Here is a 72089-nt window from a genome sequence, read left to right on the forward strand (position 1 = left end):
TGCACCCACCTATCCAGGTGGATACATGCATATGGTGTGAAACCTATACGAATGTACACTGTCCTCGTGGTAGGGGACATGATCAATAAGCGGGTGTAGGTAAGGCGATGGTGCGAACGACCCCTCTGGTTGGGACCACGAAGTATGGAAAGACCAAGTGCACAAAAGAATATCCACGCAGAAGATTTTAACAAAGTACGCGAAGCGCTGAACAAAGTCCACAATGTGAAGCGGACTGTCTGGGACCTGCGCTGATCCAGGTGGCTCTAGAGAGACACGCAGGACACAGATGGATTAAAAATCAAAGTGTTTGGATTGTGCTCAAACTAGTGCCATATCGAAGACCTCATCATCTTGATCGTGGTGGTGCGAACGGCTCGTCAAACTGAGCTCGTATGTAAAAGATAGAGCTCTTCAAAAGTTTGACATGACAGGGGAAAAGTGGGGCCCATAGCATGCCACATGGCATCCCAGTAAGCAGGTGGGACCCACATAGTAGCCCATCAACCATTGACACTTAGCGATTTCTCTTTTGTCTCCTAAAACTGGCATAAGAGACAAAATCTCTCTCTTTTTTTTTTTTGGTTAAATGAATAACCATATAACGATATATAATATAGTTATTATAACTATATAATATAACAAAACAAGCAAAGACATGGTTTCGGGATCGGCAACAACAAACCCCGTCGAACCCTTTTTAAACGACCCTTATCGCAACCATATGATATATATATCTATATATATATATATATATATATATTGGGATCAACGGTAATAAACTCTGCCAAACCCTCCACAACTATCACACCCATTTATATATATATATATGTTATAACAGAGCTTTGTGTTAAGGGGAGGGTGCGAGCCATTGGCGGTGGACCTGGTCCACACCTCGAAACCATATGTATGTCGTATATATGCCACACATATTGCTGCGCTAATCGTTGATAACAATATCAGCGAAAACCCTGATATCTTCGCCATGCCCACTGCCGATAAGTGATGATCGCCGATATGGATATTGGCGAAGTCTCGGTAAAAGTGCCGATATATATGCCTCCACCATAGCCAACCGCCGATTGCGATTTATATGTAATGCCGATAAGGTGTTAAGCGCGGGGTTTAAGGGGCGGGCTTCCCAAAGTAGACCCAACCCCTATTTCAACACATTTATGGGTTAAAAGGGTTTATATATGGAAGAGGCGGGATTTGATCCCCTAACCTCTCCTCAACTACTCCTATAATTTACCATTAGGCCAATGGCTTATTTGTTGGGAAATCCGCTGATAGAATTTTATTTAAACTCAGGATTTTCACCTTTGCACAGAGTTCGATGAGGAGAGAGACTACAGGTATGAATTTCGATTGAAGGGCTCTGATACAGGGACTGGCACCTGATCATAAGGAGTCAAAGAACCAAGGGCTAAGAAGCAGAGGGCAATCACATATCGGCGATCGCAACCATGGAGCAGCATGTAATCGGCATTCTATAAAGGTGCATATCAGGGAAACACCCAATATCATGGGCCCAAAGCGAGGTGGATAGGTGGCATAAGGCGGGTCGCATGATTATGTGCGCTTTATGTATCAAACCAATGGTTGGGCGAAGAAGTTGTTAAAGGTTTTTTTTGTGTTAAAGCCTTCGCGCTGGCCCTCCCTTATCCTCTTTCCACGTGGGCCAAACCATGTCGCATATCGCAATCACAAGATTTGGGAGGGTGCAACCAGAGGCAAGGATTAGAGATTCTTGATCTTCGAGCTCCGATATTGCAAAAGGGGCCCAGGCGCATATGTAGTATGGTCCTACGTATTATGCGTTGGGACCGGTTACAATGCAATATATCAAAGAATCGACCCCCATCCCAGCTAAATGGATTTTAGCTCCAGAAGGCTTAGGCCTTGAGTCCCCAGGTTTCTACCATGCAGTTTTCACCTAAGCCCTCGGGGCTAAGGCATAAGGGGCCAAAGGAGATCGGTGATCGCAGCTTTATGAATCATGTTTAGTTTAAAGTTCCCGAACCACCTGATCCCCGATACACTTGTATGATTTTTTCACGGGGCATGATTGGTTCTGTTGGCTTAATAAAGAATGTAAGAAGGGACAAATGAGTTGGTAGCTGTGTTCAGAATCTATTATGGCCATCATGGGTGATCGCTCCTAGTTCCTATAAGTGAAGAATAAAAGCTGTTAAGAACGAAAGTGATATGCAACCGACCAATAGAGTATGAGGTGTAATTTAGCAGAAACGTGTTGGACCAGAGGCCAACAAAGAGAGTGGTGTGGAGATATTTTTACAGGACCATCATTTCAGTTTCACTGGTTAATTCTGTTTTGTTGTTTTTGATTGCTATTGTATTCTGTTTTATTTCCAAGAAAAATATATTTCTGTTGTAATAATTGGAGGCAACAGAGCTTGCATGCTGAGACAGCTAGTCATGTAGACAACTGGAAGCTCTAGCATGAGATATTTTGTAATTTTCATGTTCTCCCTTTCCTTATATAAGGGATGAAGAAACACTTAGAAAAGGTTCTGAATCCTAAAGATTAACTACATGTTATTTCTGACTCTGTATGACTTCAAACTTGCATCTTTCAGAATATTAATGAAATGGTGACGATTCCTACATTCGAGTACTACAGTATGTTCCCTCTCTGTTTAAATTCCATTATGTTCACATTTCCTCTCTGATTTCATGTAATTGTGGTTGCCACAAATATTTCATATGTTCTTACAGATTCATTTGTATTGACCTGTTAATGCACATGCCTATATGTATCTTTGGGATTGTATCTTTAAATAGCGCTCCATGAATCATAGCACCCAATCCTCTTTCATCCATTATGTCTGTCTTTAACTTAGATAAGTATAGAATTCTTGAAGTTTCAAGCTCTATATGATGAGTTATTCTATCTCCTTCTCTTCTTTCATTGCTTTGCAAAAGCTGATTAAACTGTAGGTCCTCGAACTACTCGGCCTCCACTAGTTCATACATATATTTCTATGAATTTTATATGTGAAAGAGTACCAGAAATACATGGCTTATGTCCTTGGATGAATGAACCAACCCATGTTGTTTATTATATATATGTACTTACATATGTGTATAAAATGTATATGATGTCTCCGGTTTTCTGAAAATCATATGAGACACATAAAATCTAGATGTTACCAAGCATTGGTCTTGTAAGAAATCTGAGGCTATCTTTGGAAGCGACAACACAGTACAACAAATCATCAGTGTAATTGAGTAAATGAGTTTACAAATCATGGGACCAAGTGGGCACTTCATGTTGGCATGCCCTTCCATAATGGCTTTAAAATGTACAAGTGTCTTCAAGTTTAAGAAGAGGTTAATCAAGGACCCTATCAGGTGGTTTCAACCTCTAAGGGAGTGACAAGTCCGTAGTATATTCCTCAAGTGGCTGGTGTCATGTGATATAATGGTGGAACGGAGTGGGGGCATCAGGGAAAGGCTCCAAGCCACATGCCATAGTACAAGGATAGCTATGATAAGGGAAGCCCACACTTGGGTATATAGATGTAGGAGGGAGCAATCTGGTACATGAGTTACCCCGACCTTTGCTTTTCCACCCTTCTTCATATGCCTTTTTCCTTTTATTTTTTTTCTTTTATAATTGCTCGGGGCTCCAGGGGATGAGAGCATGATGTAAGAGATATAATAGTGAATACCCCCTTAAGGTTGGGCAATTCATCGCCCACCAACGGTTTGGGACAATCATGGGTTCCTTAATTATGCAGGGGGCTAATATAGGGACCCTTGGAACCACTGTGATGGTCATAATGATAGGGGGTAGAGCTCAAGTTGGCTTTTGCTAACGTTCTAAACTTGTATGTCCCAACAATCTTTTGCATTTGTGGTACATTTCTTGTTAAGAGTGGCCAAATTATGCTCTTTACTTTCTTATTAGTTGCATCAACCTTCAGGGCATCATTACAGGCCCGGCCCAAAGTGTGGAAAAGGGGAGGGGGAAGCTAACTCCTTGTGGGCCCAATGGACAAATGTGGACCAGGATGGGGAATATGTGAAAAGGGGTTATAATTATTGGAGGGGAGTGATATATGTGGTGTCGGGAAGCGGGACCACGCAACCAAAATCGGGATTTCCCATGTAGTGCCACTCCTAAAGCTAGTAGCCAATAAAGGAGATCCCACGAGACTAGGATACAAGGTTAACCACCAAGTTGGACAAAGGAGACAAGAGTACACACCAAGACTATTCTTTCCACCGACCCCTCCCTCCCCCACAAATTCATGCCCAAAAGTGTTCATGATAAGTAAACAAAAACACCCAACTACGTAATGAAAGCCATACCTTTGGGCTTAGAAAGCCCACCTTCAAACATACGATCATGACAAATGGGCGAGGGAGCATAATGGCTAGCTCAGGTGGTGGAGATGATGGCACATCGAGCTATTTGGTGGCTGCAAGGGGCTATTGATTGTCCTCTGAGGACTGTCTAGGAGAAAAAATTCTCCTATGGATATCACCCACAGGTGGTGGGTAACAATCCTATTCTTCCTTTCTACTACTCCATTTTGTTCGAGATTTTAGGGAACTATGAGCTCCCTCTTAATCCCTGTTTCTTTGCAAAAGGCTATGAGTTCCTTAGATGTATATTCACTACCATTGTTAGATCTAAGAGTTTTTATCTTCCTTTCTGTCAAGTTCTCTACTTGTGATTTGAAATCCTTCAATTTTTCAAAGACTTCATCTTTAGTTTTGAGAAGATCAATCCATGTCTTCCTAGAATGATCATCAATGAAGGTCGCATAGTATAGATGGCCTCCAAGATTTTTCTCTGCCATTGGTGCACACACATCAGAGTGAATGAGATCTTATATTTCTTTAGACCTTGAGTCACTACTTCAAAATGGTTTCCTTGTATTCTTCCCCAAAGTACATCCCTTACATACTCCTTCATGATCCTCCTTCAAGTTGGGGATGCCTTTTACCATTTTACTTAGAGGGCAATATTTTATAATGAAGGTGCCCATATCTTCTACGCCAAAGCTCAGAGGGACTAATATCCATGTGAATAAGAGCATGAGGAGAATTTGTTAGAAGTCTATACAACCTTCTTTCACGAATCCCAATAACCCTTGCTTTTTCAATACTAGAGTTTTTAGAAAATCAGAAAGGCAGTAAATATTTTCTTGATCTTCATAATTACTTGTGATGTTTCTTATTATTAATATTCTTTATATCTTCTTTCTTTCGTTCGTCAAGCAATTACCAAAAACAACAGCACATAAAACAATAAACACCAGATGTAGGCACATGCCAGGGCCAAACCCCACAGGGGAAAGTCCAGTTAAGATAATTATTCCTTTCAATAGTATTATTTGAGACTCTTCACCCTAGACCAAGACTAGACCTTCCCTCTACACCAAGTCAGCCTCCCAGAATTTCGACCTCTTCCCAACAACTTCGACTATGTAGCAACTTACGACAACTGGCAGCTTCCGGCAATAGTGAAACTTCAAAGACTTCGATCTCCCAATCTAGGGCATGAAATAGAGAGAGAGACACCAAAAATTCGATTTTCCTTGTCTCCTTAGACTTCCCCAAACACGCATTCACTTCGACTTCCTGGCAACATACTTCGTATCTTTTCCCAGCTACAAGAGAACTTCGCACTTATGCCCATCGACAAGAGATTTTTGCACTTCTTCCAAGCTACAAGAGAATTCGAACTTGATGAGAGAATGATGCTCCAAAGGAATTCGATGACCTTCCTTTTATAGGCTTCTTGTGGGGTCGAATAGGGTCCTTAGGCTGACTTGATTTTTTTCTAGGCCAACATGGTGTGTAGGTTACATAATGCATATTTGACTCAATACTTAACATTTTTACATGATTCAAAAGCCCAAGAAGGGTCTCTTTAAATGTACAATAACTTTGTAGACTTAGAATAAATCCTAGAAGTCCTCAGTGGAGACTTTGACCTAAAACATGGTGACCCAAGCATGAAACCCATACTCTAATAAGTCACAATAATAATAATAATAAATATTTTCTTTATTCTTTTGACAAGTACATTACAAGATGACTCAAGTACATCATTGAAGACGAAACTTAGTTACATTTTCCAACACTCCCTCTTAACTAGGGAGGTATTCATAATGTACATATACAATGGAAGATATCAAACTATATGAACCACGAAGAACTTTAGGCACCACAATGCCATGGACGAGATTCCTGACTAGGGAAATCTATCCAAATAGTCACTCAATAGTTTAGGCACCGCAATGCCAAGGACTAGATTCCTGACCAAGGCAATCTATCTAGGTGGGACTAAGATGGACTCAAGCTTTTAACCCCTTTAGGGACCCTTACGCTTACTTGCTAACCATCAACCCAAAAATCCAGGTGCGTATCCAAAACAGAACTCTTTGATTAACACCACCTTTCCAACTTCTGGACATCAACACAATGTGCCGGCGAGATGTCCTCCCAGGCAATGCTTCACTCAGAAAGCCTCAACACCCCTTGATCCAGTAGATCAAGAATGTCCAATCTCTCCCAATCAACTTGATTGGTTACCAACATGATATCAAATCATTCTAGAGATTCACATGTACAAACAAAACCCCAATCAATAATATACTTTCACATGTACATAATGAAATACAAACCTTCGGAGTTTTCTAGACCACTTTGATGTTGCTTCTCAACTTTTCATAGTAGGACTATCAAACGAATCTTAGACAGAAGATTCCTCAATCATACATTTTCCCTTCCTACTTCCCATGCAACAACATATTTTTCAATCAAACCCTGCTTTCCTTCTTTTAGCAGCGCCTGAAAAAATGCATTCTCCAATTTCCTTCTCTTACTCATGGACTTCACTAAAACTTACGGTTGTTAGTCCTGGTCTAGTGCATGACACATGAAGTAGAGAACCATATCTGTCACTCCCTCTTAATCAGGGAGGATCTTTATTCCTATACAAGGAATATTCTACATCATCCTTTAATCCTAGGGCTAATTCGTTCATTCAGGCTCTCTCTTAACCAGGAAGCACCTCTTCATCCAGAGTCCCTCTTAAGCTTAGGGAGATCTCTTCTATGCAAGCTTCCTCCGGGAGATCAACTTCTTCTTTTCGTCATCAGAGAATCATTCGTGGCTTCCAACCATTTCATCAGAGATATCATTATCCTCATCATGCTTATCACATCAATGAGCATCGTCACCAAGTTGAAGATTATGTACCTGCACAACTTAAATAGCAAGTACAACCAAATCTATAGAAGCACGATGTTAGCCATATTAGAGTCACAGAAACATTTCAACTTTATACATATCAGATACCCAAACTCAATTACAAACAAGAGACAGATACTCTTCAACATCTTGCTAAGGACTTTGTTATACACCCTAGACTACTTCATAACAACATTCATTCCATCTAGGGTTTCAATGTGTCTTCCAAAAGTATGACATACCTTACTACAACATATAGCAAACCCTAGAAACAGTTCACAACACAGATAGATCTATAAAGCATCTATCACCCTTCCAAAATACATATGACAGACTTCTCACTAGGGATTCATACACATCCTAAGCAAATCAATCAAAGTCAATTACAACTTAGTCATTAACTTGACCAACTTCCACTAGGGTTAGTTCTAACCCCTAGATTTTTAATCAACCATCAAACAATCACTAACATGACCAACTACCACTAGGGTTAGTTTGCAAACCCTAGATTTCCGAGCAATCATCAGATTCAACCAAAAATTCAAATTTCAACAATCTCTTCACAAATCTCAAATTATCATATAGTCAACACTCATAAGAGATTTCTACTTCAACTAAGGTTTAACTCCAAAACCCTAGAATTCCATTTTCACAAATTCAACAATCTTACACAGATCTCAAATCATCATATTTCAAAGATTTTACTTTGACTGAGGTTTAACTCCAAAACCCTAAAATTCCACAATCTCAACAATCATTAAATACATAGATCTCAGATTGTTACATTTCACACTAGACAATGTTACTACTAGGTTTTAACTGTACAACCCTAGATTTTCATTTTTCCAACAATCATTTAAATAGATTCCAGATTGTTATATCACTACTAAATAGTTTAACTTCACTAGGGTTTAGCTATAACACCCTAGATTTCCAGATATCATCATCCTAGAATCTCAAACAAGGACTTCCATTAAATCCTAAAACTCATGACCATCAATGACTAGGTCAGAACACATGTCTAGGAATTCATAGCCATACATAAGCATATCATATGTCCAATAACATAAATACCTCTAACCTAGACCAAGCTAGGGTTTCCACCCAAAAGGACATATCTATACATGCCTAAATTTCATCATCATGAAAAGACATTTCATATCATGTGTTAGTCAAACCCAACTTCAAAATGATCAATAAGAGTTATACGCACCACCATCTTGATTACACTAGGGTTTGATCACACAGAGACACATACCAAGGAAATCACTTCTAAGACAATATAAGGTTAGTTCTTACACATTCCATCAAACTCTAATAGGCTACGGTTTCAATGAAGAAAAATAGCAAACCCTACATCACCAAAACTTCAAAGATTCCGAGATTTTAGACCTTATTAGTCAACCCTAACAAGTTAGGATTTTCTTAATCATACCAAAATCCCAAACACGACATCATCGATAAGACTTCAAATAGCATTTCACAATCACCCTAATCAACTTGGAGTTTTAGGCATTCACATTAACATACCCTTCAGTTAGGGTTTTCTAGAACCAGTCTAGGGTTCTACACAAACATTCAAGAACATGCGAGAGGGTGGGTAGATTTATCAAGAGATGAATCACCCAAACAAGAATCACTAAGATTCAATACAGCGAGTCATAACAAAGTTAGTAATAGATCATCAAATGAATAATCCTTTCAATCAATGTATTCGAAGCATACCTTTGTTTCTTGACTAACCTTGTCTTGAGAGATCCTCCTTGTAGATGTTTTCCTTATCAAGACAAGATAGGGAGAAAGGTGATTAGTATTTTAATATAATCAAAACTAAATGTTGAAATTTGGTACCGGAGGACAGGTGGTTCCCTAAGACTTTGATCTTTGGCCTAGGGAAAAGTGTCCAAAAGAATTTAATTTTTCTCCTAAAGTGATTTTATAATTTTTATAAAGTCAAATCTAATTTAAAAGTGACTTTAAGTGATAAAGTTACTAAAGTCTAATTTTAAAGTGACTTTAATAAAGTCAATGTAAAATTAGAAATGAAAAGTGACTTTGGAAATAAATGACTAAGTGGGTCTTTATTAAAGTGGGGTGAATTAAAAAATAGAAAGCGAGATTTAAATGAGCATTTAATCTCAGCCCTAGATCTCAATCTATTTCAGCCATTGGACTTAGGGATTCCCCAAAAGTCACTTAGGCCTAGATTAAAGGAGGAAAAGGTCATTCATGCTTTCATGCGCAGATTGAGAGAGAGAGAGCAAGAGAGCAAGGGAGATTTCTGGACAGGGAGGAGAAGGGGGCAGCAGCTTGGCACACATTCCAAGGCAGCATTTTAGCAAATCCGTACAGCTGAGTTAGCACACAGTGAAAGGCAGATATTGGGCACATTTTTCTAGAAATCCGTACAGCAAGTGCACAGAAATCAAGGAGCAAAAATCCATACAGCAAGTGGCTGTACCTTGGCACGCCAATCGAGGCAAATCCGTATAGCTGTTTCGCTAGTTTTTTTTGGCACGCAAATTGAGGAATCCGTACAACGTATTTAATGGCAGCTTGCACGCTTTTCTAGGAGGCTGTACAACATTTATTGTTGTTCTGTTTTGTTGTTGCAAGTTTTTTCAGTTGGCTGTGAGGCACGGAAAATGAGATAAGTTGTAAAATTTGCTTGCTGATTTTTTGCTGAATACTTCTCACTGTAAAAAGCATTTTCCAGATATAAGAAAGAGCTCTCGAACTGGTTTTCCCCAAGAGTTGTAGGGGGTTTTTCCAGGGTCACCTTGACCAAAAATCACTGAGTTTAAATGTGTTGAATGGTTGTTTATATGTGCTGATTTTTATATTTTTGCATTTTCCAGCATTCTGTAAAATTTACAGAATTTGTGTTTTCAACAAAAATTATTTTTCAGTTGTTGAATGTATGGATATGGGAAAGGGCATTTAACTATTTTGGAGAAATAAGGTGAAACTGAAAACCGAGGTAGGAAATGAGAAATTTTTACATGGTATCAGAGGTTGAGTGCTGAAGTGCAGTTTGGGACAACAAGGAGGAAAATTACAGCCTGCTGATTTTTCACTCAGAAAATTCCAGCGAGCTGATTTTTCACAAACAACAGTTTTATCCTTACTACAGCGATGCTATTTTTCAGTTTTAGGAAAACAGGATGTCATTGGGATTGAGGGTGGAGGATAGGTTGGATGGGCATTCCAATTACAGCGTTTGGAATGAGAGAATGCAGAGTATCTTTGAGGAGGCAGAAGTCTGGGACATCATGGTGCATACCACACAGAACCCTGTTGTTGTGCCTACTGATGCCACTCAGTTGGCTGAGTATAATAAAAAGAACAACACCGGTAAGAGACTAATTCTAGACGGAGTCAAAGACCATTGCATTCCTCATGTGAGAGGAAAGAGAAATGCCCATGAGATGTGGATAGCGTTGTCTAATCTCTACCAGAGTACCAATGAGAACCTGAAAATGGTCCTGAAGGAGAAGTTGAAGACCATTAAGATGGGTAATGATAGTGCAGATGGATATCTCACAAAGATTACTAATGTGAGAGATGAGTTGGCAGCAGTTGAAGAGGTCATTCCACCCACTGAGTTGGTGCGGATTGCAGTGGGTGGCCTCCCCCGTTCATGGATGAACTTTGTTGATGGGGTTTGTGCATGTGAGACCCTTCCCACATGGGTGAGGTTTTGGGATGATTGCATTCAGACAAAGATCAGGAAAGGTCAGCTTGGGGTAGCCAAGCCAGTTGAACAGGATGAGGATGTAGCACTCTTGGTAGGAGGCAAGAAAGGCAAAGGGAAGAAGCAGGCTTCCACAAGCAATGGTGGGGGCAAAGGCAAAGGTAAAGGTAAACAGGATAACACACAGAAGGACTATTCCAAGGTGAAGTGTTGGAATTGTCAAAAAATGGGACACTATGCAGTTGTGTGTTCGGAGAAGAAGAAGAAGAAGGGGAAGAACCAGAGCATGGAAACTTCAGCAGAGGTTGAGGACTTTACAGATCATTTTGACCAGGAGTTTGTGTTCACTGCATATGAGTCCTCTAGTGCAGGATCACTTACCAAACAGGTTCAGAGGGAGCATGCTTTTCCCTCGATTAGCGGAGCATCTTTGGGTATCTGGTATGTGGATAGTGGGGCTTCACGTCACATGACAGGAGTCCGTGAGTACTTCTCAGAGCTTTCAGAGAGTGGCACTGATATAGAGGTAGTACACGGTGATGACAGAGTTGTTAGAGCAGTCGGGGTGGGGACACTGACATTTCATTGGCAGTCCAAACATCCCTTGAAGGTGTTAGATGTTCTTTATGTGCTAGGGATGAGGAAGAACCTCATATCCGTCTCAACTTTGGAGGACAGAGGATATGAGGTACTATTTAGGGGAGGATAGGTGTTGATGTATCCTAGGGGCACTCCAGCTGATTCAACTAGAGTGATAGGTGTATGCCATGCAAAGGTGTACAAGTTTGCATTCCAGCTCCTTTTGGCATTGAGCAGTAGTACCGACAGCAGAGCTAGCAATTCTGAGTTGTGTGAGATTTGGCACCGCAGGATGGGGCATATGTATCATGGAGCCTTGAGGACCTTGCGGGAGATCACTACAGGTGTGCCAGATTTCAGTACTGATCACTTTGATACTTGCAGAGGATGTGCGATGGGCAAGTTTGCCAAATCCCCTTTTCCCAGCAGTGATAGCAGAGCGACTCGGATTCTTAATTTGATTCATTCCGATGTGAGCGGTCGGATGTCTCATGTTTCCTTAAGTGGATATGAGTACTATGTCTTCTGCTTGTCACGTATAGCATGTCACGAAGCGCCACAGGAAGTGAAAGCAATAATATTTAGGATACCAAATCTAGCCATAAATTCAGTATCCAAATATGAGTGATGCAAGCATGCATATTGTATATGAAAACAAAACCCATGAGATAGTACAAGAAGTAATGGTATGAATGAGGAAAGTTTAGTATGGAACTTTGTACAATTTTTGGGATATTGTCTTTTAGGGTAGTAATGAAGAAGACCACACCTTTATTATTGCTAGTGAGAAGACAATGCTACAACATCAAAACACTAGCACATATGAGAAAGAATGGTCATTGAAATTTGCATGTTAAAGGTATGATTAAAGGCATGTCTAATTGGTCATTAGATTATTGTGGTGAACATTGTATATATGATCTCCTGTTACATTGATCCCTACACGAGTTTTTATTTGTTTAAGACTTACTTGCAAGTTTGGATTGAAGGATATCCTGTTACATTGATCCCTACACGAGTTTTTATTTGTTTAAATATGCATGCATGCATTAAACTAGTTGAGTAATAATATTTTGAAATAAAGATAAAATGCATTTATTGTAATTTCACTGTGTTTCAATTTTTAATGATTTTTTACCGTATAGGAATCCAGTTTTATATATCTGTAAAATCTTGGAGGAAGGATTGGAGAGTTTTTGACACTTCCTATATTTGAGATAACTTTTATCCTTTGGTGAAAAGGTATTTTTTTCATTACAAAGTTATTTTACTTTACCTGGTCAACATAGAGGGGTTAAACCATTGATATCCCTTCAAACTGAAATATAACCCCACCCTTCAAATTTGATACCTACTTTTCCTATTTATAAGAATAGTCAAAGCACAATCGGTCATTAATCTACCACTCATACTTATAAAGCTTCTTCGCATCCGCTCGCTTAATACTTCAAAGAAAAACAAGTTGGTAAGTCTAGAACTTCTACTTATAAGAATAGTCAAAGCACTCTCGGTCATTAATCTACCACTCATACTTCTTATAAAGTTTCTTTGCATCCACTCTCTTAATTCCTCACTGCCAATCAAATTCCATCTTGCAAAGAAATATGTAAACGATTGAACTTTGAAACACTGCCAAAAAAAATCAAAATATTAATCCATCAACAATTTGTCAATCAAATTCCTTCCGGGCAAACAAACATGCAAAATTCCCAAACCGGAAAAAAAGTTGTTATTACTGGATTATTAGGTGATTTCATGCAAATTTATATGTTAAGTCATTGGTTCAATTCTTAGCCCTTGATGTAACCTCACCAATATTATATATATATATATATAGATAAGAAAAAATAAAATATATATTAATGATAACTAAAAAAAATAAAACAAACTTTAAAACCAATGTTATTTTAAAGAGTTTGTATAATAAAATTATAAATTTCCAAGTTGATAATGAGGAGAATGAATAGCTTTTCCAATGACAAAGATCAGGATTGGCTAGGTGCCTCATCTTCATTTGGATAGAATGGCTTTCCATAAATGGGTTGTTTCTCTTAGTTCCAAACCCATATCCAGATCTAAACTCGGCGGCACACCCTTCCCTTCCTACAGTTCCATCTGTTTAAGCAGCACCCAAGGTCGCAGCGTCAAATACACCTATATACACCTAAGTTTGCACTTATTCATTGCAGTGAAGCTCCCAAAACGTCAAAAATGGGTTATGGTGAAGCTCCTAAAAAGCTCCAAAGTACCAGTTGAAGTTTCCAAACAGTTTTGGAGCATTTCCAACCAGCTCCCAAGCTCCCAGGAGCGGGGGAGTGGGGGAGCGGGGGAGCTTCGGGTCCGTGCTCTCCAATGCCTAGGAGCAGTACCCGTGTAACTATGCTTAATTGTTAAATACATGCTTATGGTAGTTTGAGTTTGATACATGCATAAGCAACGTAAGTATATGTTGCTCATTACCGGAGACCAAATAAAATTTTATTACAATCACTGATATTGCACAATTGTGAATGCAACAAATCAACACCAGCATTTACATTAAACAATAAATATATTTCTTCAAAGCAGTAGCTTTTTCCTCCTAATAGAAGCCTTTGACATGATGAAAGACTCCTGCATCTGTAGCTTTGCTCATGGTGTGAAAGAACATAAACATTCTTAACAGCCAGATCACATGATAATACATACTTGGGGTTGCTAAACCCCGCGGTTGCAATGGTGTCGTCATTTCAAGATTCTCCCTTGTTGAAGTGTGTAATAAAACAAAGCAACATTCAACCCATCTATTTGACGAGGCTTGGAAGCATCAAGTATACTATATCAAGAGGTGCACTTCTCGAAGCAGATAAATGGCAAAACTTAGCAATTATAGATGTGCTTTGCACATCCAACTTATCAAGATGGTCCCGGGTGGATATCCTAACAGTCGGTCAACAGCAGAATGGTATTGATTATCCAAAAGTACACAATTTTTGGAACTCAATAGTTGTATGCCTTTGTAAGATGTCATAAAAAGAGAAGAATCGCAATGCTGCAGAGTTCTCCAGTTCATCTTGCAACCTTGTGTAGAAAAGAAATAAAATCCATCTTGAAATATAATCCAATAAGAAAGAAATCACCCTTCTATTGTAATGGACTACGATGTGGAATATTGTTTATTTCCAATGGAGTTATAAATATAGACAGGTAATTAAATATAAGCATTTTGTTTTGTTGACAACCACCCAAATGGAGGTCCAGAATCAGGGACCTGTATTTTCATCACAGTTCCAGTTTTTGGAACTGTACAAAAAGTTGGCAGTTGACAGCTTATGTCAACTGTTCCTTTGGTCTCCTATGAGTATGTCAGTTTTACTTGGCATCTTGGTGCAGCATTCTGAATAAGTGGCCAATTTCATTCTTTGCCACACACTTGCCTCAAATGCTCTTATGCACTATGTGGTATTATGTCTTGAGCCAATGGTCCTTGACTGGTCTACTGGACTGCTGGGCCACATGAAAGCTCAGTTATCTGCTTGCAGGCATGGTGACAACCACATGTTTGGGTTTGGGAGCATTTATGCCCATTATTCTTTGAGAGGATTCCATCACCACGACCATGTTTGTCAGATACAACTACCAGCCTAGAAACCAAAGATAGTAAGGTGGACCAACCTGATGCATCGATTGGGGCAGGAGGTGGGGATAAACCAGTGTCAAACCCTACATCGTTTATATGTTTGAACTCTTATCCCTAAATTTGCCCCAATTTCATATTATCACTCATGTACATATGCCTACTTGTAAATGACACTACCGCTTCAAATGATGTCCCATTGAAGGTTGTCAGATTTTTAAGCAAGTTTTCTTCCTTAAAAACATGGATACCATTACCTAATGATTTCTAATGGAGAGAATGATATTAATTTTCAAATAAATATCAACAAAAAACCCTCCTAAATACTAGGGGAACTTGTCAAATTTAATCTGTCCATTGTCATTTCTAATCGTTACTGCAATCTGCACCCAATATAACTAAAACAAGCTTTGTGCATACCTACAACAAGCAAACGACAAATATACCACCCGCTTTACTGTAAAACATAGACAAGAAAACATTAGACAAGCCCAAAGCTGAGCTTCTGAGCATCGTGTGATTGGTTACCACCACAAGTTGATTGAACAAGCCTCCTACAGAATCATTTTGGAGGCAGAATGTGTTCCAAAAGAAAATAGAATACATATATCAGAGCATCTGCAAGGATTGCAATCTTATTGAAGAATTCCAACTTAGTAATTATAATTAATTATTTCCCAAATTTGTAGATTTGTTTTTCCTGGATATAGTGTCTTGCCACTGATATTTTCCATTCAACTGCACCTCACAAGCAAACCACTAGGATTGAATTCTCTTAGTGAAATTCACGATGGAAGAATTAAGAAGAAATTACATGTCACTGCATGAATAAAATTTTATGTTTGCCTTCCTATTTATAGAAAAATATTCTCGCAAAGATTCCTCTATTTCTAACATTAAGAACCACTCTTTCATTGCAAGTGCATCACAATTGCCCACTAGCAATCACTACCAGTCACTAGCACCCACTATTGCCCACTAGCCCTGATGCCATAGGTGCTCATATTGACTTGAACCAGAAACCCAGGCCTGTAGGCCTCTATGTTCTCTGTTCCAGGGATAAGCTTTGTGGAGCACAGCCACCATCTAATTTGTAGGTTCCTTGGGGCATCTTGGCAAGTTTGATTGCAATGTTTTCCATCAACGTGTTACTAATATGGAAGTAGCAAAATATATGATACATATTTCCCTTCTCTATACAGATGGGCATTTAATTGTAACATCCCATTTTAAAAGCTAAATATATCATTTATCTGTATTATTAAGAGAAATGAAGTAAAATATTTATGTTCTTCGGAAATCATTTCTTCAAAAATACCCAAAGTATTTTGAAATCTCTAAGAAGTGGACAAAGGATGCCCTTCTTAAAGAAATGGCAAAAAGCATTAATGTGATGACAGTATCCATGGCACTATTTGCATTCCAAAGAGAAAAAATACATTTTCATATAATGACAACAATACAACCTGACAAAAATGTAGGATAATATAGAGATTCATGCCTCTATCCACCCAAAAATAGAGAAATATCCTAAATTTATGTTTTCCTACTAGAAAACGTAGTTCAATCAGAATACCAGGTACAGAAAACCTACTCCTTGCAAAACCGGACCCCAATAGATGGAATGTATAATTTCTCCAAGAATGACAACATACAAAAGCTGCTTGTCATTTTTGAGAATCCAACCCAAGTGATAAATCATAAAACTCATCTACAACCCACAATATAACTTTAAAAACAAAAACAATTTCCCATAGAGATGTGGGTTTTTTCAGACCATAATGATGTCAAAGTTGATCTTTGCAAAAAAAAATATCATCAAGATAGACTTCTGACAGGAAAAACTTTTAGGCAATTGCATTTAGAAATGGGCACATCATTACTTATATTCAACACGAGTAAAGATGAAATAATGAAAATCACAAGCTGCTTAAATTTAAATACCTCAAAGACACACAATGATGACAGTTGATCCTGTTGTCAAAGATGATCCCACAGCAAAAATAAGATCACAACATGATTCAATAAACAATCCTTTGTGAATCTGGGCAAAATAACCAGTATATGGATACCCTTGCTCTAGTGGTTAAGGATTTTAATCCACTCTTATAAAAGACTATATCCAATTGTTTATGGCAGGACAACTAATGCACAAACCCTGGTTGGGCAAATATGACAAGCAACACTGAGGCAAAAATCCGACATCACCCACTGATGCAAGTAATGTCAAGCAAAAACGTGGCCATGAAACTGATTCCAAATATTTTGCTGAGAACAGCCCCCCACGCACTAACTAAACATGCAAGAGAAAAAAAAAAATTGCATTTTGAAAGTCAAATTCTTTTTGTTGGCGAGTTCAACAAATATATTACGTACATGAGAACTATCTGAGCTAAACTATATGGGTTAGACTATCTGGGTTGTATTGTAAAAAAATACACATTCAATATTTAAATCCTAATTATTCAGCCAATGGGCTACACTTCACCCTTCAAATCTTCTGATGTTCCATTTCTAACAGGCATGCGGTGGTAGGACACACAAATGGCAGGTGTTGGGATGAGCCTGGGTGAAAGCTTTGGGCAGTTTGGGCAGAATAGCTAGAAGTCATAAGTAAGACCTAAGGCTAACGATACCCATTCAATCTGATGCAACATCTCTTCAAATGCTTTAACATTGTAGATTAACATTATCAGAAAAGTTAACTGAACAATATGTAGACAAAAGATAAAATATGATTCCTTTGGCGAATAGTAAATCATAAGCAAGTCAGACTGTTTTGTGAGGCAATTACTCGAAAACAGAGTAATCCTGCTAAACAAATACATAATCATCATAAACTTTGAAAGCTGGCAAACGGATATAGATGTGGGTACGTGTTATGTAGCATGGAAAACTGTGATTAATCCCAGCATTCCAGATACCAATAAACAAATAAGCTACTTGGTCAACATAAAAATCCAGGAAAAAAAACCTCACGTCCTACAAAACTGAAGTGTCAAAGCATTAAATGCCCTCAGAATCATAACACTATAAAGAAAATAATAGTCTACATTCCGCTTCACAGCAAAATGTACTTAAGATGTGATTACATCAATCTTCCTCCTCAATAATCTTAGTACCTACTCCACTGAGCCCTTCAGGAGGCACCTCCGCCACCGTTACAATCGAATAGAGCTCCTCCTTGGCATCTTCTTCGTCGTTGCGCTTCCTGGAGATTCGAACCCTCATCCTCCTGGGCACACTCCTGATGCCCCTGCTCCATACAGCCTTATTAAGTTTCACATCAAGCCTCACATCGGCGGTTCCCATAGCCTTCTGGGAAAATTTCCTGATCTCCTTAACGACCTTTGGAGCCATTTTCTTAAAAGTGCTGCAAAGGAGAAGTCTGCGAATAAATCCCTATGAACACTTGATAACACTCAACCCTAGACCTTGAAAAATTTTCAAGTGTATGCAGAATAGTTTTTCAGATGCATATAAGAAATTTTATGGAAAAAAACCCAAATCGTCAACAGATCAAACGAGAAAAACCTAATATATGATACCATACAGAACAAAAATTGACTTTAAAAGCTTCAAATTTTCATCTACCAGCCATGGAGACGCTTGTGAAGATTGATGGTGTACTCCCTGGTCACGACCTCGTCCCTGCGGCTCTTTCCCTTCTCCACCATCGTGCCACCTGCTCCGCTCCGCTTCGAGTCTTCTCTCGGCTCCTCTACTAAACCCTAAAATCTACAGAGAAGCTAACAGAAATAAACCCTTGGCTTAATACATTGAGTTGTGAAAACCCTTGTATTCAAACATATTTGATACTCCTTTTACGTCCGTCCAATGTGATTTTGTTTCAATAAATTTTATGCGCGTGTCTTTTGAAAATATGAATTTTTATTTCTCATATGAGGTGTAAGAAAATATACGGAATTAATGGGATTATAGTAGTTGGCATGTTGATAAGTTAATGACTTGATTTAGACTTTGGGGTAGCGTTTGTAGTTATAATTAGGGTTGATTTACGTTGTAAATATTTGGGTTAAGGATGTTTAATTTGTAACGTAACATTTTTAAAAAATCTAAATCCACAAGTACATCTAAATCTTTAAGAATATTGATAAAAATAAGGGATTTAATGTTGGCCTTTTCACAAAAGGAGGTGACATTTACTTGGCATCTACAAATATGTATTCAAATCTCCTATTCAAATTATTATGATGTATTGTGATTTACTCATGTGCTTCATTTCATTGACTTCTTATAGGGAGTGGTTTTGTGAGTAGTTTTGTAAAAAAAAAATGGGTTATAACTTGATAACAAAAATCATGTATAAAGGTCAAGTTGTTATTCAAAGATGGAAGGGGAACGAACTTTCCCCGAGGTTTTATTCATTCCAAATCTAGCCATAAATTCAGTATCCAAATATGAGTGATGCAAGCATGCATATTGTATATGAAAAGAAAACCCATGAGATAGTACAAGGAGTAATGGTATGAATGAGGAAAGTTTAGTATGGAACTTTGTACAATTTTTGGGATATTGTCTTTTAGGGTAGTAATGAAGAAGACCACACCTTTATTATTGCTAGTGAGAAGAAAATGCTACAACATCAAACACTAGCACATATGAGAAAGAATGGTCATTGAAATTTGCATGTTAAAGGTATGATTAAAGGCATGTCTAATTGGTCATTAGATTATTGTGGTGAACATTGTATATATGATCTCCTGTTACATTGATCCCTACACGAGTTTTTATTTGTTTAAGACTTACTTGCAAGTTTGGATTGAAGGATATCATGTTACATTGATCCCTACACGAGTTTTTATCTGTTTAAATATGCATGCATGCATTAAAATAGTTGAGTAATAATATTTTGAAATAAAGATAAAATGCATTTATTTTAATTTTACTGTGTTTCAATTTTTAATGATTTTTTAACGTATAGGAATCCAGTTTTATATATCTGTAAAATCTTGGAGGAAGGATTGGAGAGTTTTTGACACTTCCTATATTTGAGATAACTTTTATCCTTTGGTGAAAAGATATTTTTTTCATTACAAAGTTATTTTACTTTACCTGGTCAACATAGAGGGGTTAAACCACTCATATCCCTTCAAACTGAAATATAACCCCACCCTTCAAATTTGATACCTACTTTTCCTATTTATAAGAATAGTCAAAGCACAATCGGTCATTAATCTACCACTCATACTTATAAAGCTTCTTCGCATCCGCTCGCTTAACGTGAGGACCACAATTCAGACCATTTTTTTTACAGCAAATACAACCATAAAGAAACGCATTGAAATTTCAACTTATTTAGCACACACATTCCTAACACTCATTCAGGAAAACATATCATGACATACATTTGCATATGTTTAACTAAGATCAATAGTAATGAAACACATGTGTACCGTTCACCAGAAGGCGAGACTCCGCTTGCTCTGCTGTTGCTGGTACTCCCTTGTGGCTGGTCACCTCCGCGAGTGAATGATGACGCACTTGATCCGAATGCGAATACCCACCGGTTAACAAAGCATAAACATTTTTTTCTGAATATTCAAATTGCTCATATAATGATACAAATATGGCAACACAAGGTTGAGTTGCAACTATGTGTTGTGACGAATGGACAACAATATGATATGGCAACTATATGACATAGAAATCACATCTATTGTACAAACATGGAATGATGTTGGTGTATGCGTTGCAGAGTGATACAACAATTCCAATGCACGACAATTACATAGAGGACTTGGCAACATAATTTTTTTAAATGTCAAGCCTAATTCTTCTAAATTTTTGCTCTTTTGCAATCAATTTTGCTTGAAATCCAATAGGAATTTGTTGGAATTACAAGTTATAGTATGTATAGAAGGAGCACCCCAAAGGGTTTTTTTTTTTTTCAAGGTAATAAATTCATTTATGCATTCAAAAATGCATTGAAGTAACCAAAATCACAATCTTGCCAAAATTACATCACTAGATTCTCATGAAAGAAACCAAAATATAAACAATTAAACTATGCATTTTTAAACAACAGCGAATGAAAATAGTATATAAAAATCAACTAACAATATGGAAAATAATATTTTTGTGTGATCACAGTGACAAGTATGGTAGAAATGACAAGTTCAATATCTCAAACTATCTTTGATAGCAATGGAGCATAAAAGTCCATGATAAATTTCCTCCATGATATAAAGACAAAAATATAATAATATATAAATATTGAATGAATAGATTAATAATGATAACATTTATTGTGAATGACCTTCATGCATATTATGAATAACCTTTATGCATACTATTTAGGAAGATATTTTTTTTATTATATTCATCATTAAAATATATATGTTTTAGTATTGTATTCTTTGTAGATTTCTGTGATTCACTGAAACATTTCTATTTCACCTTAGATGATACATAGACTCGCTTTTTAAATTTGGCATTGTTTGCTTGCATTGATAGCTATTTTACCTTGGAAGTTACAGAGGCTGTTGCTTTTTAGATTTGGCATTGATTGCTTGTATTGGTAAACAGGTGGTTGTGGAGCTTGTGTGGTGCTTTTGTCAAAATATAACACTAAAACAAAGAAGATAGAAGAATTTTCAATTAGTTCCTGCTTGACCTTGTTGGGTTCTATTGATGGTTGTTCTATTACAACTTCTGAAGGTCTTGGGAATTGCAGGGATGGATATCATTCTGTTCACAAAAGAATGGCAGGATTTCATGGATCGCAGTGTGGATACTGCACTCCAGGAATGTGTATGTCTATATTTGCTGCTCTTCGCCGAGCTGAATCTAAAGAAAAACCTGATCACAAGCACGGGTTTACCAATTTTTCTGCGTTGGAAGCAGAGGAAGCTATTGCAGGCAATTTATGCAGATGTACAGGATACAGGCCCATTGCTGATGTTTGCAAAAGTTTTGCAGGAGATGTAGATTTGGAGGACTTGGGTATAAACTCGTTTTGGAAAAAGGGTGAACCCGGTGACCCTAATAAGTTGCCTTGCTACAATCCAACTACAGTTTGTACTTTCCCAGATTTTTTTTTTTAAAGACGGAGTTTCTAGCCAGTGGACCTGCAATTCCCAATTGCAATAGCCAAAATGGCGAAGTACCGAGAGAATCGACCACATCCAGACTATATACCCTTTTTTTTTTTTGCAAATATTTTTAAAATGTTCACAACTACTTTTAACGAAATATCTAACTGGACAAGGAAGAGATCATACTGCTGCTATGCGGGTTATAAGAATAGCTCCAGCATAATTCACCAATGGCGGGAAGACAAGAAGCTGGAATATTAGTACCCCTACACCTTAAGAAGAAACAGCATATAAAAATAATCAATAGTTATTTGTTATTTATCCGTATCTGAAAAGATAGTAATGCAATGATTCAAATATAAAAATTAGAATAGCAAAAAGATTTGGACTTCTTTTGAATCAAGAAATTAAAATTTTGATGTCGGATACTCCTCAAAAGAGAACATATAGGTCCTTGTTCCTACTGGACCATTGTGTAAAGGAGCTTCAAATCCTCTGAGAAGAGCATCCTGAAAATCATTATGATGGGAATCAATTACACAAGCTAAACAGGAGATATTTAATCCTAGTCTAACCAACGGATTGATGCCAAACTAGATAAGTCCCAGATGAACATACTTATATCCATTCTCAAGTCCCCATTGGATATCTTCCGATTTCAACAGTGGTATCTGATAATTGGGTTCAAACTTCGGACAAACGAATTGGGTACTTACAGATGTATAGCAGAACAAACTAGCAGCTTTGAATTTAAACATTGGCAATTCATAAATCTGACATACTGCAATTTCATGCACTTTCCAATTTGGATTGGGCTCATATTCTTGTGTGATAACTCATGCATCATATAAATGATCATGCCTTAACTTATTCATTATTCTTAGTAGCCATGATTTCTGATTCTTCTTTGATACTTTGTCAGAAAAATCATAAGACACACTGCTGTTGTGAGATGCCATTTTCAACTATTGCAAATCTCTGCTCTGTATTACTTGAGTAGGTAAGTTATGCTATAAGAAGTAAGGAAACTGTGCAACTGCGCAAAATGAGTCACACAAACAAAGATAAAAGTGGGATTGATGATTAGAGATTTATCTGCGGTACTTATCATTGCATAACCAGAAAACTTGAAAACCTAAAGCAGCTAAAAACAAAGGTTTCTCTAGTTTGGAAATCATTGCAGGTAATACCAAAATCAATTAGTAACACAATCAACAAGATTGTGAAATAAAAACCTCATATAAAAAGCATCCCTGGTATTACCCTCAAGTTCAGCTTTTCGTAAATGAAAATTCAAACGAATCACTAGCACTTCTATTCTAGGAAATGTATACAATTTTCATTGGTTTCCAAATATCTAAACCATCAACCTTGAGAAAGACAAACCCAGGTCATGTCTTTAAAGTTTAGAGATATAGGATTCAACAACAGGTCATATGACTTTTTATTCATTTTCATTATTGCAATGCTGCCTTTATAATGATATAGCTAACCAGCATTAACAATCCTCGTTATGATCCAGACCAAACATGTCACTTATGCGTTTTAAGGGATTAAAGTTTAAACAACATGACACATACTAATAAGGATCACAGTATCCACACCTCTTTTTATTAATATTGACCAAATTACTGAAAGTAAGTACAAGGATGACAGTGGCGAGCTCTTTTCATTGTTTTTTTTTTCCAATCATCAAGACCAAATATTGAAATATATCACCTATGGGCTGGAAGAGAATAAAACAGGAGACATATAATAAGGAATTACAATGTTTATCTTCTTTCATTTAGATTGAACTACGTAATGGAAAGAAATGCAATAAGAATTACAGTGTCAAGATTTCGTCATCTTTCTTACCATTTCTTCATCTTTGCCACTTCTTCACTACAAAAATAATCTTCTTTGCCACTAAATAACCTATGAGAGAAGATTGACTTGTTCATGCTATTCCTTTTCCCATCCCAACTTGAAAAGACAGTTCTATACCAAAACAAAGGATCTCCCTCTTGTAGTGCCTTAGTGTTCTAGAAGAAACCCTTTAGTTTAATCTTGTCCTTGGGGAAGAACTTCTTGAAGTTGGGTTTTGATATTCGGATGAATACTAGGACAATAGCTCCTTCCCTTTTCAAAATGAATCCAAATATGTTACTTGAAAGAAATAAAGTACAAGATATATAATCTGGAGTAAAGCAACCATTCTGTTCAAAGTAAATATATAGTAAAACATATACAAACTTCACAGTAAATGCAGTTTTCCCTTCTTTGTGGGTGTTTTTTTCAATTTGGTGGAAGGCACAGGAATTTAATGGAAGAAGGCATACAAAACTATGTAACTGTAGATAACTAGAGCGGTTGGAACTAACATGAAAAGAGGTACAACAGCCCTTATATACCAATGCTTCCACAGGAAAGGGTGCCAAGCTTGATTTGAATGACGTCCATTGATGCCAACATCAGAAAAATGCACCCAAAAACCAAACCACAAGCAGATAAAAGCATTCCAATTTTCAGAAAGTGTTTATTGATGGATGCCTTGAAGACATCATGTAGTGTCTTGCTGTTTATCAAGACTATAGCCTGCTTTAAGCCCTGCGCAACTAAGCTGGAGAAGAGAAAAGAGCTGAATGATACTACCTGAAATGTTAGAAGATTCTCGCAATGTTTTCTCCAGCGATGCAAGCATTGTCGTCAACTAATGTTGCCGAACCGGGAGCGGTGATGGTCAAACCAACAAATACGGCTAATGTGAACAAGGAATTTACATTGATGAGGCCATCAAGAGCAGAAACATGAATGTTGCTAGAGCCTTCGCTCAATGCACTACCGGGGTCAATTCACAATTCAGACTAAATATTTTTTTTTTGATGTGCATCTGTACAACGTTGTTTAGTCCCCTCACTCGTGGATTTGTTGAACAAGGTGTGCAAAACCATCCTTGAGCACAACCATACCCAGAATAGATTATCTTATTAGAAACCGGACCTCGAGCAAGATATGGTTTCTCATTTCGCAAATGATGAAACCCATAAGCTATTTGGGCATCCATACCGATGCTGAAGTAGTTGTAAAATGTGCCTTTATAAGAAGTGGAATTATTTGATGATACACTATCTTCAATCCCATAACCAAGCTGATGAGTTGGAGCTTCTTGTAGTATTTTTGCGATTCCTCCGGCCATCGAACTATCAATTTGTTCACTGCGTTGTTGAAACCCTAACAGGATTGAGAACGTATTCCACCATAAAGTCTGAATGGAAACCTGGCATGGGACGACCATCATCCCAAATCCGTGGAAATATCGAAATAAGGGTTCAACAAGTGAATTGCATTAAAATGAAAGGAAAAAAAAAAAAAAAAACAATTGCACAGGCTGGAACATTTATAATGAAGTGAAGGTTTCAACATTTCCAAAAAGAAGGATAACCCGAGTACAGTTGCACTCATTCCCTCCCAAGAACATTATGGACCTATCAAAACAAAATCAGAAGTTAACATCCAAAATAAAATCACAAAGGAAGATAAACCACAACATTCGATTCAAGCCAAATGAGAAAAAAAAAGAGGGCTGGGCTTGGATGCCTGTGACAAAATGAAAACGTCCCCTTCAAATTGACAAATACAATGACGGCAGCCTCCAGTGCAGTGCTGATGCCATCCCAGCGATGCTGATTTTCATCGTACACAAATTCTTGATTCCACACAGCTTCCACCATGGCGATTCTCAGATACTCTGGAATGATCAATCTTTTCCTCAATTTTTCCTTGTCGATCCTGGGGCCGACGAATCCGCGGGTCTTGAAAGTGTGGGTTACGGGGGATCGGGCGTCATTGTGTTTTGTCTCAGGGTATTCATCGTCGTCTTCCATGTAGCTAATTTCCGATTTGTGGGATCCAATGCAATTACCTCTCTGTTGTAGTTCTCTCTCTGAATGCATCATGGCTTTGGACTGCAAAACAACCCAAATATATGGCGGGGATCGATCTCGGGACGTTCCGGAGATGTGATCAGTGGATTTCGTTTGAAAAGTTGTTTGAGACTGGGAACGATTTAGAGCCTCAGCGGCAATGGTGGGATGGAATTTAAAAAGTGAAAAATAAATAAATAAAATATGAGGCTGAGAACGGGGACCATCATTTCGACATTTCGATGATCTAGGTTTATTCCTGGATGATAACGGACCCTCAGTACGTGAGTTGGCAGCGTCCAAGTTGAAAAGATCCAGAATCTCGAATTGTTGAAAAGATCCAGAACCTCGAATTTTTAATTGATCAATTCAACAATTTCCAAGTGAATAGATCAGTTGTATAAGTCAAGTGAATTGGCCCTCTCCTAATCAATATAATAAAATTCTCCGGAACAATTTGAAATCTGACACCATATTTTGCAAATCACTCTTGTACATTATACAAAATTTTTAGGATAGAATGTTGTAGAAATTTAATCAAAGCTAGTCATGGGCCCATAGGTCTCAAGGGTTTAACTTAGCTCTGATACCAAGTGTGAGGACCACAATTCAGACCATTTTTTTTTAATTTTTTTTTACAGCAAATACAACCAGAAAGAAACGCATTGAAATTTCAACTTATTTAGCACACACATTCCTAACACTCATTCAGGAAAACATATCATGACATACATTTACATATGTTTAACTAAGATCAATAGTAATGAAATACATGTGTACCGTTCACCAGAAGGCGAGACTCCCCTTGCTCTGTTGTTGCTGGTACTCCCTTGTGGCTGGTCACCTCCGCGAGTGAATGATGACGCACTTGATCCGAATGTGAATACCCACCGGTTAACCTCCCAGCCTACTCCTTGGGTACTCTTCTTCCCCGCGGACCCCCGAGCTGCAATGGGGTTGTACAATGGAGACAAGCACTAGCTAGTAGAGGAGAGCACACCTTGGCTCAAGAGTCCCCTCTCTAAATCCTCTACCTCACCAAACTCACTATAGCTTCGTAATCACTGCTCTCACAACATCTCATCCATCCAACAATAGGGTTCCCCCCAAAAGTCCCCCTTTTTCCCATGGCTTGCCCCTTCTTTTATAGGAGTCCTCATAGGTGACACTTGTCATGTCATGCATAATTAATTATTTTGTTATAATTCAATAACTTGATTATTCACCCACCCATGTGTCATTCTCACATCAAGGTCTCCCAAAATTATTTACTTAAATTTTTATTTAAAACTAATATTTTCTTCACCTCAACAAGATTCCTATTTCTTCTCCTAGTTGTCTCTTTATTCCCCCCTTTTATTCCTTAATTTGTGTTCATTACTTGAAGTCAATTAATGAGTCAAGATTTTATCCCCAAACTACTCCCTAATTTAACTCAAGTTATCTCCTAGATGGATATTCTTATGTTGGTTGTTGCCACATGGAGCTTCTCTACATTTCTCTAAATTTAATTTATTATTCTCATTTTAATTCACCTTCCCCTTTTTTTTTATTTAGGTTTAAATTAGTTTAGGATTAATCTTCATCCTTACTATTATGTTTGTCTTTCCCCTTTTTCCTAATTAAACCACATAATCTTCCTAGTATTTTCCAAAATGGGACGGGTAGAGTTTTTAAGGTACTTTATTTTAATTCTTCCTATGATCCTCCTTATTCCAAGTTTTATTTTTGATTTAATTACATTGGTTTCTAATCATCATTTACCCTTGATGTAAATTTATCTAGTTTTCATTCCTTGCTTATATTTATTTATTATTATTTATTTTTAATGATTCCAAGGATGCCAAGTTTGGTTGTGCCCTTCAAGAACTTCCCTAGAAGTTCCAAGGGTGCCACACCTAATAGCTTATTTGTGATGTCAAGGGTGCCAGTTTGGTTGTGCCCTTCAAGAACTTCCCTAGAAGTTCCAAGGGTGCCACACCTAATAGTTTATTTGTGATGCCAAGGGTGCCAAGTTGGTCGTGCCCTTCAAGAAATTCCCCTGAAGTTCCAAGGGTGCCACACCACTTGCCCTTCAAGCATCCAGTGATTACGAGGGGAAAGTATAGTGCAACGTCATAGACCACTGTCATCTCTTAAGTTGTCTGTTATAGTGAGACTAATGGTGTCGGGGATCAAGGAATCTGCCTTGATGCGCGCCCCCCGGTAAAGTCCTCATGAGCGAACCAACTTTGGAACCTCCCCTCATGGCATCGTGATCTTCAAGGCGAAGGTGTTTCAACCCTTCAAGCCCAAGTCACGGCGGGAGTGCTAGTGGGTGAAATCAGGGACTCTGTCCCACCCCTCCCATGTAGTTCCATCCACTTGTACAACCCCATCACCCATATGTGAGTCATTCGGTCAAGCAACTAATCTGTGCCTGCAACCATTAATATATCATCAGAATATAGTTAAACATATATGGCAGATTCCAAGATCGACTTAGACTTTCACAGATAAAGTAATATAAATTTTCATCAAACCAGGTGTCATCGACATGTCATATGCGGGTGCCTCTGATGGTTCCCTGCCATACTCAATAATCATCAGTAACACGGTTTCTCAATGTTAGTTGATTATCATAATAGCTTCATTAACAATTCCTAATCATTCACATCATTGTCCATTGTAAGTCTGAACTAAAGGAAGTAGGTAACATAGGGGATACATCCCTCATGGCTATTATCAATAATCATCAATGGAAACATACATATTCATTAAGCTATCACATCGTAACATCGTAGAAATATACCTATCCATAAATTTATCCTCATTATGCTTTTAGTAGAGCGCATACATATTCTTACTACCCTCATCATAATTTCAAATAGAGACCAACTTAACTGTTAATATTGCAATCATCAGAATACTGATAGATAAGATACATAACCATTCATGCTACCATAATATCAATGGAAAGCATTCATAAACATCACAACCATGAATATCTCAATCGCTAATAATAGTGTCATGGGTCCAGATCCTCAATCTGAGGTCCTCGAAGAATAGAGTGTCTAAGATAATGTCGTATCCGGGTCAAGAACTAGAGTGGGCACTACATACACCCCCTCTTAACAGTGGACTTCGTCCCGAAGTCCTTAGAACATAAAGGAGGAACGGCTACACATAATCTTTGGAACCCTTCCTGAAACTCTTGCCAACCTTCTGGTGGGCAGGTTAAAATTTTCCCAAGGTATCTATAACACGAATTCCGTTATAACCGAAGGACTATATCTGGGGAACATTGCAACCCACTTTTTGTATAAATGTACAAAACATACATTATTAATAGTTACAGGAAGCGTCATTCATAAACTTTTCCAACAAAATCATCATAATCAACATCACAACTATTTAAAGCAACAATTAATAACACCCACCTTCCTTCAAATGACAAATTGACTAATTTAGGAGAAATCTCTCTAGTTTTATTCCTTCAATCATGCAATTAAGATAGCAGTAATTTTGTATTAACTCAAATTCGTAGGGGATGCCTATGCCTTTTTCATAGGAGGAACTACCCACCTTAAGCTTGGACTTCAATATTTGTAATGGTCAATAATAATTGTGTTAATTATTGTTGATATTTCACCTATGACGTAATCCACCTTTGTTTACCATGTTCTAAATCTTCAATTTTGTTAGGAACTACAATCAGTACTTTGAACTAGTCATAATAGATGCTTTTGAAGAACTTGGTTGTGGAGTGGTTGTATGTAGAGAATTAACACTAGATGAAAGTTTTTATATGTGTTCCTTTAAATCAATTATATATTTCTTTAGTTTGTTGTGACTCTTGAGTTCTATTTTTTTTTTTTTAAACTCTAATATGAGTGTTTTTAGATCACTTTTATTTTTCTCTAGTTTTCATGATTCTTGGCTTTCATTTTCTCTTCAACTTATCATGATTCTAATCAATCAATGATATGTTTGTATTGAGTATCTACCACTTGCATGTTCTAATTTGTCCACTCTAAATTGGCCTTTGGAGAAGAAATTTTAAATTTTGTAGTTTAATTATTGGTAGTTGAGTGAATGAGGTCTTCCATACTTAATTGTATGGTTTTGCCGTTCCTCAAATTTCTTAACAAAGCATAAACATTTTTTTCTAAATATTCAAATTGCTCATATAATGATACAAATATGGCAACACAAGGTTGAGTTGCAACTATGTGTTGTGACGAATGGACAACAATATGATATGGCAACTATATGACATAGAAAACACATCTATTGTACAAACATGGAATAATGTTGGTGTATGCATTGCAGAGTGATACAACAATTCCAATGCACAACAATTACATAGAGGACTTGGCAACATAATTTTTTTAAATGTCAAGCCTAATTCTTCTAAATTTTTGCTCTTTTGCAATCAATTTTGCTTGAAATCCAATAGGAATTTGTTGGAATTACAAGTTATAGTATGTATAGAAGGAGCACCCCAAAGGGTTTTTTTTTTTTTCAAGGTAATAAATCCATTTATGCATTCAAAAATGCATTGAAGTAACCAAAATCACAATCTTGCCAAAATTGCATCACTAGATTCTCATGAAAGAAACCAAAATATAAACAATTAAACTATGCATTTTTAAACAACAGCGAATGAAAATAGTATATAAAAATCAACTAACAATATGGAAAATAATATTTGGAGTAGTCTACCTAAGCTGTAGAATGGCCCTTTTTCCGGCACTGGCCGGAAAATCGTCCGGCTCCGGCTACCGAAAATCTTCCCCTCCTCCGCCGCCATCTCTCAGCTCCACCACCCTCTTTCTCCGCCACCTTCCCTGACCGCCCTGACATTCCCTGACAAAAAACAAGATGCAGTTAGAGCGCCTGACATCCCTGACCGATCGGGGATGAGCTGGAATTCACGCGGGGAGTAGAATCGCCGATTCGAAATGGTCACCCGCGCCCCATTCAAGCTCTGATACTCACTACCCGCTCTGCTCTGCGCGCGATTCCGCTCTGCAGCTCGGAGGCCAGGTACTCCTCGCTACTCCATTTCAAAAAGCATCCATCAAGAAAAATGCTTCCAGTACTGTCACAGAATATTTTCTTGCTAGCGTATGATACGCATGCCCGACAAGTCGAGGAATTGACGTCTCCCCAGTTTACAGCACATATTTGAATTGGTTTCTGATCCAGGGATCCTAAAATTATGTTTCTATAATAGGGGGCCTGATCTACAAACCAGGAGGAAGCAATATGCAACATGTGACAGCCATATCATTCCTGCTTTTGGCTTATGCAAATTACTTGGGTCATTCTTCACAAGTTGTGCACTGTGGAAGCATCGCAGTCACCCCTGCCAGACTGCGGGCAGTTGCTAAAAGCCAGGTACACTCAATATATTTCACAATATCCAGGTAGCTAGCAAAATATATGCATGAAGTTCGATGTAATTCATTATTACTTGCCAATTAACCTAATACCCTGTAACATTAATGACAAAGTGTTGAACCAGTGTAACCCATGATTGTTACCCATTTTCAATTGCACAATGTTCAATTAGATAGCAAGACGTAAGCATGCAGATTGGATTTCTGTGAAGGAAATGGGTGACCCATTCTACATTACACAATGTTCAGTCAGATAGCATAATGTATGCATGAAATTTGATCTCAAATTGGTGATCATAACTCATTCTGTCTGACCTGCAGGTGGACTACATATTGGGAGACAACCCTATGAAGCTCTCTTACATGGTGGGATATGGCTCTGGTTTCCCCAAATACATCCATCACAGAGGCTCATCATTACCCTCTGTAACACACCATCCAAGTCACATAACATGCAAGGGTGGCTCCCAATACTTTTTCAGCAAAAGTCCCAACCCGAATCTTCTAGTGGGGGCAGTGGTTGGAGGACCAAACACCAGAGATCAATATTCAGATGCCCGGACATACTTCAGGCAGTCTGAGCCTACTACTTACATCAATGCTCCACTGGTTGGCGCCCTTGCATTTTTCCGTGGTCATCCTTCCTAGCCAGTATGTGAAAATTAATGTGCACCAAATTCCTCTCACAGAATTGAATAGTCTACCTAGGCTGTAGAATGGCCCTTTTTCCTCATTTTCCGAAGAAGTTAGATAAAAGTGTCATAGTGCACAATGAAGCAGTGTCAAGTTAGTGGTTCAGGTCATTAATTGACAAGAGGAGGGATCATCTACAGCACAAATGACATGAGGAAGGCATCAAAAGCATGGACAACACCATGATTTCTTATGTAAAGGAGACAAATGTGTTGGTTGGTATGGACAGGATGTAACCTCTGCTCACTATTTTTCTGAAGGCATATGAGGTTGGTTGTGCTTGTGTGATGCATTACCCTTCTGGTTACTTGCTTATGGTGGCCAGCAACTCTTTTCTATGTTCTGGTCTAGTTTCAAGACTTCACTGATTTGAGTGCTATGAAAACCAAGGCCAGTTCTCGACAATGGAGCACCCCACTCATCAAAACAGTTCTAAGCATATCCAGTTCTGTTTCTAGTGGTTCAATTTGTTGGCTTTGAGATGCCAAGACAATGCTCTGTACATGAATGGCTACAATCAGCCTCTGTAGGTGATGTCCACTTGTGAGGGAACTTTGGACGCTGAGTTTTTGTACTCAAGAAAGACTAATAATTACGATGTGGATTTAATGTATTATGGGGGAGCATTGAAGATACCGATATCAATAAATCTGTTGTTTTAACATTTTAGGAAACGTTTTAATGGGTAGTTGTATGTCCTGTCAGGGAGTAATCTAGAAAGTTCCTTGTAAGTAATCTGGAAAGTTTCTTGCAATGTACCCAACATAGAGGCATGGAGCGTATAAAAGGAAGCTAGATGCAAAGTAACAGATGGGAGATTGGGTGAGACAAGATGCTCCTCGTGGGCAAAGTTTATCCTTTGTATTTGTTGCAGGGACAGTTGGTTAATGAATTATTTGTCTTTGTTATTCTCCCTAAATCTGTGTTGTCTCATCTGAATACATTTTTGGTTTGCTAGCAACTTTTCGTCTGTGGTTTTATTACATAATATAATCTAGTTTATCTCCGAGTGTTTATTTTGGAACACTTGGTCATCATCTTCATGATCCTTCATGCAACAACGTATATCAGGAAAACCATCACTTACCTATTAAACACAAATAATGTTCATATAAAAGTTTAACAGTGATATAGAACCAAAACAGATCGCCAAATTCTAAAGTGCATTCATTGACCTTCAGGCATGTGACAATACAAACAAAAATTGGCATGCCATCAATTAACTTGAAGGACAGAGCTTCACATGCAAACAAATATTGTTGAAAAGCTAAGTTGCACAAAATGTGGAAATGTGTACAAGTTTCTGAAAAAGGAAATAGAAGATCAGTTTTTTTTCACTGGAAAGATTAGAGTGAAGTTGCGGGATCAAGTTATGTCATAAATATATTTATTTTAGAATTTAGAAAGCTAGAAGCTAATACAAGAATATTTAGCAAGATATTATAGTTCATTATGATGCCACTAGCTCAGATTTGAACTTGGGTAGGGAAAATAAATCCTGAGTTAGAAAGACAGTGGTCATTCCATCCAACAGCTAGAGATACCCCAATTAACATCTCCGCAAATAAATAATTTACATACTTAAGTCTCTACTTCTTTTCATAAGATTTGAATCAATAACTTAATGAAACTAAACCTTACATCAACATACTGATTTATTTTTCACTGTAATGAGTATCTAGTTGATTGCTTAGAGTTGGCAACTTGGCATTACCTTGCATTGCAGATATGATAGTGAAAAGAGAATATAAATCTACATAGATGTGGGTCAAAATATTAGACACATTGATAATTAATAACATGGAATACTATCATCAATTTCAATGCTGAACAGGGGTTTGTCGAATCTTATAAGTTTTTGCATTAAGATGAATCACATCAGTTCCTCATTTTCCAAAGAAGTTAGATAAAAATGTCATAGTGCACAATGAAGTAGTGTCAAGTTAGTGGTTCAAGTCATTAATTGACAAGAGGGATCATCTACAGCACAAATGACATGAGGAAGGCATCAAAAGCATGGACAGCACCAAGATTTCTTATGTAAAGGAGACAAACGTGTTGGTTGGTATGGACATATTTTTTATTTGTGTACTCTATAAAACTACAAACTTGTATTTATGTAAGCATTGAAGGTTATAGAGTATGGACAGGATGTAACCTCAACTCACTATTTTTCTGAAGGCATATGAGGTTGGTTGTGCTTGTGTGATGCATTACCCTTCTGGTTACTTGTTTATGGTGGCCAGCAACTCTTTTCTATGTTCTGGTCTAGTTTCAAGACTTCACTAATTTGAGTGCTATGAAAACCAAGGCCAGTTCTCGACAATGGAGCACCCCACTCATCAAAACAGTTCTAAGCATGTCCAGTTCTGTTTCTAGTGGTTCAATTTGTTGGCTTTGAGATGCCAAGACAATGCTCTGTACATGAATGGCTACAACCAGCCTCTGTAGGTGATGTCCACTTGTGAGGGAACTTTGGACACTGAGTTTTTGTACTCAAGAAAGACTCATAATTATGTTGTGGATTTAATGTATTATGGGGGAGCATTGAAGATACCGATATCAATAAATCTGTTGTTTTAACATTTTAGGAAACGTTTTAATGGGTAGTTGTATGTCCTGTCAGGGAGTAATCTAGAAAGTTCCTTGTAAGTAATCTGGAAAGTTTCTTGCAATGTGCCCAGCATAGAGGCTTGGAGTGTATAAAAGGAAGCTAGATGCAAAGTAACAGATGGGAGATTGGGTGAGACAAGATGCTCCTCATGGGCAAAGTTTATCCTTTGTATTTGTTGCAGGGACAGTTGGTTAATGAATTATTTGTCTTTGTTATTCTCCCTAAATCTGTGTTGTCTCATCTGAATACATTTTTGGTTTGCTAGCAACTTTTCGTCTGTGGTTTTATTACATAATATAATCTAGTTTATCTCCGAGTGTTTATTTTGGAACACTTGGTCATCATCTTCATGATCCTTCATGCAACAACTTATATCAGGAAAACCATCACTTACATATTAAACACAAATAATGTTCATATAAAAGTTTAACAGTGATATAGAACCAAAACAGATCGCCAAATTCTAAAGTACATTCATTGACCTTCAGGCATGTGACAATACAAACAAAAATTGGCATGCCATCAATTAACTTGAAGGACAGAGCTTCACATGCAAACAAAGATTGTTGAAAAGCTAAGTTGCACAAAATGTGGAAATGTGTACAAGTTTCTGAAACACAAATGCATCTAACTAGTGCTACTGTAGAAATTTGTGCAACAAGTTCTAGGACATGCAACTACCTATCTCAGTAACTTGATTAAAATTAGGTGACAAGTTTGATTAATGAGCAATGTGAGATATATTCGATTAGATTATTTATGAGTCACTTAAGATTGAACAAAGAGACCAGTGCCTTCATAACATTGCTCAAATTACAAATTAGAAACAGTTGCAAGTAGAATGCCAAGTCACAAGTTAGGTAACTGCTGCAATGGAAAAGTTAGTACAATGAGATGGCATGATATCAAATATGAGAGGTATGAAATATTGCTTGCAAAATGAATAAAGCTTGTACTTCAATGATATGACAATATTTAAGCAATGTGACCAAGTACAAGAGCAATAGTGGATAATTGTAAATGCAACAAGATTAGAAGCCCACAGTTTTCAGTAGAATGCTAAATGAGATGATGCAAGACGCTATGAGAACTGCAAGACGCAGATTAAATTGTTTCACTGAGCTCACAATTATGTTCCAACATCAAACCACTTGCAACCAATATTATCAATTAAACAAGTATTTCAAAGTCACTCAATGAAGCAGCATTGGAAATGATGCCAAGGTGATTAGGTGAGCTTTATTATGATTCTCTTCCACTTATGGAGATGTCAATTGTAAACAAGAGAAATTTCAAACTTATGCAAGCACCATGATATGAGTACTTTGAGATGTGATTAACAGTGATTTTAAATGAGGCAAATGCAGCAAGAGCTTAATGTGAATTCCAATCACGAAATGCAATTTATGACTATGTAATGATAAGAAAACAACAGAAAATGAAATAGGATAGTAGCTAGCTAAGAGACAGAAGCCTACCCTTGATACCTTGACAATATCACGATTAATGCAATTACCAATCTGTTATGCTTTCGACTGCCACAATAATGCATGAGAAAACCAATGTAGGACTAATAAATGCACCAGACCCTAAGATATACCAATATCAGTCCACTGTATCTACTTATTACTGTGATGAAATCAGCTCTCAAGATCATTCACAAGATGCGTAATAACCAAATTTAGAGCTAAGAACAATGCAAGGATGCCTTTGTGAAGAGAGATCAAACCACTGTAAGTTCAGTTCAGGCTTCTGCAACAATGATATCAGTCCTGTAACAATCAAATCAGTCATAAAACATGCATAAGATAATAGGCAAAACACCTGTGATTTATCTTGCAATTATTATGGGTTATTTTAATTTATTAATGTTTTTGGGTTTATTATTAGGTTTCAATTTTGATGATTAAGGTCACTGTAATGTATTGCTTCAGAACTGGTTATTGTGGCAGTCAACAAAGGTGGGAATGCGAGGCCTTCCCTTGATGACTGTTATATCAATGCGAGCCCTCAAAATTAATGTTTAGACCATAAATGAATATTGTGATCCCTCCTCAAGGCAACACAGACCTGGAACCACAATTATGTTAGCCCTAATGTGACAAAAGGATATAGATCAGCCCTCAAACTCCTTGCATCCAGGGTTAGAGAGGGTCCTAGGCCTTTCGGACAGGACTAGAGACCAAGATTGATGTATCAATGAGTTCCCAAAGTCAAAATAAAAGTAGAAAACCTTTGCCCAAGTGAATGTTAGACCTGCAATCACCCACAGTTAGCCTCTAGGAGTCTAGACAAATTTATGAGCATTCAATGGGTCAGAACCCTGCAATAAAATTAGGTGACAAGTTTGATTAATGAGCAATGTGAGATATATTCGATTAGATTATTTATGAGTCACTTAAGATTGAACAAAGAGACCAGTGCCTTCATAACATTGCTCAAATTACAAATTAGAAACAGTTGCAAGTAGAATGCCAAGTCACAAGTTAGGTAACTGCTGCAATGGAAAAGTTAGTACGATGAGATGGCATGATATCAAATATGAGAGATATGAAATATTGCTTGCAAAATGAATAAAGCTTGTACTTCAATGATATGACAATATTTCAGCAATGTGACCAAGTACAAGAGCAATAGTGGATAATTGTAAATGCAACAAGATTAGAAGCCCACAGTTTTCAGTAGAATGCTAAATGAGATGATGCAAGACGATATGAGAACTGCAAGACGCAGATTAAATTGTTTCACTGAGCTCACAATTATGTTCCAACACCAAACCACTTGCAACCAATATTATCAATTAAACAAGTATTTCAAAGTCACTCAATGAAGCAGCATTGGAAATGATGCCAAGGTGATTAGGTGAGCTTTATTATGATTCTCTTCCACTTATGGAGATGTCAATTGTAAACAAGAGAAATTTCAAACTTATGCAAGCACCATGATATGAGTACTTTGAGATGTGATTAACAGTGATTTTAAATGAGGCAAATGCAGCAAGAGCTTAATGTGAATTCCAATCACGAAATGCAATTTATGACTATGTAATGATAAGAGAACAACAGAAAATGAAATAGGATAGTAGCTAGCTAAGAGACAGAAGCCTACCCTTGATACCTTGACAATATCACGATTAATGCAATTACCAATCTGTTATGCTTTCGACTGCCACAATAATGCATGAGAAAACCAATGTAGGACTAATAAATGCACCAGACCCTAAGATATACCAATATCAGTCCACTGTATCTACTTATTACTGTGATGAAATCAGCTCTCAAGATCATTCACAAGATGCGTAATAACCAAATTTAGAGCTAAGAACAATGCAAGGATGCCTTTGTGAAGAGAGATCAAACCACTCTAAGTTCAGTTCAGGCTTCTGCAACAATGATATCAGTCCTGTAACAATCAAATCAGTCATAAAACATGCATAAGATAATAGGCAAAACACTTGTGGTTTATCTTGCAATTATTATGGGTTATTTTAATTTATTAATGTTTTTGGGTTTATTATTAGGTTTCAATTTTGATGATTAAGGTCACTGTAATGTATTGCTTCAGAACTGGTTATTGTGGCAGTCAACAAAGGTGGGAATGCGAGGCCTTCCCTTGATGACTGTTATATCAATGCGAGCCCTCAAAATTAATGTTGAGACCATAAATGAATATTGTGATCCCTCCTCAAGGCAACACAGACCTGGAACCACAATTATGTTAGCCCTAATGTGACAAAAGGATATAGATCAGCCCTCAAACTCCTTGCATCCAGGGTTAGAGAGGGTCCTAGGCCTTTCGGACAGGACTAGAGACCAAGATTGATGTATCAATGAGTTCCCAAAGTCAAAATAAAAGTAGAAAACCTTTGCCCAAGTGAATGCTAGACCTGCAATCACCCACAGTTAGCCTCTAGGAGTCTAGACAAATTTATGAGCATTCAATGGGTCAGAACCCTGCAATAAAATTAGGTGACAAGTTTGATTAATGAGCAATGTGAGATATATTCGATTAGATTATTTATGAGTCACTTAAGATTGAACAAAGAGACCAGTGCCTTCATAACATTGCTCAAATTACAAATTAGAAACAGTTGCAAGTAGAATGCCAAGTCACAAGTTAGGTAACTGCTGCAATGGAAAAGTTAGTACGATGAGATGGCATGATATCAAATATGAGAGATATGAAATATTGCTTGCAAAATGAATAAAGCTTGTACTTCAATGATATGACAATATTTCAGCAATGTGACCAAGTACAAGAGCAATAGTGGATAATTGTAAATGCAACAAGATTAGAAGCCCACAGTTTTCAGTAGAATGCTAAATGAGATGATGCAAGACGATATGAGAACTGTAAGATGCAGATTAAATTGTTTCACTGAGCTCACAATTATGTTCCAACACCAACCCACTTGCAACCAATATTATCAATTAAACAAGTATTTCAAAGTCACTCAATGAAGCAGCATTGGAAATGATGCCAAGGTGATTAGGTGAGCTTTATTATGATTCTCTTCCACTTATGGAGATGTCAATTGTAAACAAGAGAAATTTCAAACTTATGCAAGCACCATGATATGAGTACTTTGAGATGTGATTAACAGTGATTTTAAATGAGGCAAATGCAGCAAGAGCTTAATGTGAATTCCAATCACGAAATGCAATTTATGACTATGTAATGATAAGAGAACAACAGAAAATGAAATAGGATAGTGGCTAGCTAAGAGACAGAAGCCTACCCTTGATACCTTGACAATATCACGATTAATGCAATTACCAATCTGTTATGCTTTCGACTGCCACAATAATGCATGAGAAAACCAATGTAGGACTAATAAATGCACCAGACCCTAAGATATACCAATATCAGTCCACTGTATCTACTTATTACTGTGATGAAATCAGCTCTCAAGATCATTCACAAGATGCGTAATAACCAAATTTAGAGCTAAGAAAAATGCAAGGATGCCTTTGTGAAGAGAGATCAAAGCACTGTAAGTTCAGTTCAGGCTTCTGCAACAATGATATCAGTCCTGTAACAATCAAATCAGTCATAAAACATGCATAAGATAATAGGCAAAACACTTGTGATTTATCTTGCAATTATTATGGGTTATTTTAATTTATTAATGCTTTTGGGTTTATTATTAGGTGTCAATTTTGATGATTAAGGTCACTGTAATGTATTGCTTCAGAACTGGTTATTGTGGCAGTCAACAAAGGTGGGAATGCGAGGCCTTCCCTTGATGACTGTTATATCAATGCGAGCCCTCAAAATTAATGTTTAGACCATAAATGAATATTGTGATCCCTCCTCAAGGCAACACAGACCTGGAACCACAATTATGTTAGCCCTAATGTGACAAAAGGATATAGATCAGCCCTCAAACTCCTTGCATCCAGGGTTAGAGAGGGTCCTAGGCCTTTCGGACAGGACTAGAGACCAAGATTGATGTATCAATGAGTTCCCAAAGTCAAAATAAAAGTAGAAAACCTTTGCCCAAGTAAATGCTAGACCTGCAATCACCCACATTTAGCCTCTAGGAGTCTAGACAAATTTATGAGCATTCAATGGTTCAGAACCCTGCAATAATCAATGAAATCTAATGCCAAACCCTTGGAACAAGCCTGCAACAAAGTCAAATCAGCATGGAAATGGAATGCAGCTCACTTATAACCCTTCCAAAGGATTTGTGCATTGAGGATGTTGTTTCATCGGTTTTTCCATGGTTTTAACGTGACATTGGCTATATTTGTGAAGGAGAAGTGATCTAGAAAAGGTTTGGGACTTATGATTGTGGTTTTAACGTGACATTGGCTATATTTGTGAAGGAGAAGTGATCTAGAGAAGGTTTGGGACTTATGATTGTTGAACAACAACGTTATTGTGGAAGAGAAAATTTAGGGTGACAACTTTTACATGATAATTGTGCAGCAATAATCCCATCACTTGCACACTACAGTCCTGCATAGGGTATGTCTTAGTGTCTTTTGGGCTTGTTTAAGGATCTAAAATAGTAGACAACACTTTATTCCCAAGTTTATTTTTAGCATATTAGATAGCAAGATCAGTGGGCATGGGTGTTTTGAGAAGAATTTGTTTACAGCCTGTTGGTGATTTATTTTTGGCAAACATCAAGTCACTCAGAGTTAGCACTACATGTAGAACTTATTAGTCCAGTTTGATCCTTTTTCCCTCATGTTTAAGTGAGAAAATAAGGTCCTACAAAGAAATCATATCGTAAAAAGTGTCTAGAGAGGACCATATAGAACCATTATAGATCCAACAACCAATGTAGATAAAATTCCTTCCTCCCCCCACCCAAATTGACCTGATAAGACCTTCATTTAGCAATCCCAGCATGCAAAAGGAGAGTCCTACCTAGGGTCACAAGTATTGTCTTCTTTCCTATTTGTTACTAACCATTCTTTGGCTAATCTGAATTCTTCTACTTGCAATATTGTAAGATTAACATCCAGAAAAATATTTTTGGGTAGTGAAGCAGGTTTCTTCTTGGAATTTCCCTCTGACGAGGAGAACCAACTCATGTGGGTAGAGTCTATTTCTATTCAACCCCTTTCTAGGTTGATGTTTCAAATCAATGATGTCATGGATGAAAGAAAATCTACAGAGGATTTGAAAAAAGAGAGGGAAGGTCATAGACTCTTAAGATTCAATTACTTAGCGCATTGGATCCACTCTTTTGTATACTTGGCTTACACAACAACCTACACAATCAGGGGAACCTTCTTCAACTCTACCATTTGGACCCAGGATTTAAGGTCATCAACTTGTTTATGTATGAATTGTTGACGGGCCACTGCCTCATTTTTCCAATTTTCCTACTATGAAATAACTTAGGCTGCCTATATTTGACATCAGCCTCCTCATTATGGAGGTTTCTCCTCTGCTATGTCTGAAAGTTGAGCCTGTATATCAGAAATTTGACCATCTTTTTCCTCAGCAACAGCTAAGAGCTGACTCTGAAAAATAACTATTTGTTGTTCAACCTTGGAAGCAGATTCTTCGAAAGAAGACTATTTCTTCGAAAGAAGACTTTGTTGACAACAAATCCTCTTCAAGTGCCGAATTTCTAGAGAGCTGTAGTATCAATTTCTGATCTAAAGCCTCTTTTTCTTCTTTAATCTTATTCAGAATAGCCATTCAATTTCTGATCTAAAGCCTCTTTTTCTTCTTTAATCTTATTCAGAATAGCCATTCCTCCAGTAAAGCAAGATACAGGAATCTTGGTAGTTTTGATTGTATTCTCCATAGGCAATGCATACTCCCCGAGGTTGAGGGAAGCTGTTCCTATAACAGATGGCTTGCTCTTTGATTCTTGAGTCAAACCCTGCCAATTTAAAACAGAGCATCACTTTCTGGAATGCTTCGTATGGAAACGAGATTTGAAATTTGTCTAAGTATATGACGCCACGGGTCTCTTCCTAATACCGAGAATGGGAAACAAAATTGAATTACTGTGATTTAAAACAAGGTAGCGCAGTTTATATTTTAAAGTTGAGAACTGCAGATTCATTTCAATTACAATTGCAGAATGGCCACCTCCTCCAACATGGTCTGTAATTACAGAGGGGAAATCATAAGACACACTGCTGTTGTGAGATGCCATTTTCAACTATTGCAAATCTCTGCTCTGTATTACTTGAGTAGGTAAGTTATGCTATAAGAAGTAAGGAAACTGTGCAACTGCGCAAAATGAGTCACACAAACAAAGATAAAAGTGGGATTGATGATTAGAGATTTATCTGCGGTACCTATCATTGCATAACCAGAAAACTTGAAAACCTAACGCAGCTAAAAACAAAGGTTTCTCTAGTTTGGAAATCATTGCAGGTAATACCAAAATCAATTAGTAACACAATCAACAAGATTGTGAAATAAAAACCTCATATAAAAAGCATCCCTGGTATTACCCTCAAGTTCAGCTTTTCGTAAATGAAAATTCAAACGAATCACTAGCACTTCTATTCTAGGAAATGTATACAATTTTCATTGGTTTCCAAATATCTAAACCATCAACCTTGAGAAAGACAAACCCGGGTCATGTCTTTAAAGTTTAGAGATATAGGATTCAACAACAGGTCATATGACTTTTTATTCATTTTCATTATTGCAATGCTGCCTTTATAATGATATAGCTAACCAGCATTCACAATCCTCGTTATGATCCAGACCAAACATGTCACTTATGCGTTTTAAGGGATTAAAGTTTAAACAACATGACACATACTAATAAGGATCACAGTATCCACACCTATTTTTATTAATATTGACCAAATTACTGAAAGTAAGTACAAGGATGACAGTGGCGAGCTCTTTTCATTGTTTTTTTTTTCCAATCATCAAGACCAAATATTGAAATATATAACCTATGGGCTGGAAGAGAATAAAACAGGAGACATATAATAAGGAATTACAATGTTTATCTTCTTTCATTTAGATTGAACTACGTAATGGAAAGAAATGCAATAAGAATTACAGTGTCAAGATTTCGTCATCTTTCTTACCATTTCTTCATCTTTGCCACTTCTTCACTAACATGAAAAGAGGTACAACAGCCCTTATAGACCAATGCTTCCACAGGAAAGGGTGCCAAGCTTGATTTGAATGACGTCCATTAATGCCAACATCAGAAAAATGCACCCAAAAACCGAACCACAAGCAGATAAAAGCATTCCAATTTTCAGAAAGTGTTTATTGATGGATGCCTTGAAGACATCATGTAGTGTCTTGCTGTTTATCAAGGCTATAGCCTGCTTTAAGCCCTGCGCAACTAAGCTGGAGAAGAGAAAAGAGCTGAATGATACTACCAGAAAAAAAAAAAACCTCACGTCCTACAAAACTGAAGTGTCAAAGCATTAAATGCCCTCAGAATCATAACACTATAAAGAAAATAATAGTCTACATTCCGCTTCACAGCAAAATGTACTTAAGATGTGATTACATCAATCTTCCTCCTCAATAATCTTAGTACCTACTCCACTGAGCCCTTCAGGAGGCACCTCCGCCACCGTTACAATCGAATAGAGCTCCTCCTTGGCATCTTCTTCGTCGTTGCGCTTCCTGGAGATTCGAACCCTCATCCTCCTGGGCACACTCCTGATGCCCCTGCTCCATACAGCCTTATTAAGTTTCACATCAAGCCTCACATCGGCGGTTCCCATAGCCTTCTGGGCAAATTTCCTGATCTCCTTAACGGCCTTTGGAGCCATTTTCTTAAAAGTGCTGCAAATGAGAAGTCTGCGAATAAATCCCTATGAACACTTGATAACACTCAACCCTAGACCTTGAAAAAATTTCAAGTGTATGCAGAATAGTTTTTCAGATGCGTATAAGAAATTTTATGGAAAAAAACCCAAATCGTCAACAGATCAAACGAGAAAAACCTAATATACGATACCATACAGAACAAAAATTGACTTTAAAAGCTTCAGATTTTCATCTACCAGCCATGAAGACGCTTGTGAAGATTGATGGTGTACTCCCTGGTGACGACCTCGTCCCTGCGGCTCTTTCCCTTCTCCACCATCGTGCCACCTGCTCCGCTCCGCTTGGAGTCTTCTCTCGGCTCCTCTACTAAACCCTAAAATCTACAGAGAAGCTAACAGAAATAAACCCTTGGCTTAATACATTGAGTTGTGAAAACCCTTGTATTCAAACATATTTGATACTCCTTTTACGTCCGTCCAATGTGATTTTGTTTCAATAAATTTTATGCGCGTGTCTTTTGAAAATATGAATTTTTATTTCTCATCAGCGGATAGAACTTTGGAACAGGTAGTTCGATATTATTTGGACCCAGCGCAGCCTTCGCCCGATTCCGGGTAACATAGCCCCCGCAGTAGATTCCGTCGATCGAGATCGGAACCTACCCGCACTTGTGAGCTTGTAGGAAGGCGCTCATACCTATTAAGTAAGGCTTGAACTATCTATTTTGAGGAGTTAGTTACGTTGTTCCGTTAAGCAGGGTACAAATAGGAGATGTTCTAGTTGTAACTATCCAGCGAGGAGAGCAATGTGACCAGGGGGGCGTCATTAGCGAGATCAGATGAACCCTAACTCCACAAGGCGAAGGATATTGGTGGCAGGCAGAACGCTCACTCACCATGAGGTGTAAAAAAATATACGGAATTAATGGGATTATAGTAGTTGGCATGTTGATAAGTTAATGACTTGATTTAGACTTTGGGGTAGCGTTTGTAGTTATAATTAGGGTTGATTTACGTTGTAAATATTTGGGTTAAGGATGTTTAATTTGTAACGTAACATTTTTAAAAAATCTAAATCCACAAGTACATCTAAATCTTTAAGAATATTGATAAAAATAAGGGATTTAATGTTGGCCTTTTCACAAAAGGAGGTGACATTTACTTGGCATCTACAAATATGTATTCAAATCTCCTATTCAAATTATTATGATGTATTGTGATTTACTCATGTGCTTCATTTCATTGACTTCTTATAGGGAGTGGTTTTGTGAGTAGTTTTGTCAAAAAAAAATTGGGTTATAACTTGATAACAAAAATCATGTATAAAGGTCAAGTTGTTATTCAAAGATGGAAGGGGAACGAACTTTCCCCGAGGTTTTATTCATTCCAAATCTAGCCATAAATTCAGTATCCAAATATGAGTGATGCAAGCATGCATATTGTATAAAACCCATGAGATAGTACAAGGAGTAATGGTATGAATGAGGAAAGTTTAGTATGGAACTTTGTACAATTTTTGGGATATTGTCTTTTAGGGTAGTAATGAAGAAGACCACACCTGTATTATTGCTAGTGAGAAGACAATGCTACAACATCAAACACTAGCACATATGAGAAAGAAAGGTCATTGAAATTTGCATGTTAAAGGTATGATTAAAGGCATGTCTAATTGGTCATTAGATTATTGTGGTGAACATTGTATATATGATCTCCTGTTACATTGATCCCTACACGAGTTTTTATTTGTTTAAGACTTACTTGCAAGTTTGGATTGAAGGATATCCTCTTACATTGATCCCTACACGAGTTTTTATTTGTTTAAATATGCATGCATGCATTAAACTAGTTGAGTAATAATATTTTGAAATAAAGATAAAATGCATTTATTTTAATTTTACTGTGTTTCAATTTTTAATGATTTTTTATCGTATAGGAATCCAGTTTTATATATCTGTAAAATCTTGGAGGAAGGATTGGAGAGTTTTTGGCACTTCCTATATTTGAGATAACTTTTATCCTTTGGTGAAAAGATATTTTTTTCATTACAAAGTTATTTTACTTTACCTGGTCAACATAGAGGGGTTAAACCACTCATATCCCTTCAAACTGAAATATAACCCCACCCTTCAAATTTGATACCTACTTTTCCTATTTATAAGAATAGTCAAAGCACAATCGGTCATTAATCTACCACTCATACTTATAAAGCTTCTTCGCATCCCCTCGCTTAATACTTCAAAGAAAAACAAGTCGGTAAGTCTAGAACTTCTACTTATAAGAATAGTCAAAGCACTCTCGGTCATTAATCTACCACTCATACTTCTTATAAAGTTTCTTTGCATCCACTCTCTTAATTCCTCACTCCCAATCAAATTCCATCTTGCAAAGAAATATGTAAATGATTGAACTTTGAAACACTGCCAAAAAAAATCAAAATATTAATCCATCAACAATTTGTCAATCAAATTCCTTCCGGGCAAACAAACATGCAAAATTCCCAAACCGGAAAAAAAGTTGTTATTACTGGATTATTAGGTGATTTCATGCAAATTTATATGTTAAGTCATTGGTTCAATTCTTAGCCCTTGATGTAACCTCACCAATATTATATATATATATATATATATATATATAAGAAAAAATAAAATATATATTAATGATAACTAAAAAAAATAAAACAAACTTTAAAACCAATGTTATTTTAAAGAGTTTGTATAATAAAATTATAAATTTCCAAGTTGATAATGAGGAGAATGAATAGCTTTTCCAATGACAAAGATCAGGATTGGCTAGGTGCCTCATCTTCATTTGGATAGAATGGCTTTCCATAAACGGGTTGTTTCTCTTAGTTCCAAACCCATATCCAGATCTAAACTCAGCGGCACACCCTTCCCTTCCTACAGTTCCATCAGTTTAAGCAGCACCCAAGGTCGCAGCGTCAAATACACCTATATACACCTAAGTTTGCACTTATTCATTGCAGTGAAGCTCCCAAAACGTCAAAAATGGGTTATGGTGAAGCTCCTAAAAAGCTCCAAAGTACCAGTTGAAGTTTCCAAACAGTTTTGGAGCATTTCCAACCAGCTCCCAAGCTCCCAGGAGCGGGTGAGCGGGGGAGCTTCGGGTCCATGCTCTCCAATGCCTGGGAGCAGTACCCGTGTAACTATGCTTAATTGTTAAATACATGCTTATGGTAGTTTGAGTTTGATACATGCATAAGCAACGTAAGTATATGCTGCTCATTACCGGAGACCAAATAAAACTTTATTACAATCACTAATATTGCACAATTGTGAATGCAACAAATCAACACCAGCATTTACATTAAACAATAAATATATTTCTTCAAAGCAGTAGCTTTTTCCTCCTAATAGAAGCCTTTGACATGATCAAAGACTCCTGCATCTGTAGCTTTGCTCATGGTGTGAAAGAACATAAACATTCTTAACAGCCAGATCACATGATAATACATACTTGGGGTTGCTAAACCCCGCAGTTGCAATGGTGTCGTCATTTCAAGATTCTCCCTTGTTGAAGTGTGTAATAAAACAAAGCAACATTCAACCCATCTATTTGACGAGGCCTGGAAGCATCAAGTATACTATATCAAGAGGTGCACTTCTCGAAGCAGATAAATGGCAGAACTTAGCAATTATAGATGTGCTTTGCACATCCAACTTATCAAGATGGTCCCGGGTGGATATCCTAACAGTCGGTCAACAGCAGAATGGTATTGATTATCCAAAAGTACACAATTTTTGGAACTCAATAGTTGTATGCCTTTGTAAGATGTCATAAAAAGAGAAGAATCGCAATGCTGCAGAGTTCTCCAGTTCTCCTAGGGTTAGCACTCAAGGTCCACCGAAGCAAGGGTGAGATTCTCGCCTGAAAATCTCTCATGCTCAACAGCACATGCAGACTTGGTTTCCAACTCAAGCGTGCTAGTCAAGCTGAATGCTCAAATGATCAAAGATGACCAAAATGAGTGCCTCCTCTTTTGTTGTTGTGCCTCCAATTTGCCCATGTGGAGCACATCCATCAAACCCTTCATCATTTCCCTCCAAGAATTGTGCATTTCCAAGAGGGAACATATTTCCTCCTTGGAGTGGTCCCCACCATCCACGAACCATTTGATTTTTCCCTTTTCTCCTAAGTTGGGCCCTTGCCTTAGCTCCAAAACTCAAGTGGGGTCCCACAACCCACTTTTCCTAAGTGAAAATGAAAAATATGACAAAATTGGCAAAATTGATATTTCCTACTTAGCAATATTGCTAAGTGGGAATATCACATACCACTGCCTCTGAATGAACCACCCAGGTACGCACGTTTATTTAATGGATATTGCTTTTTATGTGCTAACTATGGACATATGGCCAAGGATTGTGAAGTTTTTGACAAATACAATTATTATCTGCAAAACCCTAGAAGCAAGTTTGTAAGATCACGACATAGATACCAGATGTAATTTTCTATGGATGATATTGAATGCTACAAATGTCATAATTATGGGCACATAGATCGAGAATGTAGGTACAATCCTGATAAGGAATGTTACAAATGTCATAACTATGGACACAGCTCGTCACTGTAGGTACAAGATGGAATCAACCATGAATGAAAATCTTGACGACGAGAATAAGAAGGTTTGGAAAATAAAACAGGTACAGGATGAGCAAGAAGAGTCGGGAGGCAAGAAGGTCTCAGCAATTATGCTTTCAGGGTTTCTAACAGGTCCTAAGGAATCAATAGTTGCTTCGGTTAATGACTCGAGTCAAGATGGTTTGTCAGATGATACATTATTTGGGAGGCAAGAAGGTCTCAGCAGTTATGCTTTGAGGGTTTGTAACAGGTCCTAAGGAATCAATAGTTGCTTCGATTAATGACTCGAGTCAAGATGGTTTGTCAGATGATACACTATTTTGAACAATTAGGCTCATCGACTCCTTGAAATTTGAAGAGGGGAGTCTATACAACAGTATGTGGCACAAGTCTACCATAGACAAACAAACAGCATGCACAGAATGGTAACTTCGGGACAAATATGTCAAATTCATAACAAGTTCAAGGGGAGCAGAACAGTTAAAGGATTACAGGTCCACAAGGATCCTCATTGACATATTATTACAAGAAGGTTTCTCGTCAGGAGGAACATAGATAGATGACAAGTCCACATAAAGTAGGCAAATTGTCAAGGGCAATCACCCTTTGTCATTGATGTCAAAAGGGGAGAGAAAAACCTAAGAAGGGGATGAAGCATGAAGTCAAAGGGAGTTGTACTTGCAGAAGGAGTACATGTGTTGTCATCAATGACAAAGGGGGACATTATTGGATGGTGTTGGATGATGTTGTCATTGATGTCAACCCATGGAGTTGACTAGGTTTGACTTTGACTAAAAACACCAGCCATTGATGTCAAAAGGTTGATGAACACTTCTTAATAATTGTCGGATTACATCAAGTTGGTAGCTCCACTGTTGGATGGTTAAAAACCCAAGTCCTAGAGTTTGGGTTCCCTGGACTAAGGATGTACCCTGACCTTGTCGAGGTTTTTTGAAGTGTCAAAATATTGAGTTTCACTTGGAGATCCAAATCATTGGATTCTCCTCGTCAAGATCTTTCGAGTGGTAAGTGGAACACCACATAAGTCCTCTTGGTTTGAGAAAAAAATTGAGTTTGAAGTTGGTGACCCTAGTTTCTGGGCTAAAACCCCAAGGGAAGTGACATCGCATTTTATTCACCTACGATTGTCAATATATGACAGTGATTCTTGTCGCAATCTCATTGTGTATAAGTTGAATAATTTCAAGAACCAAAGACAATAAACCAATCACTAACTGCACAACCTTGGTAGGACCAAATGCACTAAGCCATCGCATGTGTTTCACACCCATCACACCCATAGGACATGTTGGTGACCCCAGTGTCTGGGCTAAAACCCCAAGGGTAGTGACATGACATTTTATTCACCTACGCTTGTCAATATATGACAGTGATTCTTGTCGCAATCTCATTGTGTATAAGTTGAATAATTTAAAGAACCAAAGACAATAAGCCAATCACTAACTTCATTGTGTATAAGTTGAATAATTTCAAGTACTAAAGACAATAATCACTAACTTCACAACCTTGGTAGGACCAAATGCACTAACCATCGCATGTGTTTCACACCCATCACACCCATAGGACATAATCTACGTCTAAGTCATCATTATAAAATCCAAGTAACACCTATCTTAGGGCTTAAGGTAACCAAGCAATTATGCTTATTAAGAAAAGTCAAAGTGTCAAAGATGCCTACCCTTCCTAAGTTTCCTCCAACAACTCTCTTAAGAAGCACCCCCATAACAACTATGATTATTAAATTAATTAACATTATTAAAATAATTAGGCTCCTAAAATCCTCTCCAACGTACATCATAAGAAGCCCCTACAATACACTATAAAAAGAACTTCAAGATAAGCTCACAAATCATAACTCAACACATTCACTTGTGCATTAGTCCAGAGGCAAGATATTTCGGCCTGCCTGAGGCACAGCCCAGCAAATATTTAGGGATCTCTCTTAGAGAAACTCAGAGGTAAGGTCTCTACTTGTTTGGCATTTTTCTCATTGCTTTTATGGCATAATTCCTCCTCCAAGACAGCGAAATTTTTGCTTGATACATGTATGTTTGAATCCTTTTTTTAGGCTTCTAAGATAGAAAAATGTTGGCTAGGGCATCTATGTTTCCGGCCTCCTTCCTTCATTATTTCAGGCCCTCAAATCGGTAATAATTTCTTATTGTATGTACTGCCACTTTTAGTCTGTTTAGGAAACTATTCCAGAAAAAGTATTCGGTCTCTCTTCTAATGGTTGTTGACCTGCAAGTTATTTTAACAATCATGACTTAGTGTGACAATCTATTGATTCTTATTGGAACCTTGACTTTACACGTAGAAAATAAATATCCTGACCTTGAACAAGGTAGTAGTGAACAAGTTGTACTCTTTATTCTTTTGATGAGACTGTGATTTCTTATACAGTGAGAAGATAAGCTACAGCAAGACCTTGACAACAGTTGCTTGCTTTGACTGTGACTTAAACCTATAATGGACAGCAAGTGATGTTGACCGTGAACTCATTTGAATTTGACTTTGACTTGACATTCACCTTAAGATACTTAGACCTAGGCATAACAAGTATATTGACACTCTTTTTTTTTTACTTATTAAATGAATGGAAGTGGATGATTTTGACTTACATGATCTTGACTATCGCTTGATACCTTAACATGACCTTGACAGTGGAAGTACGAGCTCCTTGACCTATACACAGTCACCTGATATATAGAAAGTTATATAGTGACCTTGTAAGACAAGTGCAACAGTGAATGTGTTTTAGTTTGAGACAAACTTTTTTACAACAGAGGTTGTGAATCTAATACTAACAAATAGGCAGTGGGATAATGGTATGATACAGTGACTTGTTGCCTTCATTGATATATTGACAGTGATCTTATGATAATAGCATATGTGTACAAAGTGTTCATTGTCTTATCTTCAGATTGGAGCAGCCAGATAAGGACATTGACAAGACAATTTCTATATGATAGTAACATGCTTTGAATCTCATGACAAGCATAGATGATGACACATCTGTGATATTACATGACACTTTGACGTTAACCTAACTATGAGATAGGTGACCTTTTAATGACATTGCCTTGATAATGAAGCAAAACACTAATTGATATAGTGACCTTTCTATGATAAGATGCTTAAACCTTGATGTAACCTGTTGAATGAAACTTAACTATGATACATCGATTGGAACAGCGAACTTACATCAAGTTCACAAGTCTGCTTAACCATGATGCTATATGACAATGTTGCAGTGTCGTTGAAGACATTGACATGACTGATTGACTTGACCTATAGGTCGAAGCACATAGATATATGACAATATTGACCTAGGGTTTGTCTTGTAGTATGATCTAGGGTTTGTGTACAGTAACGAAATTGTAATCTTGCAGGGTAGCAAGTATTGAAGACATTATCATCCAGTTGTACAACATATTGAAGTAAGAATGGATATCAGGGCTTGATCAGCTGAGCAGCAGTGTTTACATGCATGCTGGTAGCTCTCCTAGGGCAGAGCTTGAGAGCATTGGTTGCAAGTCATAGGGATGACCTAAGGCACCTTGATTTGTGTCATCATTTGACAACAGTGCCCGATGGTTGCAAGATTGTGGCAGTTTGGCATAGTACAACAGCATGATATATTGAAATTTGAACCTTGATACTTATTCATTCATGAGCAGCTCAGTACAGTGACGTGTAGTGGTAGCCAACAGATGTGCAGTGACAGTGATGTGCAGTTGATCAGTGAATTTGATGTGCAGCATTGAGCAATGATCAGTTTGATTGTGCAATGATCAGTGGCTACTAGGATTTGACAGATATACAACATCTTCTTTATAGCTTTACTATATTGATCCAGAGCACAAGGGGATCCAGTCTGAAAATTGTGAAACGTGGTATGTCGGCTATTCATGATGGCAGGGTGGTGCAAGGTAGGTAATTGGAGTCACCTTCAAGTTGTGGCCTGAGGACACTTCAAGGCGGCAAGGTGGTGCTACGGCAGGTCGTAGCCTGCACAAGGCGTTGGGGCATCCTTTCATTTGGGGCTAATAAACTACAGGGTGACGAAGTATCCTTTCCAACCATAGCTGGTAAATAGAGTGTTGGGGCACTCGTCACATTGTGGCCTAACTTACAAGGTGTTGGGGCATTCTTCTGATTGCAGCAGCTTATTAGGGTTCAGTAGCGTCCTACAGGTTGTTGCTTGTGAATTAAGGGGTTGGAGCCTCCTTCAGTTGTGGTTGAAAACTTGATGTGATTACTTTTATTTTAAAGAGGAGGAGAAGACAATTACTAAGAAGCGTTTGGTGGTTTTTGACCTGGAGGGGGTTTTCCGCCTAAAATCTTTGTGTCCACCGTTTTATTTTTCTGCATTGCTGTATGGTGTTGTCTACTGTTGATTATTGTTTATGATTAATTGAAGAAGAACAATAATAATAACTGAAGATTAACTAACGTTCTGAAAAAAGATTAAAAAGTGTTAATCTTAAGAAATATTGATTCACCCCCCTCTCAGTATTTCCAACATCTTTCTTGGAGAGCTTTTCCCTTTGTCAAGCCATAATTGAGCCTCTGCTTTGAATGGGCCTTGGGAATCACTTTCTATCGTATCATTGATCCTATCTTTACAAGTGATCTCCTTCATACCGGGACTCCTCCCATCGATGAAAGTCTGTAAAGAACAAGGGACACTGACTGAGGTGAGAGTGGGCCTTTGTCCCATCATTGTCATTTGATCTAGTAGTTGTGCCTTAGGTACCCCTCCTAGGACCCCTGTTAGATTGTGTGGCAATAGATCCCACATTGTATAGGTAGCTGATAGGAATCTTGATGCATCTAGTTAAAACCAAGATGGATATTTGTTTTGATATTAACACCCTGCCAATTTATGTTGGAGCTTAAGAGGATACACTGGGTTGCAATGAAACATGTGCTCCAGCACCTGAGAGGTACAATGGAGTATGGACTCAAGTATATCATGAGTGATGGAGTGTACTTAGTGGGCTACATAAATTCATACTAGGTTGGTAGTACAACAGAAGGAAGAGTACTTTTGGTTGTTTCAGTTTGCGGTCAGCTATGATCTCATGGTTTAGTAGGAAGCAAAATTTTGGAGCACTTAGCTCAGCAAAGTACAAGTACATGGTTGTAAGTATAGCGAGTTGTCAGGCCATATGGCTTCACAAAATGCTCACAGGTTTATTTGGTCTTGAGATGGGGCCCACCATCATTCACTATCAAATCAAAGTTGCATTAAACTCTCGAAGAATCCAATGTTTCACAACAAGTCTAAACACATAGAATCAAGTACAACTTCATCATGGATAGGGACCAGAGGGGTGATATGAGGTTGCAATACATATCCACAAACGAGCAGGTGGCAGAAATTCTCACCAAGCCCCTAGTGAAGGGGAAGTTTGTGTTCTACAAGGATAAGGTGAGGGTGGTGGAGAATCCCTTCCTTGCTATGAGGGAGTGTTGATGTTCGTAGCATTAGAATGTCTTCTTCATAATATAAGTGTTTAACATGCAAGAGAGAGTCCTGTTTAGGTGTTTGTTCAAGAGAAGCAAGTATTATGATTTCTTTCCTAAGGTTTTACCTTAGGGAAAGCACATTAATTAATTTATTGATTAATGTTGGCTATTGGGTTAAAGTTTCTAAGGATAAATACTTTAATTATTTAAGTCACTTAGATTAGATCTAATATTCGTCGTTGATCTAAGTGGATTAGGATTTTATGCTAGCCTTTTATCACTTTGGAGTTTAGGGATTTTGCTCAATAAGAAATTATAAAGGACCTAAGGGAGAGGATGAAAACACATATTGTAATTGAGGCGGCGATTTTCCCAAGGACTAAGAGGCTTGATTGACTAAAGAGAAGAAAGTGCACAACAAGGGTTTTCTGGAAGGAACATTTGTAGAAGTCGAGATTGAGGAAAGAGAGGCGAAGATTTGGAGAGAGTCCAAGATTCTTGTGCAGGCCGACACTGTAGTTCAGCTAGTGAGCCAAGACTTCCAAGGCGCATCCATAAGGCTAGGAGGGCCTAAATTTGCAAGGGGAGGCCGAGACTTTACCAAGGCTGAGATATTCTCCAAAGCAGTCGATTTCCTGAGATTAAATTTTCCTTTAACCGAAAATATAGAGGGCCATTTCCAAGTTTAATTATTGTTGTAATTTCTGTGTATTTATCTATGGGTCAAGACTCTAAATTTTCCAAAAAAATTAATGTGAAGGCAGATTTGATTGAGGCGGATTTATGTGTTGTTTGTGATTGATTTTTCTGAGTATTTTTTGCTGAAAATATATTGTTGAAAGTTGAAAATACTAGAGTGTTTATTTTCAAGAGTTCAGAAAATTAATTTACTAGTGAAATAATTCTAGGTATGAAATAATTGCTATGTGAAAATAGATGGGCCTTTTCCATCAAGCATTCAACAAGAGATGGACCATGGTCAAAGAGGGCATACAACTCTTAGATAAGTTCTAGGAGGCCATGAGAATTGAGAATGAGATTGTTAAAGAATTCAAACAAAGGTTTCATGGAAAAATGTGTTGCATCCTAATTATTCATTATTCATTCTCATAGATTAGATTGCATTTAGCTAACCTTTTCTTTTCAGTATGATTTTATATATCATATAAAGCAAGGGTAATGATCAGCACCTCGTACACATGCTACCAAATTGCCAATCAAGTTGATTTGAGTGTGCGAGTAACAATTCTGCAAATATGTAGAAAATTGTGTATGCAAGTATGTAAAAAATTGAGAATAAGCCATATATTTGACCAAACTTTGACTATGTTTTGAAAGGAAAACAAAAAAAAATTGAAGTCAAAACTTATTGACTTTTGTTCAAAAACAAAATTATAATCTCCATGGGATAGGAATTAATAATAGAGAATAATTAAACCAACCTAAATCCATCTTAACTTTGGCTCTATCAAGCGCTAAGAGGGATCAAATCTCTCAAGGTGCAAACTTTCTTTTTTGAGTGCAAGACTTGAGGAAAGGTTTGCACCTCGAGAGATTTGATCCCTCTGGGTGTGCTTAATATATCCAAATTTAAGATGGATCTAGCCTGGTGATATGCCACATTCCTCCAGCATTTGCACCAGTTAGACACCTTTCACTATCCGACATTCGTCTTCAAGGAGAGTGGATCAGAACTTGGTGGGTTCTTTAACCATTTTGCAATCATGTGCTTTTACTTAATGTTTTGGGCATTCTAACATGGATAAAGGGGTGATCTGGATAATGGACTGTCAGGCGGAAAGAGTCGATTGTGCGGACACAACCAACCTCCCTAGGAGCCTAAGACTCTCTAGTGACAAACAAGACAAACAAGAGCAATCCTTCTCTAAACATGCATTTACTATACGAGAAATCAAGTGTTTAGATCCTACCTGTAATCCAACGCTGTTGTAGCAGTCCAGCTCCACTGATCCGGATGAGCTCCTCCTTCACCTTGAAACCTGCATACACTAACAATCAAACGATTAAATAGCACTTGATAATCTCATAGAATAAAACATATTTAACACATAGACCAAGGAGTACATGAAACAACTCATAAATAACAAGTTATTGAGAAGAATGGACTCATTTGCATTAATAGGTAACAAAAGGAACAAATACAACCTGAGCCTTGGTGTTGTGCAAGTCCCTCCCAGGGTCCATCAAGAGTTCTCCTTTACTTTGACAAAGCTCACCCACTTCCAAATAGAACAAGCAAAGATGGCAATCTCTCCTCACAAGCTTCTAAATGGGAGTCCTAATTCCTGCAGCATTTACCCTTAGAAATGTATAGCTTTCAACCTCTTCTCCTTCTGGCCCAATGCCTGTATTTATAGTGCTCAAGAGGAAGTTAATCAGGTCCACCATCAATGGGATAATCCCCTCTTTGGATGGGATAGCTCCCTTATTGATGGGATAAGTTCCTCTTTGGTAGGAGTGCATGAACCATCTGGAGGCGCTCAATACACGTCGAACAACCTTCTAGAATGCTCTAGAAATGACCACAAGTGACTTTTTAAAGATGAAACTTGCGCATTTTAACATTTTCAGGGGGACGCACCTGCACCTTTACATACAGAGCGTCCAAAGACGCAGCTTTTGTGAACATTGGGTGCGTCCCCGCAGGTAAGGTTGAGAGAACCTGCGTCCCCAGAGATAAATACATTTAGAAAGACTTGGAGTTTGACATGGAGAGCTAAGACTTGGAGTAGCATGACTGTTGATAGAGCCATCCTAACTGTGAATAGTCATGGTGACATTTTTTGGTGTAACAGATTGCCCCCTAAAGTGCGAAGCCTGAAATAGATTAGGGTTTTGTATTATCTAGGAAGGGTGAAGCACTTTATCATTTCAAGGATTATCTCATGGAGAGCCTGGTCAGAACCTGCAATTTTCAACACAAAATACATGTATAAGATTATATCATCACTGAGGTAGGCATTCCCATACTCAGATTAAAACTTTAACTAACAGACTAACTACTCTGATACAGGAATGATCTTGCAGTACATCATAATCATAGACTTTTGTAGACACAGTATGGGCGCAGCCATCTGTTTATGATTAGTCTACTTAGATAATGAATACAAAATTCCTCGCAGCCTGGATGGTGGAAACTAGATCCAGGGTCTTCATTTCTACTTCCCGAATTGGTACGATTCTAGCCATGCGAATAAATGAGTTGATGTCGAACATGGTAGAAACCACTTGATTACCAGTCGATGATGTAAACTGTTAACAAGCGTGAGAGAGACCACCAGTAATGTCGATGGTTCTCAAAGTACCCAGTACAATCCATGAGATGTGAATGAATGAGTTGATGTCGAACATTTCACGGAATCCTTCGATCGAAAGTCAATGATGTAAACTGACGTCAAAGGCGAGAAACCTGCCATTGATGCATGCAGACTTCAAGGTACTGACGATTTCTAAGTCATCTCTCTAGATAATGTGCTGATGTCGATAGAAAGCGACCCGTTGCAGGCAAGCCCACAACACGAAATCATTGTTCAAGTTGAAGAAATGTTGCTGTAAAGACTGACTCAGGGATGGTCAAATGGATGACAAGTATTTTGCAGATGAAAGTTTTGCTTGCAGACCTCTTGAACACATAACGACACGACAGATGGCTTGGTGCTGAATAACTCAAAGTTAATCCCCGGAACCCGGCTGAAGACTTTCAAAGTGGTTTGATTAACTGTGAGGTAAAGAATTTCCCAACCCAGGTGAATGCAAAGTGTCGTGTTCAAGAGTGGTAATAAAGTTTCTTCTGAGACAAAAGGTAACAAATAGGCTCATTCTTCTCTCTTTTCCCCCACCATTTCTGGCAAGTACCTCTTTATTTTTAACAAGCTTGAGGAGGATAACATATGCTTGATTATAAGTTCATCCTTCGGACGAGTCCAACCTAGTTTTGATTCGAACCTTAGGAAGGAGTGGTTCGTTCCTATTTGTAATTGAACAGGTCCTTTACTGTGAAATGTTTAACGAGCCCAGTATAGGAGAAACTCGGCGTTTTTCAATTTTAGAGAGTCTGAAAAACTTAAGAAGACTCCAAGTTGAACTTTTTCGTAGATTTGTGTCCCTCAAGCCCGAAAAAGTATAAAATAATACCTGGGGGAACCGCTTGATCTTGCGACCAAGGAGTACTTTCATAATTAGTGTCACTGACCTGAAAAGTAAAAAGCAATCAAGGACACGTCGTTTTATTTCCGTATCGAGTTTGAAACGACAAAAACCCGGCAATCTTTTCCTGATTCTACGGTCAGAAAAGAGCTATAAGGGGACTGTCTTTTAATTCCGTTTTAACGAGTGTAAAAGAAACGCTCGGCAATCTTTTCATTTTTTAGGAGTCAGAAAAGGGCTTAAAAGATGACTCTGATATTTTGGTTCGTGAAAAATGACAATTTTCCCTCTAAGTCCCTTTGTCATGCACAAAAGCAACACATTACTCATACCTACTTCCCGTGGTCGTTGCGGAAAATCCGACCGTCAGAATCGAACGCCGTCTCTTCCAGGTATTTTACAACATCCTACTCTTCAATTTCATCCGATTAAAATTGTATTTTAGGTTTTAGTTTTGTTTTTTGGGGGGGTTTAGGTTTCAAAATGCGCTCCTCGGTGGACGCAGGTGCCCTTCGGGTGACCTGCGTCCCCCGACTTTTTCCTATACAGGAAAATGGTCGGGGGACGCAGCCCACCTTCAGGCCAGCTGCGTCCGGACGCCCTGTGTTCTAAACACGGGGTGCGTCCTCCGTGAAAGGCGGATTTTGAAACCCCAATCTCCACAAATAACCATTCAAATTTCCCCAAATCAATTCTAATCATTGTTTCTTGGTGTGTAGGGAACTCACCATGTTGGATTGGAGAGAAAGAGAGCACGAGGACATTGATTTAGCTGCAATTGAACATCAACCTTCCATTGATGCCCTAAAAGAATGCGGGCTATATAAATACTGGGCCATACCTGGCATGAGGGCTCAGGTGAGATTCTTAGAATGGCTGGTTGAGAGATGGAACGTTCAAGAGCAATGCTTTTACATAGGAGGGCACCAGCTCAAGATAGAGCCCTCTGATGTATACTTTCTCACTGGCTTGCCAAATAGAGGCGAGCAACTCAATCTAGCCGGGACTAGGCCGGGTGGCCAATCCCTTGTTAGTCTCCGGGAAGATTGGTGCACACCCGGTGCACACCATTCGAAAGGCGTGGAAATCAAACACATCTCTCTGCGTGAACTCAAAGTTATAGCGTTCACGGTTACCAGAATTTGCGGTGCAGCCGCTTTACACATTGCTTCCGGGTCCCAAATGCGGATGGCAATTGACTGTTACCAAGGCACCATTTTCAACTGGTGTGATGCTGTGTCGGCTAATGTGAAGAGCCAACTGACTAAGGCAAAGAACGGACGACTGAAAACTTTTGGATATGGGCCTTTAGTCGTGAGCTTTGCCTTAGAGAGAGTTCCGATGCTGATCCCTCAGCAACTCACTGTTGATATCTTGGGTCCTCGGGAGCCAAAGCTAGTACGATGGGTTGCGGTGATGGCCCGGCATCTTGACGAGGGCGCGGCGGTTGTTTGATTCTCTGATAGTTATTTTCACTGGTTAGAGGACCAGGTTTTTTCGATCCAGGACTTTCCGTATGCCGGAGTAGATTTTCGAGGCGATCCGGACACGGTTCTTCCATAGGGAGAACAATGGGATGACAGAGGTACTTTATTTTTCACAAGTTTTCAAATTATGTATTTTTTTTTTTTTTTTTTTTTATATATATCGTCTCAAAACTCACAGTAAAAATTTTCAAAATGCAGATGTTGGTCCACAGCGTCCAGCCAACCTCCGGCCTTTTGAGAGGAGACATCCAGTTGCACCGGTACCGGCCCCACAGGACACGGCTGCAGAGGTACTAGCTGAGTTGGAGCATGATCTAGAGCGTTTGACGGCGAATATGCCTGAGACTACTATGGATGATATTCCTATCAGGCTTCAGCGCTATGTAGTCGCAGTCCCTGGACCGTTTAGGAGATTTTTGCGTAAGGTAGCCCGTGCAGTGGTGTCGTATAGGGAGCACCACCAGTGATTGGCTAGTCACTTTGTAGACACATGTGACATTTTTGACTTTTTGTACTTTATCATTTTTGCCGATCATAAGGTGTTTTTCAACCTATGATCGAAGGCGATGTATATTTTTTGACACACTCCTATCTATATATATATCACTATTACCGGTTTATCTTGTTTAACATATGTGATGAAATGCTTTTTAAATTTACTTGCATGATTTATCGTAGATGTCTGTCCAACACTCGAGAAGCAATTGCATCTGCTAATGTATTTAAAGACCTTGGAATATGCTGATATTCAATGTAATCAAATTCACGTTCCAAGAGACGCACTCTCAAAAAAAACCTTAATAACATAGGATTCCTAATGGCATACACTCTATTAAGCTGTAATACAACAAGTTCAGAATCTAACCTCACTATCAAACGTCGAATCCCAAATGAAATAGATTCGGATAATAATTCAACCACTGCACTGTATTCTGCAATGTTGTTTGTTGTTTGACCGAGGCTTACCCCATGCATAGAAACTAACTCGTCAGAGGGTGAATAGATAACCCAAGCTACGGAAGAGATATTCTGTGTACTACGACAAGCACCATCAGCAAATCCAATGTATGTTTGGAGAGGCGTCGACATCTGCAATATCAAGAGTAAAACCAAGATAAGCCAGAATAACGACGAAAAACACACTCGCTGAGCTAAGCACACTGACTAACTAACAAACATACTAGCTAGAAAGAAAACCTAACCTAACTAAAACTTCTCCATACCCACCATTTAAGCATAATACCTCTTTAGGTAAAGTCCATTTCTGGGTTTACCCAAAGAGTCCCCATCAAAATCTACTAGCTCATAAGCCCCTTTTGCTAGCTTTCGCTTTACAATATAGGGTCCATGCCACATAGGATCGAATTTTCCAGCACCTAGCTTATCGTTAGCTTGATCATATAATAGCACTAGGTCTCCCTCCGAAAAACTTCGAGGGGTCACATTTCTATCATACTGAGCTTTCATTCGCTTCGCGTGAGTCTCGATTGCCAATGCAGTGTCACGTCGAGTCCCATCTAATTTAGCTAAGTACAATAAACGTTTCTCCTCTTCGGAAGTAGCTGGGAGTAATTCGATAGCCATTTGAAGTGATGGGATTTCACATTCAATGGGTAACACAGCTTCCAAGCCATAAACTAGCTGGAAAGGAGTGAACCCTGTTGAAGTTTTCATTGAGGTTCGGTATGCCCATAGCGCCGAAAATAACATGTTGTGCCAATTCGACCGATGAATACCAATGGTTCGTCGGATCATGATAACCAGAACTTTGTTGATAGACTCAACCAAACCGTTGGCTTGTGGATAATAAGGAGTAGAGCTATCGTGGCGCAAACCAAGATGGCTTGTAAGCTCAGTCATCATGATGTTTCGAAAATGGCTCCCATGGTCAGTAATGATTGCTTGTGGGACACCAAACCTAGTTATAATATGATTGAATACGAAAACTGCAGCTGTTTTGCCGCTTGCGTCGAATGTAGGCATCGCCTCGGCCCATTTAGTGAAATAATCAACCGCGAGGATGATATACGCATGCCCCCTGGCCGAGTGAGGGTTACAAGTAATAAAGTCGATACTCCATTTGGCGAATGGACCAACGGCAATTATAGGGTGGAGAGGAGCAGGTGGTGCGCGCATCTTTCGATCAAACACTTGGCAGTTGTGGCACTTCCGGACTGCAATGATACAATCTTTAAACATAGATGGCCAGAAGTAACCAGCGCGCAACACCTTCTGAGCTGTGGCATACCCAGACATATGACCGCCACATGCTCCAGAGTGACAATCATTCAAAACCCTCTCAGCCTCTTCGTGAGTTAAACAACGTCGAAAAACTAAGTCTGCCCGCTGGCGATAAAGTGTATCTCCAATGATTTTGTATTGCTGGGATTGAAACCGAATTTTTCGACGTTCCGCTTTTGAAGCTTCAGGACGAAAGGTTTGGGTTTGGAGATAGATGATTATATCCTCGTACCACGGATCTAAAGTACTGATAAGAAACAAAGATTCGTCCGCAATAGACTCCTCTACCACAGTCTCTGTGTCAGTACGCGGGAAATCACACATCAATTCCGCAAAAACTAAGGATTTCTTAGACTTGGACTTCTCGAACTCCAAGTCAAACTCTTGCAGGATAATGATCCATTTAGAGTACTTGCCCCCTAGCAGTTGTTTTGTCAAAATGTAAATCATAGGGTTGCAATCCGAAATAACTGTAGTTTTACGGAGAAGAATGTAGTGACGAAAACGCTGGACAGCTTGAACGGCTGCCAGGGCCAATTTCTCCACATGCGAATATTTTAGCTCAGTGGGATTTAAGGTCCCACTGAGATAATATATCACATGTTCCGCTCCGAATTCATCTTCTTGAACTAACACCATTCCAATGGTGGAATGCGAAGCCGCGAGGTATAAGAAGTAGTCCTGGTTGTAGTTGGGAGGATGCAACAACGGTGCATGGGTCAACGTGTGTTTAAGTGCATCAAAAGATTGTTGGGCAATCTCGTCCCAAAAGAATTGAACGTTCTGTTTCAACAACTGTGTAAAACCTTTAGTGACCTTGGCGTAGTTTGGGATGAATCGTCGTAAAAAGTTCGCTTTCCCTTGCAAACTTTGGAGTTGGCGCAAACTCGAAGGAGGAGGCAATTTGATGATAGCTTCGACTTTCGAGGGATTGACGCAAATGCCGGCTTTTGAAACAACAAATCCCAGCAATCGACCTGTTTCTATACAGAAAACACATTTGTGGGGATTCAACCGAATTCGATAATGCCTACACCTCATAAAGATTGCTCGTAAGTGGACAAGGTGATCAGCTCGATGGAATGAATGAGCAGGCAAATCATCGAGATACGGTTGCACAATGTGCTTGATATCATGAAATGCGTAAGACATTGCCCGTTGAAAAGTGGCCCCGACATTCTTAAGCCCAAAAGGTAGTTTGCAATAAGCAAATGTCCCCCATGGACAAATGAATGTCGTTTTTGGTTGGTCGGCAGGTAGAATATTGATTTGATTATAGCCCAAAAAACCATCCATGAAGGAAAACATTTCACTTCCGGCACAATCATCAATAATTTGATCGATATAAGGCGTAGGATAGTTGTCTTTTGGACAAGCTCGATTGATATCCCTATAGTCGATACAGATTCTTATTGTTCCTTGTTTCTTGTTGACCGGAACAATATTCGATACCCAATCCGTTAACAGGATCGGATAAATGAAACCTGCTTTCAACAGCTTTTCGACTTCTGCTTTAATGGCAGCCGCTTTTCGAGGGTGAATCTGACGCAACCGTTGCTGGACGGGTTTAGCATCCGGGTAGGTCTTTATTTCATGAACAACAATGGCAGGATCGATTCCCGGCATTTCCTCGTAAGACCAGGCAAACACATCGCGGAATTCTTGGAATAGGGCCTTGTAAGTTTGGATTTCATCTTCTGTACATGCGGCACCTATATGAATGTCCTCCTCAATTCCGGGCTTCACTGAAATATCAATGGGAATAGTACGAGAAATATTCCCTAAATTCAACTTTGAATCAGAATGTTTCGTTGGATCCTGAGCGTCTTTGACATATTCAGCGGTAAAGATAGATGAAAAATCATTTTCAAATGCATCATCCTTAGGTAAAAACAAAGATCTGTGATGAAGATCTTCCCATGGTAGATCGTCTACACTTAGGATTTCGCGAAGTTGTTCGTCAGATGACACGACTTCGGGAAACGCTATCCGTTCTAAGGTTGAGGTGAAAAGTGATTCTTCACTAACCACATTCATTTGGTCGATCTCGGTTGAACGAGAGTCGGTAAAAGACATGACGGCTTCATAAGCAATTTCATATGGATTCAAAGGCATAGCATCACCGAACGAGTCTATCTCAGAGTCAGATGGGACAATCCAAGGATCATCATAAATAATGTTTTCTGATGTAATCATATGAATTGTTGCAAATGAAGGTTCTACGCTGAGTGGAGGGAGAGGAAAAGTTCCTAGTAAACCGGAATCCTTAACTAAACCTACACCAACGTCCCTATAAGGGATTGTCGTCTTACCGACATGCTGGATACTCTCTGAAGAGGCTGGGTCGGATGAAAAGTATGTCAGCTGATCAATAGTCACGATCTTACCGTTATGTGGAAACTTAATTACTCTGAAGACCGATGAAACGACCGCCGTCATAGCATATGACCAACTTCGACCCAAAAGAAGGTTGTAGTCTAGAGGGGCATCAACCACTTCCACATCTAGACTAACGGTTTTACCTTCTACCCCTATAGGCAATTCTTGTAGAATACCAAACGGACGGAACCCACGGCCATCAAAGGCCTTAAGGATGGTGGGGGATTGGTTCAACGAAGGAGAACCAAGGGATCTCCAACATTGAATCGACATAATACACGTAGAAGCTCCCTCATCAATCACAGTCCTATGAATAGGCCTGTTTTTTACTATCACTGGAATTTGGAATGCCATTTGATGGGGGAGATGCGGTGTACTATTTTCTAGATCGAAGATTATTAGATTCGGGTCCTGAACATCAACAGCTCCTATAGCCGACAAAAGCAATTTTCGTTGTGCTGGGCATGATTGCAGCACTTCTAACGCCGACATTGCTAGGGTGAAACAGCTAAGTCCTCAACAATGTTGTAATTCTGGGCCGCTCTCGCATGTGGATTGAAAGCAGACCTTCGAAGTACACCCTTGGCGGGCGGTTTAATTACTAAGTCCGGGTTAGGTTTCTCGATCTGTAGTGGATCGGAAGCAGGAGCTGAGGTTGATGGGTTAGAGTGAGAAGATTCTGCTTCCTTACCATCAACAAGATTCTTAATACCATAATCTTGCGATCGAGTCGCAATCCTCACATGAGACATCATCAAAATGGGTTCTTCACTGGCATTCGAGGAAGAACCTATCATCTTATTCTCCTGCTCCGGAAATGGATTTTTTAACACAGCAGGAGTGGGAGAACCTTTGACTATTTTCACAACCTCGGCCCGATGAGGGCAATCTCTCGTAAAATGGTCCTCTTCACAAATAAGACAAGGATATCGAGGTTTGCGCTTTTCGTCATTGGTTTCCGACTTTTCCGTTTTCTCCTTCGGAGCCTTGTCTGCTTTAGCCTTCTTCTTTCCTTTCTTCTTTCCGCCGTTTTTTGATTTGGCCGTAGATGACTCTACAGCGTGAATATCGGCGGTAAGTTCAGGAGAAGACTCTCCTGTCGGGGAATCGGGCAAAGTGATAATAGGAGTAGTTGAAGCCTTGGAAGACTTCTTCTTGCTCTTTGTATTCACGATACCGATCATACCATCAGCGGCATGAGACCCCGAAGGAGCAGCAGCGATTTGATTCGACTTTGGAAGATCCGGAATCTTCTCGTGTAATGTACCCGACTGAGTGTAAACTAAGTCAAGGTATTGTGCCTGAGCAATGACTTGCTCCTCAGTAACTACTCCGGCCTTAGCTACATCTTCAGTAATCTTCGGTAATAATGATTTAACAAACCATTCAGCTAAGATTTGGTCCGGGATAAAAACTTTCACTAGCCTTCTTCGACGTCTCCACTCATGAATGTGATCAGAAATATACGTGGACGTTGATTGTTTTAGTGAAGTTAATAACTCCGTGCCGTTATCGTATCTGACCGGCAACTGAAAGTGAGTTAAGAACGAGGTAGCTAACTGGCTAAAGTTGTAAAAAGAGGCCCGTGGTAACTCAATGTACCACTTGGCCGCGAGACCAATGAGTGTATGCTGGAAAAGACGTAAGCGGATCGAATCTTCCGAGATAGAATTTGAAGCACACCAGAGGTGGTAAGTCATCACGTGATTGGACGGATCCTCTCCAGACTTACCTTCGAACTTGGGTATATCGCTGGGCAACTTATTTGGCATTGGCGGCCAGAACGGAAGATATTGAATTGGATCGTTCGTTAGGTGCGTCAAGTCTGGTAAATCCAAAGTTGCGATAAACGGTAACTGCCGGTTAGGATCTCTAAAACTCTGGGTCACAATACCGGCCCCAGGAGGAGGATATCCAGGATAACTAGGAACAGGAGTCGCATTTGGGATATTATATCCTCCTGGAAAACTTGGATTAACCGGACCGTACTGGGGTTGTTGAGGTTGTTGATAAGTGTACCCAGGATACGGTTGATGCTGGTAAACCGGTTGCTGGACAGCTTGCCCAGGTTGGTACTGTCCCTGGTACAGTTGGTGAACAAATTGAGGTTGAGTAGTGACAACCGTACTTATACCAGGCTGACCTGCAGGCATCTGGACCGTGGTTTGAATCGTAGATCCAGACAACGGTAAAGATGTCTGAGGAGTGGTTACAGAGACAGTAGAAATCGGAGCCGTCGATACTCCAGAAGTGAGTATGGTAGATGTGGCGGTAGTTGCAGCAGCCGTTTGATATGGAGTACTAGGTGCAATTGGCGGCTGAGTAACTACCGAAGTTACAGAAGTTTGAACATTTGACTGGACAGGTTGCGGTTGCTGGGGTGGACCAGAAACTACGGGTTGTCCAGCTTGAGGTACCAACTGTATACTTGGCTGCAACACCTGTTGACCCTGTGACGGATCCCACACTAACATTCCAGGGTATTGACCCGTAACAGGTTGAGGATACTGAGATCCATAGCCGGATTGAGGATAGGATTGATAATTGTAAGGTGCAGTTCCCATACCTTGACCATATGATTGACCTTGAGGTGGTTGATAACCTTGACCTGAGTATTGACCTTGAGGTTGATAACCTTGAGGTAAATACGGATACTGGGGTTGACCTTGACCTTGAGGTTGGTACCCTTGAGGTTGATACCCTTGGGGTTGATACCCTTGGGGTTGCCATCCTTGAGGTTGCCATCCTTGAGGTTGATATTGATACTGAGGTTGACCTTGGGGTACATATTGAGGCTGGGGTTGACCTTGAGGTATGTATTGCCCCATAGGCGCGTACTGACCTTGAGGTTGCCCCCCAGACACAAATAATGTACCTTGAGGTTGCCCCCCAGGCATTAACTGAGGCTGCCCCCCAGGCGGTAATTGGCCACCTTGAGGTTGGGAAACGGGAACTGAGCCTGACATCATGTAAATGTCTCCTACACCCAATGGTACATTACCACTGTTTCCAACTAATAACCCATGATCAACGGGTTGAGGAGATGCCCCCGCAAAGGTACCAGAAAGAGATTGATACCCAGTGGGAACAGAAGGACCGCCATGTAAGAAAGATTCAGGACTTTGAGTAAACACGGACGACGGACCAGCCATATTGACAGGAGTATGAATACCTCCAGGTGGAAAAGGAGTATGAGGTGTAGAAAAACCTACCCCAAAGTTGTCTAAATAATTGGTTAACGAAAGGTACCAAGTAGTACTTCTAGGAGGACTGTAAAAGATAGATTCACGCTCCCTTAGATCAATAGTAAGTTGATCTTCAAGGTTAGAGACACCTATTTCTTCCTCTGGAGCAAGTTCTTCAATAGCAATCAAACCAGTAGGAAGATTTTCGGTGATAATTCTTTCTATTCTCGGTGAATCAGGAACACTAGAAGTCGGAGTAACAGGTTCAGATATTTCTGGTTCTTCGCCCGTATCACTAGCAGACGAAAAACTACAACAAGCTCAGAAACTGTAACAGCTTCGGGATTATAACCTGTCTCTAAGCCTTGGTAATCTGAATGGACTACCAAGGAAGATTCCCCTTCTTCAGGTGAACCTACTCTACTGCCACTAGGAGGAGTTACAAGGACCTTTAAACCTTCTAGATTACCTGGGTCGTCTCGAGGAGGTGATCCCCTAAGCCTACGGGATCTTCTCAACAATTCGGCCACAGAAACAACTTCAGGAGACTGGCCCCGAAGTCTACGGGACTGTCTCGGTAATTCCGCCACAGCTAAAAACTTTTAACTACTACACACGAAATCAAAATAAAATTTCAAATCAAACCACCTAAAGTCTCTAAAGAACCAAACAAATGTGAATCACACGCCTAAAGAATCTAGAGCGTCAAACCAAGCACAAACAGTAGCCTTCCAAACCGAAAGCGCTAGTTGGTGATGAAGCCCAACATCGCTGGATTCAGTACAGAAGTGGCGGGTGGAACAGTTACCCCGGCAACCTGCTTAATGAATAGACTGGACCAAGTTCCTCCACTTTAACCGTCTCGAGTGAAGTGAACCCCCCAGAAAATCCAAGTGAGTCTAGCCGACGTCTGCTCCAGGTACAGTGGGACCTTCCCTCCACCGTCACCTCGGTAGAATCCTAAAGATAATGGTCACTAAGGTTACCAACCGCAACAAATGCACCTGGGGGAACAGTCTAAACTCCGACAGCACGCAAGGGCAGAGTAGCAAGCTCAATCCCCTTGCCGGCTCCTTGACAATAATCCAAGGTTTACCGACAAGTGACCCCTGGCTCCTCGACAATGGTTAATCTGAGGTTTACCGTTTGTAATACGTGCGTGTCTGGTGTCGTTCCCAACGAGGGGGGATTGATCCCCTCACTGGTTCGGACACGAGCTCGTGCTTCTCCTTTAAGAGGAGCTTTCCCAGAGTACAAGTGAGACAATTGGATTTATTCTATCACAAGATAAGCTACTTGTTTGGTTTTGTTGTCTTGGAGAGTTAATTACTCACCTACTCCAAGACACTAGCCTGATCTAAATTGGTGTTTCAGAGCCCTAGTAAATAAAAGTTACTACGTCGATTTTACTTTAAGCGTTAATTTTATGGTTTTTCTTAAAGACAAGAGGTAGCGGAAGTGAAACCAATGGTGTGTAGACTCGACTCAAACCACTACAAAGATGCACCTAAGATGATTTACGCTACTTTCCTTTTTCAATGAAATTCTTAACTAAGAGAGTTGAGAGATGCAAATTTTATAGAAAACCACTTCCTTAGAAAAGACAATCAAAGAAACAATTCTCTTTATCTTTTCAAGCATACAAACATGACCACTCCTTACGTGCACGAAAAAACTCTTTTTCTTTCAAAACTTTTCAAAGCTACTTGAAACAAAACTTTTCAAAGGAGATGTTTTTGTATTTTCTCTTTTTTAATTAAGCATATAAACCTATCTTAACAAAAAACAATCTTAAAAGCTATAAAATCTATGAAAACTTGACTCACAAGCAAATCAAAAGGGAAATTACTCTAAGCAAACCTAACAAGGCAAAAGCTCACAAGGATGATTCTAGGTTGTTTTACTTGACCAAAATCAAATCAAGGACCATCTAATGCAGAATCAAAAGACTAGTCAAAACAAAACTCAAATCTTTTTGTTCTTTTTGTAAAATGGAATTCAAGACTTAATCAACAAGTACTTCGAAATTTGCCCAAAGAGACAACTCAATGGTAAGTTGCTCTCACAGGTAGACTTTAGGACAGGTCTGACTTCTTAGAATGCTGACAAAACCAGAGAGATCTAAGGCTTGACAACTTCTACCGCCAAAGTCACTACAAGACCTACTCAAAACTCAAACCCTAGGGCTTAAACTTCGATGAAATCCACTAAAACACTCAATGCTATCGAAACAAGTTCAGGTGAAGATCTTTGACAAGGGACTAATGAATCTGGGCAGTAAAAACTAAGAAAAAACAAAATCTAAGAGCAAAAATGCAAAAAATGGGATTTTCTCAAATTTTAGCAGGGGACGCAGGCGACCCGTTAGAACAAGTGCGGGCTCGCTCTGTGCACACAGCGACAGTGCGTCCAGGGACGCACTGTGCAACACTCAGAGGGTGCGTCCTACTGAAAAACTCAAGAAAAACCAAAATGAATCTAATCCTAAGCTAACCCACCCACAGACAAAGTCACAGAGCCAAAACCAGAAAAATAAACCAATTTTCTCAGAGCAAAGTTCACACAAAGGAAAAAACTTTTCACATCAATGGAATCCCCAGCGGAGTCGCCAATTTGTCAGGCGGAAAGAGTCAATTGTGCGGACACAACCAACCTCCCTAGGAGCCTAAGACTCTCTAGTGACAAACAAGACAAACAAGAGCAATCCTTCTCTAAACATGCATTTACTATACGGGAAATCAAGTGTTTAGATCCTACCTGTAATCCAACGCTGTTGTAGCAGTCCAGCTCCACTGATCCGGATGAGCTCCTCCTTCACTTTGAAACCTGCATACACTAACAATCAAACGATTAAATAACACTTGATAATCTCATAGAATAAAACATATTTAACACATAGACCAAGGAGTACATGAAACAACTCATAAATAACAAGTTATTGAGAAGAATGGACTCATTTGCATTAATAGGTAACAAAAGGAACAAATACAACCTGAGCCTTGGTGTTGTGCAAGTCCCTCCCAGGGTCCATCAAGAGTTTTCCTTTACTTTGACAAAGCTCACCCACTTCCAAATAGAACAAGCAAAGATGGCAATCTCTCCTCACAAGCTTCTAAATGGGAGTCCTAATTCCTGCAGCATTTACCCTTAGAAATGTATAGCTTTCAACCTCTTCTCCTTCTGGCCCAATGCCTGTATTTATAGTTCTCAAGAGGAAGTTAATCAGGTCCACCATCAATGGGATAATCCCCTCTTTGGATGGGATAGCTCCCTTATTGATGGGATAGGTTCCTCTTTGGTAGGAGTGCATGAACCATCTGGAGGCGCTCAATACACGTCGAACAACCTTCTAGAATGCTCTAGAAATGACCACAAGTGACTTTTTAAAGATGAAACTTGCGCATTTTAACCTTTTCAGGGGGACGCACCTGCACCTTTACATACAGAGCGTCCAAAGACGCAGCTTTTGTGAACATTGGGTGCGTCCCCGCAGGTAAGGTTGAGAGAACCTGCGTCCCCAGAGATAAATACATTTAGAAAGACTTTCTCTCTTTTTTGGAGTTTGACATGGAGAGCAGAGGCATAAGACTTGCCTAAGAGGGTAGCATGACTGTTGATAGAGCCATCCTAACTGTGAATAGTCATGGTGACATTTTTTGGTGTAACATGGACCGATCTGGACAACAAATGTGTTCTCTCACCTTACTATGGGGACTATTTTAATTTTTTTTACCCTAGTCTAGTATGACCTCCTCTAAGGCCTTAAGTTTGTAGGAGGGGCACTACTTGGAAATTTGGAGTGAAGTAGCATGTCCATAACCACTACATACTTACCACTCTTCACCATTCCCCTGAATTCACATCCATCCTTCAAGTTTGTTATCATTCGTTCATTGGGATTGGTACCCTCATATCCTCATCTGAGCCTTTGTTGAATTTTGACCCTCGAGAACCTATGCATTGGGAGCCGCAAACTACCTTGGGAAGCACAAGCTATTAGAAAATGTGAGACTGCCATGCTGAAGAACTATGACATGATGAATACACCATGGCCAAAAAAAAATGCATATAGACTCCATGAGGCAACCATGTGGGGAACAAATAGGTTCAACGAGATTATGGGGAAATGAGGGGAAACGTGTAATAAGTGAGCATGTTTACAGCCATACATTGAGTGTTCCCATAAATCATGAGTCCTAATGGGTCCACCTCTATAATGATGGCATGGCACTACTAAACATAAGAATGGCCATCAAGGCAGGGAGTTACCACCCACCAAGGGGATGTCAGGAATGCCATAAAACCAAGTATCGTGAAGATGAGGCTAAGAGGATCGGTCATGGCCATCCAGCATAGAGGATATCAAACACACTCTCACATAGTCATCATCTCGTATGACATTACATGGTTTTAGACTTAAATTCCTTGGGCTTAAAATGTTGTTGCCAAAAAATAAAAAAATTGTGCATATGTACCCTCTACAAAAATGAGGGGCAATAGTTCTAAGAGTGATCACTCATCATCAGCTC

At 38.8% G+C, this 72089-nt stretch overlaps 3 protein-coding genes and 1 pseudogene across 3 annotated transcripts; 1 reads left to right on the forward strand and 3 right to left on the reverse strand.

Moving 5' to 3' along the window:
• Positions 1-18113: 18113 nt before the first annotated feature.
• Positions 18114-18943, reverse strand: LOC149229818 (large ribosomal subunit protein eL31-like). Its single transcript, XM_089378746.1, has 2 exons — positions 18717-18943; positions 18114-18495 (listed from the first exon to the last, which is right to left on the reverse strand). Exons 1-2 carry the CDS (start codon positions 18797-18799, stop codon positions 18216-18218), a joined length of 363 nt encoding a protein of 120 aa, XP_089234872.1. The 5' UTR covers positions 18800-18943; the 3' UTR covers positions 18114-18215.
• Positions 18944-23940: 4997 nt separating this feature from the next.
• On the reverse strand, positions 23941-25358 carry LOC149229819 (uncharacterized; annotated as a pseudogene).
• Positions 25359-31305: 5947 nt separating this feature from the next.
• On the forward strand, positions 31306-32997 carry LOC149229820 (endoglucanase 8-like). The gene is made up of 2 exons (XM_089375917.1): positions 31306-31467; positions 31791-32997. The coding sequence occupies exons 1-2, from the start codon at positions 31336-31338 to the stop codon at positions 32115-32117; spliced, it is 459 nt and encodes a 152-aa protein (XP_089232043.1). The 5' UTR covers positions 31306-31335; the 3' UTR covers positions 32118-32997.
• Positions 32998-43463: 10466 nt separating this feature from the next.
• On the reverse strand, positions 43464-44644 carry LOC149229821 (large ribosomal subunit protein eL31-like). The gene is made up of 2 exons (XM_089378747.1): positions 44244-44644; positions 43464-44022 (listed from the first exon to the last, which is right to left on the reverse strand). Exons 1-2 carry the CDS (start codon positions 44324-44326, stop codon positions 43743-43745), a joined length of 363 nt encoding a protein of 120 aa, XP_089234873.1. The 5' UTR covers positions 44327-44644; the 3' UTR covers positions 43464-43742.
• Between the last annotated feature and the right edge of the window lie 27445 nt (positions 44645-72089).

The sequence above is a fragment of the Pinus tabuliformis genome, chromosome J, assembly GCF_031772625.1.
Source record: "Pinus tabuliformis cultivar Carrire ecotype Pingquan chromosome J, CPIR1, whole genome shotgun sequence".
In the NCBI taxonomy this organism is placed as follows: Eukaryota; Viridiplantae; Streptophyta; class Pinopsida; order Pinales; family Pinaceae; genus Pinus; species Pinus tabuliformis.

Coding starts and splice junctions, on each gene's coding strand:
- LOC149229818 (XM_089378746.1), bottom strand. CDS start 18,799: ATGGTGGAGAAGGGAAAGAGCCGCAGGGACGAGGTCGTGACCAGGGAG. Junction 18,496..18,716: donor CACAAGCGTCTCCATGGCTG/GTAGATGAAAAT, acceptor TCTCCTTTGCAG/CACTTTTAAGAAAATGGCTC.
- LOC149229820 (XM_089375917.1), top strand. CDS start 31,336: ATGCAACATGTGACAGCCATATCATTCCTGCTTTTGGCTTATGCAAAT. Junction 31,468..31,790: donor GGGCAGTTGCTAAAAGCCAG/GTACACTCAATA, acceptor TCTGACCTGCAG/GTGGACTACATATTGGGAGA.
- LOC149229821 (XM_089378747.1), bottom strand. CDS start 44,326: ATGGTGGAGAAGGGAAAGAGCCGCAGGGACGAGGTCGTCACCAGGGAG. Junction 44,023..44,243: donor CACAAGCGTCTTCATGGCTG/GTAGATGAAAAT, acceptor TCTCATTTGCAG/CACTTTTAAGAAAATGGCTC.